The sequence below is a fragment of the Manihot esculenta genome, chromosome 8 (genome assembly GCF_001659605.2).
Source record: "Manihot esculenta cultivar AM560-2 chromosome 8, M.esculenta_v8, whole genome shotgun sequence".
Classification (NCBI taxonomy): Eukaryota; Viridiplantae; Streptophyta; class Magnoliopsida; order Malpighiales; family Euphorbiaceae; genus Manihot; species Manihot esculenta.
The window spans coordinates 5,681,340-5,739,491 of NC_035168.2; the positions used below are offsets into that span (position 1 = coordinate 5,681,340).

General features: G+C 31.0%; 4 protein-coding genes and 1 pseudogene across 6 annotated transcripts; 3 read left to right on the forward strand and 2 right to left on the reverse strand.

The window, feature by feature from the left end:
- The first annotated feature begins 14,315 nt into the window (after positions 1 to 14,315).
- LOC110620166 (xylan glycosyltransferase MUCI21) lies at positions 14,316 to 17,069 on the forward strand. The gene is made up of 3 exons (XM_021763785.2): positions 14,316 to 15,100; positions 15,219 to 15,299; positions 15,581 to 17,069. The coding sequence occupies exons 1-3, from the start codon at positions 14,896 to 14,898 to the stop codon at positions 16,837 to 16,839; spliced, it is 1,545 nt and encodes a 514-aa protein (XP_021619477.1). The 5' UTR covers positions 14,316 to 14,895; the 3' UTR covers positions 16,840 to 17,069.
- Positions 17,070 to 18,850: 1,781 nt separating this feature from the next.
- On the reverse strand, positions 18,851 to 28,536 carry LOC110620481 (kinesin-like protein KIN-14L). 3 transcript variants are annotated; one of them, XM_021764238.2, is made up of 20 exons: positions 28,385 to 28,536; positions 28,114 to 28,192; positions 27,668 to 27,825; positions 27,298 to 27,444; positions 26,952 to 27,189; positions 26,100 to 26,191; positions 25,901 to 25,972; positions 24,754 to 24,855; positions 23,683 to 23,757; positions 23,141 to 23,222; positions 22,652 to 22,747; positions 22,346 to 22,519; positions 22,160 to 22,266; positions 21,830 to 22,008; positions 21,534 to 21,698; positions 21,079 to 21,329; positions 20,762 to 20,925; positions 19,727 to 20,379; positions 19,357 to 19,541; positions 18,851 to 19,266 (listed from the first exon to the last, which is right to left on the reverse strand). In XM_021764238.2, exons 2-20 carry the CDS (start codon positions 28,175 to 28,177, stop codon positions 19,184 to 19,186), a joined length of 3,087 nt encoding a protein of 1,028 aa, XP_021619930.1. In that variant the 5' UTR covers positions 28,178 to 28,192; positions 28,385 to 28,536; the 3' UTR covers positions 18,851 to 19,183. The 3 variants fall into 3 exon arrangements, with proteins under 3 accessions (XP_021619930.1, XP_021619928.1, XP_021619929.1); XM_021764236.2 differs by having other exon boundaries at positions 19,357 to 19,556; XM_021764237.2 differs by having other exon boundaries at positions 19,357 to 19,556; positions 28,356 to 28,532.
- Positions 28,537 to 30,422: 1,886 nt separating this feature from the next.
- LOC110620953 lies at positions 30,423 to 36,020 on the forward strand (annotated as a pseudogene).
- Positions 36,021 to 37,234: 1,214 nt separating this feature from the next.
- Positions 37,235 to 39,105, reverse strand: LOC110620705 (probable pectinesterase/pectinesterase inhibitor 17). Its single transcript, XM_021764525.1, has 2 exons — positions 38,222 to 39,105; positions 37,235 to 38,027 (listed from the first exon to the last, which is right to left on the reverse strand). The coding sequence occupies exons 1-2, from the start codon at positions 39,093 to 39,095 to the stop codon at positions 37,336 to 37,338; spliced, it is 1,566 nt and encodes a 521-aa protein (XP_021620217.1). The 5' UTR covers positions 39,096 to 39,105; the 3' UTR covers positions 37,235 to 37,335.
- A 9,454-nt stretch (positions 39,106 to 48,559) lies between these two features.
- LOC110620006 lies at positions 48,560 to 54,153 on the forward strand. The gene is made up of 4 exons (XM_021763543.2): positions 48,560 to 48,798; positions 49,612 to 49,706; positions 51,716 to 51,987; positions 53,019 to 54,153. The coding sequence occupies exons 1-4, from the start codon at positions 48,769 to 48,771 to the stop codon at positions 53,825 to 53,827; spliced, it is 1,206 nt and encodes a 401-aa protein (XP_021619235.1). The 5' UTR covers positions 48,560 to 48,768; the 3' UTR covers positions 53,828 to 54,153.
- The last annotated feature ends 3,999 nt before the right edge of the window (positions 54,154 to 58,152 follow it).

Genomic DNA, 58,152 nt, shown 5'->3' on the forward strand with positions numbered 1-58,152 from the left:
GAGATTGACCAATAAAGGCCAGATAACAAACAATTGTTCCAAATCACAGTAGCGTAGTGCCAGAAGTAGGAGATCCACATGCATGCCGACAAAAGGGGCTAAGCATAACGATAGATGCTAATGAAAAAGAAAGAAAAGGCTTCTACAATCAAATTGATTAACACCACCAGTCTAGGGATGAGTGAAAAGGATTGAAGAATCCAGCAAAATAAAAATAAATTAAGAATTTAGTTGGTGGAGGTGCATAAACAGGTGCAACCTCAATCCATTTTTGTATATCTAAATCGTTACTGTTGATGTACATATATACAAAAGAAAACCTGAGCTAGCCACAGTCCAAGAATTGAAAGAGTGTGTGCTGGCATTTAGTTAGATGTAGAGCTATTCTAACGGGTTAGTTAAGATACAAAATTGACTAACTGATTTCCTTTACACCCCCCTTCAAGCTGGTGTTGGGGAGAAATCAACCAACCCAAGCTTGGACACAAATGTAGAATAAGAATGAGAAGGTAAAGGTTTCGTAAACATGTCGGCAAGCTGCAAGGAGGATGGAAGATACGGAGTGGTAATAAAACCTGCTTGCAGCTGAGTACGAACCACATGACAATCAATGTCAATGTGGTTTGTCCTCTCATGAAAGACTGGGTTAGCAGCAATATGTATGGTTGCTTTATTATCACAATGTAACGGTATCGGTTGAACAATAGTAATATGAAAATCAGTCAAAAGAGAAGATAACCACCGAAGCTCACACACAGTAGATGCCATGGCGCGATATTCCGACTCAGCAGAAGACCGACTCACCGTATTCTGTTTCTTAGTCTTCCAGGAAACCAATGAAGTACCTAAGAAAATACAATACCCGGTAACGGATCGACGAGAATCAACACAAGATGCCCAGTCAGCATCACAAAAGGCTCGGAGTTTCAAATCATTTGTTGCTGATAAAAATAATCCCATGTAACTAGTTCCCTTCAAATATTTCACCACGGTGAGAGCAGCTTTGAGATGCATAGTATGTGGAACCTGCATATATTGGCTAAGTTGCTGAACCGCATAACTAATATCGGGCCTGGTCATGGATAAATAAAGCAACCGACCAATGAGTCTCCGGTAAATCTCAGCATCTTGCAATGGCTGTCCCATATCTTTACTCAATTTAATGCCTTGAATATACGGACTAGCTGTAATTCGGGCATCCTGCAAACCTGTATCCTGAATAATATCAGTAATGAATTTATGTTGTGTTAACAACATTCCTGATGCCGAACGTGCCACCTCGATACCCAAAAAGTATTGAACATCGCCGAGATCTTTAATAGTGAATTTCTTATCCAAAAAATGCCGCAAATCAGTAATTAAGGTGGCCGAAGGACTAGTAATCAAACAATCATCAACATAAACTAAGATAGCAATAAAAGAACTGCCATGACCCTTAGTAAACAAGCAATGATCGAAAGAAGATTGTTTGAAACCTTGTGTCATCAAACTGACTGTCAATTCTTTATTCCATTGCCTGCCGGCTTGCTTCAACCCATAAAGTGATCGCTGCAATTTGCAAACTTGGCCCTTCTCCGCTTTGTCATAACCAGGAGGAACTTGCATGTAGATATCTTCATCAATGGACCCGTGCAAATAAGCATTATTGATATCAAGTTGCTTCACTGGCCAAGAATATGCGGCTGCCACAGTTAAGAAAATTCTTACTGTTACTAACTTGGCAACAGGAGAGAAAGTCTGATTGTAATCGAGACCAAGCAACTGGTTGTACCCCTTGGCGACAAGCCGTGCTTTATATCTGTCTATGCTCCCATCTGCATTATATTTAATCCTGTACACCCACTTACACCCAACAGGTTTAACATTAGGAGGCAAAGCAGTTAAAATCCATGTATGATTTTGTTCTAAAGCATCCAATTCTTTTTGCATAGCATTTACCCAATTCATATCAGTTTTAGCATAATTATAATTGCAAGGTTCTTTGATTTTAGATAGCTGGGCAATAAAAAACATATGAGAGGAGGAAAAATGAATGTTGGAATCTGATGTATTATGGGTAATATAATCAGTCAACCAGGCAGGAGGTTTCCTCAGTCGTGTACTTCGACGAACCGGTTGTGGAGATGCAGGTACCACAACCAAATCAGTTTCAGTTCCCATAGCCAAATCAGTTTCAGTTCCCACAGTATTATCAGCATCAAAAGAAGAGCAGTCAGGAAGATCATTATCAAGACCCAAAGGCACGGAATTAGTTTCAGGTAGCGGTGCGGGTTCAAGTGGTGGGTCGGTGTTTGGTGATGAAGCAGGAGTAATAGAAGACTGCTGTTGGTGGGGCGTATAATTGGGATCAAATAAACAAGTGGGTAAAACAAAAGCTGTAACATCCTCTGGTTTGGTATAATGAAAAGGAAAAAGAGTTTCTTGAAACATAACATCTCGTGAAACAATAATGACTTTAGTAGTCAAACAGTAGAGTTTATAAGCTTTTTGGTTTTGAGCATAACCCAATAAAACACATGGGAAAGCCCGGGGATCAAATTTGTGTTTGTGTGGTTTGGTGTTGGTAGCATAACAGAGACAACCAATTGTCCGAAAATAAGTATAATCAACTTGTTTACCATGTAACCTTTCATAAGGAGTTTGCCACTGTAAGTTTTCGGAAGGCAACCGATTGGTAATATGGGTGGCTGCTAACAATAATTCAGACCAGAAAATGGCAGGTAATTTGGATTGGAAAAGTAGTGTGCGGGCGATGTTTAAAAGAGTTCGGTGTTTCCGTTCTACAACTCCATTTTGTTGTGGAGTGTAAACACAGGTTCGTTGATGTAAAGTGCCTTGGTCTTGCAAGAAAGTACTACATGCAACATTAACAAATTCAGTACCATTGTCGGTGCGAATGTTCTTTATCCGTTTAGCAAAATGTGTAAACACATAATGAAAAAAAGATTTCAATGCAAGCAACACCTGATCTTTAGTTTTCAGCATATAAGTCCAACAAAAACGACTATAATCATCAACTATTGTTAACATGTAGATCGCATTTGTAATAGACTTCAATTTATACGGACCCCATAAATCAACATGAATAAGATCAAATATATTCTCACTGGAAATCATACTTGTAGGAAAAGACAGCCTTGTTTGCTTAGCAACAGGACAAATAGGACACATTAACTCAGCATAATCACATTTAGCAACTCCATCTATATGTTTCAACCTTTTAAAAGAAACATGTCCTAATCTAGCATGCCAAAGCATAGCTAGATGGTTATTATGCTCAGAACAATGGCTAACAGAATTGCAATTGCTCTGTTTATTAAATGAATATGCTGTCAAATAATAAAGATCTTCAAACACTGTTCCTTTGGCCAATACTTCTCTAGTCTGTAAATCCTGGAATAAACAATATTCAGGGAATAAGTGCGCAGATAAACCACAAGTCCTAGCAAGCAAGCTGACTGACAATAAATTGCAACTGAACGAAGGAACATATAGAACATTGTATAAAATAACTCTGGAGTTCAATTTAATATTTCCAATGTGTGTTACTAATCTGGTTGAATTGTCTGGCAGTCGGATAGTCTTTGGTGGATGTAATTTAACAACTTGATCATAAAAATTGAGGTGGGGTGTGATATGATCAGTTGCGCCCGAATCGACTATCCAATTATCCTTGCAATTAAAATTAATACTAGTAAAAACTGAATTGAGTAAAGTACCTGCAAAATTCACGTGTCTGACATCTCCATCATCTTGATCATTACTGCCACTTCTGGAGTTGAGGAATTTTTGAAATTCTTGTTGCAAGAAATCTGTCATCCCTTTATCGAGACCATCAGTTCCTTTCTGCTGCAGTCCTGACTGCTGTAATGGTGTCTCATCAGTTGCAACACGAGTAACATTATTAGCTCTGAGATACTTTCTGACGTCCACCCCTCTTTTCTTCTGTAATTCAATGAACCAATCTGGATATCCGTGAAGACTGAAGCAATCGTCCACTATGTGTCATGCACCTTTGCAATTGGTACAATATTGCTTCTTCTTGTCCTCTTTTCGAGATGGAAAGGAAGCCCTGTTATTTCCAGTTCCCGTGTTGCTTCTGTTTCCAGAAAAATTTCTTCTAGCGAGCATTACTGCAGTAGTCTCAGAGGAAGATGTGCTATCAATTTGCACTTCTCTTTGTTTCTCCACACTCATGATCATGGAGTATGCTTTATTAATTGACGGTAAAGGATCTTGCAAAAGAATTTGATTCTTCACGTTGTCATACTCATCTCCTAATCCCATCAAAAATTGCATCAATCTCCTATTGCTGTCATAATCTGTAATTGCGGTACCAATTTCACAACAAACAGGCAGTGGAGCTAAACACAATAGCTCATCCCACTTCTTCTTCAAACTTGTGTAGTATTCTGTCATAGAATTACTACCTTGCTTGTACCCGGCTATATCTCGTTCTATCTGGTAAATCATTGGCCCATTGCTCTCGCCATAACTGTGCTTTAACTCGTCCCAAAGTATCTTTGCGTTTTTGCAGAATACAAAAGCGTCAGAAATATCCTTAGACATGGCATTTAGCAACCATGATACAACCATGCTATCTGCCGTTAACCACTTCTCATAATCATCTGAATCAAGTGCCGGAACTTTAATTTTTCCATTAATAAATCCCAATTTCTTCTTAGCTCTGAGAGCTATTTGAACCGACCAACTCCAAGAGAGATAATTGGGCCCTCTCAGAGGAGTGTTCACGAGACTGAATCCAGGAGCGTCGGAATTGTTAACATGATACAGATCATTTTCGCTATTCTTTGTGTTTATAGCAGCGATGATCTTCGCTAAATCCTCAGGAGTCATCATTGGTATCTATTGGCTAATCTCAAACAACAAAGGTATAGAATGCAGAGATTAGAGAATAAACCTTAACCAGGCTTTGATACCATGAAAAGGATTGAAGAATCCAGCAAAATAAAAATAAATTAAGAATTTAGTTGGTGGAGGTGCATAAACAGGTGCAACCTCATTCCATTTTTGTATATCTAAATCGTTACTGTTGATGTACATATATACAAAAGAAAACCTGAGCTAGCCACAGTCCAAGAATTGAAGGAGTGTGTGCTGGCATTTAGTTAGATGTAGAGCTATTCTAACGGGTTAGTTAAGATACAAAATTGACTAACTGATTTCCTTTACAATGAGGAGTTAAAAATTCAATCGAATCGAATTAATTTAAAATTTTAGTTTAATATTTTATTTATTTTAATTTAATTCAGTTTTTTATTTTAAAAATTTCGATTATTTCGATTCGATTTTAATAAAAAAATTTAAAAAAATGAATTAAATTAAATCGAATCAGACTGGTTTAATTTGATTTTAAATCGAACCGACTAAATGTTTAGTCCTATCCCGAATCAACAGAGAAAAATTTCAATAAAAATGATTAGTTCGATAGAGAAAAAATAGAAATAAACATCAGCACCATTAAATAGTATTACCATTCGTCTTCAAAGAAAGAGTTCGATTCATGTAGATAGAAAACTCAGCCTAAAGCTTAACAAAACAATAAATAAAAGTAACCTAACATAAACTAAAGTAAAACAGAAAGAAAACTCTCTCACACTATACTCATATTTTATCAAAAGAAAAATACATAAAAACTATGTACACCCTCATGCGAAAGAGTAAAGAAAAGAACACACTTCTAGACAGAGACGGCTGCAAGCTCAATAGTAATAAAAGATTCCTCACAACCATTGAGAGAAATCCCTCTCTGAAAAATAGAGAAAAAAAGAAAAAATTTACTCATTTATATAAATTAGAAAGATATTAAGAATATGTTATTGTGAATTAAGGTCATGATGGATAGGATAATAAGTTGACTCGTCTCTTTCTGAAAGCCATTGACTGCCTTTATATGTCAACAATTGCCATGCATCAAAGAAGCAACTATCAATAGATTTCCTTTTTTCTAAAAAAAAAAAAATCTTCTTATATATAATAAATAAATCTATTAGTGATATGGGATTTAATCAGAATATAATTTTCTTTTTTTTTTTAAAAAAAAAAAGATAATGATATAACAACTAAAATCAAATAATTGATTTGAGAAATTATAACTTCTTAATTATCATTTTTGACTAAGCTTACAAAACATGATAACAAATTTTACATTAATATTTATATATAAGAGATGACGTCATTGTATATATCAGTTATTTTATTTAAAAAACTTTTACTAATTTATATTTTTTAAGATATATTTTATTGATTAAAAAAGCAATTTATTTTATTTATATAACCTATTTACGCCAAACTTTAAATTAATAAAAAAATTTCTAATAATATATGTCTCTCCAAAGCTTTTTTTTTTTTTTTAAATGGGGATGGAGAGATAACTTTTTTTTATTGAAAATGGAGATTGGAGATCGAAGAAATAAAATATGAGATCTCTCAGATTTATTCAAATATACTTACAACCAAATTTACTCATAATAATTTTTTGTAATCCTGACCACATTATAAAATTTTTTTAAATTAATAATATATTTTTTAATTATTAATTCATAAAAAAATTTATTACTAACATAAGGAATTACCATCCATTAATGAATCTTATTATTAATTTAATAGTAATATATTAGTAACATAATTTAGTAAAGCATTTGAAATTCGTTATTAATTTAATAAAAATTTAAAAAATAAAAAATTATGAAATTAAAATTATTATTAATCTATTATTAAATTGATAAAAAAAAATATTGAGAATATAACCTGTTATAAATTTTAAAAAATATAATAAAAAATTATATTAAACTATTTTTTAATGTATTTTATATTAAATATTAATTTTAGTATTTTAAATTATATTAATTTATGAGAAAATTATTATAGAATTAAAAATGTGAGAAAATGGATAAAAATGAGAAAAAAAGAGAAATTGAGGGGAAAAAGAAAAATAAAAGAAAATTATGATAGAAAAATTAAGAGAAAATGAGGAAAAGGGAACATTAAAGAAAATGGAAAAAGGGGAGAGAAAATTAGTAAAAAAAATGAAAAAAAAGAGAGGAAAATGAGAGAAATATGAAGAGAAAATGAAGAAAAAGGAAGGAAAAAAATAAGAGGAATTAGAAGAAATGAAAGGAAAAGCAGATAATACGAGAGAATGGAAGAAAATGAAAGAAAGGATGAAAGAAAAAGAAAGGAAAATGATAGAAAATAGAGGAAAAACTGAAAAAAAAGAAGAAAAGAAATAAAAGAAAAGAAGAGAAAAAAGAAATATAATGTGAGAGAAAAAAGGAAAATAAAAAAAAAGGATAGTGAAAGAAAATGAGAGAGAAAATGAGTGAAAATAGAAGAAGGAAAATGAAAAGAAATAGAAGAAAAAGAAAGAAAAAATATAATATAAAGCAAAAGAAGAAAATAAAATAAAAAAGAGAAAAAATAAAAAAAATAATGAAAAAATAGAAGAGAAAATAAAAAAATGGAAGGAAATGAGTGAAAATGAAAGGAAAAATATTTAGAAATTTAAAGAATTAATTAATGAATTTTTTAAAAATATAAAATTTAATAATTAAATTTAATTAATAAAATTTTAAAATATTTTAAAATGTTTTTTTAAAATAAAGAGATTAAATAATTTTTTAATATTATAGAAATTAAATCATAATTTTTTTAAATATTAATCAAATTGATATTATATCCATTCTGATTCAATCTGTGCAACAAACAAGACAGAGTGTCAGAACTCATAATCTCTCTCAATATAATTAAGTTGCTGCCTTGAAAATCTCGTGGAGGAAAAAAGTAAACATAACGATATATCATTGCTCAGCGACACATGAAAAGCGTGAAAATTGCATTTCAGACAATATTTTATTATTTCATTTGTTTCATGAAAATCTTTTATTTATGAAAAACAATGGTTAAAATTTGAAAAAGGTAAAATCATGTAAGAGTTCATATTTATAAAAATGATAAGAGCTGATTGTTTAAGTACAGAAATTTTTTTTATATAATTTTGATAATAATAATTGTGTGTTTTGTTTTTAATAAAAATAATTATTATTAATGAAAAAATATTTTTATTTAATTTCATTGAATTTTATACAATTATTTTCAGTGTAGTGTTTTTTTTTAAAAAAAAAAATCAAAATTTTATATTGTGACGTGGTATCCTTTAAATTATTATTATTGTTGTATTGTCGTATTGTTTTCAAGTTCATTGGTCTATTCTAAGCAAACATCCTCCAAGGAGCCCTGTAACGGAGAAAGAGATACTCACGTGCCGACCACAGATTGCTAGTGGCTACACGACCCAAATTCCAAAACAAAATAGTAAAACTATTTCAATTTGCCGTATGCTTTGAAATTGGAAAGGAACAAATCAAATTTAGCGGCTTCAAAATTTCTCTTTTATTAATTAAAATTTATTTAAAAAAACATTTTTTTTCATTTATCTATTTTATCGTGATATATATAAAATAATCAAAAATAAATTATATTAATATCTTTAAAATTTGATCAAATCCATAAACTAATTTCTCATTAAATTTTATATAACAATTTAATTTTTCACTTTCATCTCTTTTTAATAAAATAATATTTTTATAAAAAAATATATTTTACTGTGAATTGATCATTAACTAGCGATTATGTAATTTTTATTGATGAAAATATCCTCTAAATAATAAGAAAAAATGGATGATTCGCTCAAGAAACACAAAATTTGAACGACGCAAAATATAAGAGATGAAAGGAAGGGAGAGTGCAAAGGAGCACACAGAGACAATGAGCTCTGTCTTGGGGAGCTCACACGTTCTCTCCATTAGGAAACTTCATGATTATATAAGTTCTAATCTCTCCCTCTACAAACTATAAAAACACAACAGAATTTATTAGTTTCGCCAAAATACTAAATTTTAGAATTGAGTTTATTGGAAACTCAATACCTTTACATGAAATAAATGGGTTCAGTCGGTACAATTAATGAATTAGTCTCCTCGTTATGAACTTCATCTGCTCCATTGATGAACCTCACGATGAGCTTCCTTGCTCAATTGATAAACTATGTGATGAACTTTCTACTCAATCGATGGAACGCTCAACGAGAATGCTGCTTCGGGAATGCTCAATAGAGTGTCAATGTGATAGATAAATGAATTTAAATATACCTGTAATAAGTGCAACATTGCACTTATTGATGAACACTAAATGCATTTTTTATAAAACTTGATAAAATATATTATTGTATCATATCAAGGAAAAAATTCACTGAATCACCGTATAATTAACTTTATGTAACAGACCAAGCTATAGGTAACTCTGGGCCAACGCTCACACTGGAGCTAAACACCTCTCCTCAGGTCCGATCCTACACAGGTGGACTCACATGAGGTGCCAAACAATGCTAACATACCTCTCCGAAACCAACCCCTAAAAGCCCTTAGAAGAATCACACAAAGCATGCAAAAGAAGGCTGGACAGGACACTTACAAACAGGTTAGAAAACCTTGAGAAAACCCCGCAACACGACTCCGACATCCGAGATTCCACCGGACGGTAGGAATGCCGATGCCTGAACGAGCCGGGTATTACACTTTAAGACCTAGGGCTCATTGTTTTAAAGTTTTCATTCTATCAGGTGTACGAATATTCTTCCAATCATCCAAAACTTTAAGATTTAGGACCACCACATTATTGGCACTAGCATGTACATTCTATTAGAGTAACCAATTACAGCATAACCAAATACTCTAAGCCACAACATAAAGTTTTCCTTTTAACTCATGATTAGAGAATTGCAAAAACGAGTTTAGAAAAGTAGCATAGCTATTATGTATTTGTAAATTTAATTGCAAGCCTAAAATTTGGCAACATTATCATGCATGTGGGCAATGAAAAAAAACATGATCAACGCTTTCATCTTTTGTACAATAAAAACAACTACCATCGATGTCAACTGATTTTAATTTTAGATTTGACTTAGTTAGCAAAATTCTCCTCATGAGCCTCCATATGAAATTCTTTATTTTTAGAGGTATACGTAACTTCTAAACATGCTTCCATTCATTAGGAGTAGTATACCTAACTATCAAATCATCGGAATAAACATCAACATGATAACTAAATTTGATGGTATATCTACCTGATTTATTAAAATACTAAATAAGTCTATCCTCCTAGTTAGACGCACATAAAGAAATTTCAAGAATTTTGTTCACATAAATGAGTATAAGCAATTTAAAAAGGAGATCAATATTCCAACTCTTAATATCTAGACCAATCAATCCTGTAAAATTAGCTAGACCATTAATCGACAAAATCTCTATAAAAAACTGCCTATCATTAATAATCCATAGGTCTTTCCAAACTCGCATATCTTGACCATTCCTGTAATACCCGGCTCGAGTCCGGCCTCGGAATTCCTATCGTCTGGTGGAATCTCGGGTGTTGGAACCCTCGAGAAGGGTAAGACATATGTTTTCAGGTGTGTTTTAAAGAGGTTTTGAATGTTTTTACGTGTGAAAGGAAATGAGTTTTGAAAGAAAAGCAATAAGGGAAAATGCAAAGGTTCGGCCGCCGAAGGTCACTTTCGGCCGCCGAACATTGCATGGTTTCGGATTCACGTTCGGCTGTCGAAGGTGGTCTGGCCAGCCACCTATTTAAGGGCCAAAGGTCGGTGGAAGGAGGATATTTCTCCTCCACTTGCAGCCAGAGGTGAGTTCCAGCCTCTCCCAAGTTGACTTTCATATTTTCCATGTTTTTCACCAAATCTTTCACGGGTTTTCAGAGTTGTGGTGTGTTTTGAAGGTTTTGAGCAAAAATAGCAAGTTTGGAAGTTTGGAGTTTTGGAAGAGGTTTTTTTCATATCTCCACGTTAGGATCACTCATCCTCAAGTTCTTAAGGAGGTAAGGGTAGATCCTGAACTTCTTTGGTGATTTTTCAAGGTTTTATGAAAGGGTGAGGGGTAGTATGCATGATTAGGTTTAGGTGAGGTTTTTTGGTGGTCTTTGATGTTCAAGCATGTTTAAGTGTTATGTGCTATGTTTGTTTGGGGTTTTAGGATAGTTTGAGATACCTTTGTGCATATATATGTGTATGTGCTAGTTGGGAGTAGTTGATATTCATGTTGTTGGTTTTTGGGCAAAGTTTGCATGAAACAGAGCAGGGTTCTGCCCATCGGGCAAAACCAGGTTCGGCCGCCGAAGGAAGGTTTGGCCGCCGAACCCCTTGTGGAGGCAGTTTCGGCTGCCAAAGCTTGCCCCCGAAGCTTGGGACTTTCGTCTCTGGAGGCAAGGTTCGGCCGCCGAAAGTGCCGCCGAAGGTTGAGTTTCGTCTCTGGACGAGACTTTCGGCTGCCGAAGGTGCCGCCGAACATGCATGAGTTTCGTCTCTGGATAGGGGTTTCGGCCGCCGAACTTGCCGCCGAAAGTGCCCTGTCCAGCTTTTTTTTGCATGTTTTATGTGATTGTTTGGGGATCGTTTAGAGGGTTTTGGGAGAGTTTCTTAGAGATGGTCTTGAGTTAGTTTGGTCCCTCATTTGTGTAGGAACGGACCAGAGGAATCAGGGAAGTCAGCAGTGAGCACGGTTTCAGAACCTGCAGAGTTAGTACAGAGTCAGCCAGAGGTGAGTGGAACTTCTCTTTTCAGACTTAAACTGCTTTGAGCATATATCATGCATCATAATGAGTCTAGTAGGATGATTGCATTAGTTTCACGAATATGATGCATTGCATAATACGATGCGTATGAGGCTGTGGATAGACCAATGCGACTCCAATAGCCCAAACTCTGTTATAAGACCTGGCCGGGCCAGGCAGCCATCTGTAGGTAAGACCTGATTAGATCAGGCAGCAGAGATAGTAAGACCTGGCTGGGCCAGGCAGGTAGAGTGTAAGACCTGACCGGGCCAGGCAGACGGAGGTTGTAAGACCTGGCTAGGTCAGGCATCCTTGAGTGGGATTGTTGGTGGTCATGTCTGATCCCTGAGATGATGTGATGTAGTGCATTCCATGAGATCATGTTTTCAACTCATATTTTATAGTTCTGCTCATTGGGCTTGTATAGCTCATTCCTCTCCTCTATCCCCCAGATTTGCAGGTTCAGAGTCCAGAGGGAGTCCAGCAGGGTTTGGAAGAAGAAAAGTGATGTAATAGCTAGTATGGACATGAAATTGTATAAAGAGATAGTGTACAATGTATATAGACTTGTGCTTAACTTAGAGAGTTGTAATCCCTTGTTGTATATACATGGTCAGTTTCTGTATGTATGTTTCCTTTATTGATGATGTCTATGAGAAAACCAGGCTTAACACTATGAGTTGATAGACCAGATATAGTGCATGCACAGATTAAGCCCTGGAGGAAAGACAAGTTTTACTGGTTTAACAGAAAATGTATGCTCATGTATGGGATTTCACAGGTACACAGACAGTATAGCAGACTTACTACGGGTCCCGGCGACCTTAAGTCGATCTGGATCCTAGTGCCGGTAGCAGTTCGATTTTCGGGCTGTTACAATTCCCTATTCTCCATCTTAATCATTTATTAAGTAATACTTGAGCCTGCAATAAGTTTTTCTAAATAAATATGGAATTAGATTCTTTATTTTTTGCATATAGAAAATTCCCACTAGACAAATATTTAGTTTTGAAAATTCTACTAAAAAAAATATTTGGATCAAAAGTAATTCGCCAACCTTGCCAACCAAGCATATCTAAGTTAAAGTGATAGTGACTACAAAAATCCATCTCACCATATTCCTACTCCAAGCACATTTTATTCAATGAGAACCACTGTATCTGTCTATGCCTATTTCTTTTTGAATTCCACTAAAACGAATTTATCATTCTTTACAATTCCTCACATAGAATAACAAGTATAGTAAAGACACTCATGCAATATAAGATAATAGCTTGCGCAATAAATTTCAAAAGAATTTATTTACCTACTACAGAAAGGAATCTCGCTTTCCAACTGGCAATCTGTGTTTGAACCCTTTTTTTAAGAAAGACAAAAGCTTATTTCTTATTTGAGAGATGAAAGATAAAGATATACGTCATCGATCTTGTAATCTTATTCATCGACCTTGTAACCTTATTCACATTTGAATTGAAAAAAGTTTTCGATTTGTGAAAATTTACTAATTGTCTCAATGCATTTTCATAGATTTGTAAAATATGCTTAATAACTTTACACTCATTATTGGTAGCTTTAAAGAAGAAAAAACTATTGTCAGTAAATAATAAATTAAAGACACAAAGAGTTGTCTATAAACTTTTACCCCATATTAAAAATAGAGCAAAAAATCCCTCGATATAAAAGATAAACAAATAAGAAGAAAAATGATCGCCTTATCCCAAAATCCATTTTGAGAAAAATAGATCCAAACTCATAGCCATTTATTGTCTCAGAGTACCTAAAAGTAGTAACACATAATTATGTATTTATTTATTATTAATTTTAAATAAAAAATATTAATATAACATAAGTATATATCTTTTATATTAACGATATAAAATTAATAATAAATAAATATAATTTTTTTTTGAAATAAAAATTGAAAATTGAAAAAGTAGAACTTAGATCTCTCAGATTTACTCAGATATATTTATTAACAGATTAAATCTAAAAATATAAATAAATATAGATAATGACTTTTAATAATCGTTATGCTGCATTGATCTTAAATATCATTAATTTAATGATGCTTTTTATGGTCTTAATCAAATTTAATTATTTTAAATTGAAAATAAAATTAACATATTTTAATGTGAGTTGAAGTTGAATGCCAAATGTGAGATTCATTAAAATGAATTCGGATGAAGCGATAAAAGATTATTTTGTACTCTAGATATATTAATTCATTTGTGTAAATATTTCATATAATAATTTTAAAAACTTGTTTTTATATAAGATTAACTTTATATGAAATTTATTCATAAAAAAAAAGTAATAAAAAATAATAAAATAATAATCTAAATACTCACTTAAATAACAGAAATTAATTAAATATATTTTATTAAATATTTCGAACTTCGATAAATTAAAAAATTTATTAAAAGTTTAAATAAATATTTGGCTAATTGTCTGTGGTATGAAAAGAACTTTTATTTATAAAATATCTTAAATTAAAATTGTATTCGTATAAAGTTACGTTTTCTTTTCGAACTTTGAAACTCTAGAACAGAATGTTGGATGGTAATGTCAAGTTCCACACGCGTATACAAGACGCGTGAAGGGCAATCAAGGGAAATAAAATAAAGAAACCAACTAGCCAACGAAGGAAGAAAGAAGCACACCAGACGGGCTCTTTGAATTCGCTCTTAACAGTAGGCCAAAACAAATAAATAAAAAAAATAAATAAATAAAGAAAAAATAATAATAAACGAAAGAATTTCGCTCTTATCACGCAATTCGACTATTCATTTTCGAAAACCTCAAATTTGCCGTGTTTCCTTCGGAAAAAAATTAGCCATCTTTCGCTTTAGCCACCTCCATCTCCACCACCACCACCACCACCACCACCATCTCCGTTCATATCCCCTTCTCTCTCGTTATCTCCATCTCTCCCTGGCTATGAAACCTTGACATCCTTTATACACTCTTTTCTCGAAAGCTACATCTCAAAAGCAAGAAAAACAGAGCAGCCCAAGAATAAACGCTTCCCTAGGATAGCTCTTACACACATATCCACCTGTTTTTTCTTCACATATACGTCTCTTTTCTTCTTTCCTTATCTGGGTTTGCTTCACAGCCAGCTGGATTGAAAGCTCTCCTTCTCTTTCTTTGTTGGGTTCATTTCAAAACCAGTACTTGCAGAGAACAGAGCCTCTGCTCTGCTACCTTGTGATCCCATAAACTGTAAAAGATAAAGAAAAAAAAAAGTTTTGGAAGATGGTGCACTACCATCGTTACAATCAGTGGAGGAAAGGTGAACATGCGGAAGAAGATGAAGGTCTTGCTTTGGTCTGTATAAACTCTGGTTTCTACAAGAGAAAAAGACCGAAGCTTGTTTCTCTTCTGCTTCTTTCTCTTCTCTCTTGTTCCCTTATTTTGTTGCCTCACCTGTTTTGCTCTTCCTCTGCTTTCTCTCTCTTGTGTAAGTTTCTCTCATGGGTTTTGCTTTTATTCCATTTTATTTCCCATCTTTTGTTCTCTTTTTTAGTTTCCTTTTTGAGCAAGTATTGATGGGTGTTTATGTTTTTTGGTCTTCGCAGATTCATTTGTTGCAGAAACTGATGATAGGGTTATTGTTGATATGGATGTAAATGCTCCTTTGTGTTCTTCAATTTCTAACGGTTAGTATTTTTCTCTTCTTTCTTAGTTAAAACTTGTGTCAAGTTCCAATCAAACAGGACTGTTAACAGGCTGTAAAGCTGCTGATTACTTACTTTTTCAGAGTTCTTGGCACCCATAAGTTAAAAAAAAAAGGAAAGAATCTGATTTTTTCCCCCTTTGATATGTGTTTTTTTATGGGAATCTTGAGCTTTTGGCTAAGAGAAAGTGACTGATTCAGTGGAAGGCATGTGATTGTTTATTTCCCAAATTTTTTACACAATTTTTTTTCTTCAAAATTCAGGAACCATATGCTGTGACAGGAGCAGTTTTCGTTCGGACATCTGTATTATGAAAGGAGATGTAAGAACACAATCTGCTTCTTCTTCAATCTTCCTCTACACCTCAAGCAATAGCAGTAAATCAATTAAAGAAGATGAAGAATTCCACCATGAAAAGATCAAACCATACACTAGAAAATGGGAAACAAGTGTTATGGACACAATTGATCAATTAGATCTCATATCAAAGCATGAAAAATCTGCAACTCACCACCAATGTGATGTCACACATCATGTCCCGGCCGTGGTCTTTTCGACAGGAGGCTACACTGGTAATGTTTATCATGAATTCAATGATGGGATTTTGCCATTGTACATTACATCTCAGCATTTGAACAAGAAGGTTGTTTTTGTTATGCTTGAGTATCATACTTGGTGGATAATGAAGTATGGAGATATTCTTTCGCGTCTTTCGGATTATCCTGCTATAGATTTTAGTGGAGATAAGAGAAATCATTGCTTCCCTGAAGTCATTGTTGGTCTTAGAATCCATAATGAACTCACTATTGATCCATCTTTGATGCAAGAGAATAAGAGTATTGTCGACTTTCGTAATCTCCTAGACAAGGCCTATTGGCCGCGAATTAGAGGTTTGATTCAAAAGGAAGAACTAGAAGCTTTATCCCCTTCATCAGGAACCTTGTTAGAGTTCCGAAAGGATGTGCAAGAAGCAAAAATGAAGAAGCCTAAATTGGTTATTTTATCTCGAAACGCGTCGAGAGCAATAACTAATGAAGATTTGTTAGTGAAAATGGCTGTAAGGATTGGATTCAGAGTTGAAGTTTTGAGGCCTGATCGGACAACAGAACTCGCAAAGATATATCGTTCGCTAAATTCAAGTGAAGTTATGATTGGTGTTCATGGTGCTGCTATGACTCATTTTCTGTTTATGAAGCCTGGTTCTGTGTTCATCCAAGTGATTCCTCTTGGAACAGAATGGGCTGCAGAGACTTATTATGGAGACCCAGCTAAGAAACTTGGATTGAAATACATTGGCTACCAAATTATGCCTAGAGAGAGCTCATTGTTTGAGAAATATGATAAAAATGATCCTGTTCTTCAAGACCCAAGAAGCATATCCGAGAAAGGCTGGGAATACACCAAGAAAATTTATCTTGACAGCCAGAATGTGAGGTTAAATCTTGCAAGATTTCAAAAAAGGTTAGTTCGTGCCTATCAACATTGCAAGAAAATGGATACCCTTCATCACCATTCTCACTAATGCATCTCTTCCACCATTTCTTATAGGCCGAATATATCATTTGGCTCTGAATTTTACACACAAAAGCTCAGTTGGCACCTGATTTTTTCATTGTTACACTGTAATTATTTAACCCTATGCACGATCGCGATCGAAATAATGCCAATTGAAATTTTGTAAGAAAGTCAGGATCAAATTATATATTTGGGGATTTGTTAAATTGGGATTTCTTACCATTTATTATTGATTGATTTGATGTTTGTACATTCAAAAGCACACAAAATTGCAGATAAAAAGGAATATTTGGTTGTAGAGAGCTTTGCATTAAGACATCTTCTGTTCTGTAAATGTATGCAACTACTGATAATAAAGCTTTTCCTGCGTAAATCATAGGTTGTTTGAGGCGATGTCTTTGTGTAAGAATAAAAAAGTCAATTTGCCCCTGCTAATAGAAACCTAAATGTTAGGTCAATTGAATCTTAAATTGGCAAATTGTGTCAATTTGCTTAAACTTCAGGTTATCTAGCACAATCATTGTACAAGGACTAAAAAGACATTTTGCAATTGTACAATTTGCTTCTCTAATTTATAAAAGCTATGAAATGATCTCTCAGTTTTTCCTAAAAACCCACCACCATGTGAAAGAGCACCACTGTATATTTCTTCAGAAAATTTAATTAATAAAAATAATTTTTTTTTAAAAAATTATTTTTTATATTTTAAATATCTTATTAAGATGTTTATATATAAATATTATTGATTAAATTCTAAATTTTTATAAATTGATAAAATTTGTTGTATAATAAATAAAATTTAGAGTATAGTCAATAATGTATTTAATTTTTTGATAAATTTTTAATAACATAACTGTCTAATTTTGATTAAGTTATTTTTGTTCTCATTTCATACACATCTCTTACAACTTTTTACAAACCCTTGTTTCACTTTCTTTTCTTCTCAAAGATAAGAAAAAAATGTTTTTCTTTTCCTTCAAGCTACTTTTTTAAGATAATTAAATAGTTTTTCTTTTACTTAAAATATAGATTTTTTTTTTACTTATGAAAAAAATTACATTATTATCATTTTAAAATACGTATTATAAAAAAATAATTTTAAATTTTCAAAATTAAAAATTTCATTTTATTTAAGAAAGGTCTTGTAATGGAAAATGACCATCTCTTGCTGTGGACCATTTGGATTTGGCATGAAATAATTTAAGCAAATATGGTAGGGTTGATCATTTGGTTAAATAAATTGCAAATTGAAAATTTGATATTTATAAAAATTAAATTAAATCAATTTTAGTTAAAAATTAAATTGAATTTGATTCGATTTGATTTGGTTTGATTAATTTGAATTTTAATAATTTTTTATTTTTTATATTTTATTTTTAATATTTTAAAATTTAATTGAAATATTTTAACTTTAATGTGATATAATCTCTCGGTATTACTAAAAATAATATACTATTATCACTAATAAATTCGGATCAATTTTTTTTATTTTTTTATTAAAATCAAATCAAATTAAAATAATTAAAATTTTTGAAATTAAAAATTGAATTAAATTGAAATTAATAAAAAATCAAACCGAATTTTTAAATTAATTCGATTCGATCGATTTTTTGGGTTTCAATCGAATACTGGAAACCGAACAAAGTTGGTAATTAACTTCACTTCCATCTCTAAAATTAGTGAAATAGAGCTATGCATAAGATAATTATAAAAATTATATTTATAAATTATTAATAATAAAATAATTTGTTTTTACACTTTAATAAATTGCATATTGTGAAAATTGAATAGAAGTGAAATTAAATATAATATATATGAATATTTTCATTATTGTAAATATAAATATATTTATTAGATATTTTACTCTTCTTTTGGAACAAATAAACAAAAATCCCTAAACTTTTTTTTTTCAAGTATATCTTTTTTTTATAATTTTATTAATTATTAATATAGATAACCATTCTAATTATTAATATTATTTTAATTAAAAATTTCTATCTTAGGAGGCTTGGAAATACGACAACTCCAAAGAAACAGATGCCCTATCTAAATAATCAATGAGCCAAAAATTCAGGTGTAATCAGGTACAATCTACTGCCTATCCAGAAGAATAACATCATTACACCAAAATAACTGAGCTAGGCTATCTCATATTCCCCATATGTACATGAACATTGTGTCATAAGATCCTTCCTTGCAACTTCCAATGTTTCCCAAATCAAAATGATGGTCATTATTAATGCTTCGAGCCAAAGCACCACCACCATCGGCCTACTGCTCATTTGGTCTGAGTTAAATTGAACAAGAAGGAAGAGATTTGCTTCATTGTAATGTTCTTCACTTAGTCTGAGTTAAAGCAACAGCTTTGTTGTCCTTTTCGATGAATGGACTGGCGGGGGTGTCCTGGCATGCCTTCTAGATTCATCTGTATGAGCTACAGTAGAATTTTTCTTTAGCATGGATAGTGGATGGATGGACACATGCATTAATATGGAGTTAAAAATGCTTCAGTTGTTATTCTTACCGGAATCAACTGGCTTTCCCCCAAGGGAAGACCGACGAGATCTATCAAACCCTGATGCTTGAACTCCTGTAAGTGACTGCTTCCTCATTGCCCTTGCATTAGCTGAAAGTGGTGACTTTACATCTCTGTTGCTGCTGCTTGTAACATTGACGGGTGAGAGTACTTCATTTGAATGCCGTTGATTCCTGTATATTGATGGGCTAAAAGAAATGTCACTCACACATTTATGTCATCCAAACAATGCTGAATAAACCTTAATCCTAAACTGGTTGAGGTCGGTTATGTAAATTCTTTTTTATTATTAAGGTCTATTAGACGCAAAATTCACATCACAATGGAACCAAGGCAAATATGAGCTGTCTATGCATACCTCTTCTCAGACCCATTGATCAGTTTTCCAATAGTTCGCAAGGATTTCCTTATTTGAGACCCTTTTCCATTACCACTACTAGTCAACTTAGATGTCTGAAAATCTGTAGAAAGAGCAAGTTCATTTTGCATCGTGATCTGAACTGTGTTTCTTGCTTGTGATTCGGGAGTAGTTGGTAGCTGAAGAGGAATTTGCGTCATACTCGGTGTTTTGACCAAATGCTTTTTCTGGGATGAACTAGTAGGACTTCTGGGAGTACTTAAACGATACAGTTCCATCATGGAACTCCCAATACCAGAATGCCCATTCATCTTTGACATTGCCTCAGGATCTTGAGACTGACCATAATTATGCAGTGTCACTGCCTCAGGATATAGGGGCTTGCTTATGTCATCTGGTGCAACTTTTGTCTGGAAATGATCATTTTTACTGTATTTTGGACCTTCTAAACTTAGTCTTCTGAAACGATTTGGTGCAGAAGGTGTTTTTGATCTCTTACTGTCAACAGGATTTACTGTTTGAGAATTCATGTTGCTGCCTTTCTCTATGCTCAGCCTCCGCATGCGTGGAGGGGTTTGTTCGGTTAGTGCTTTTGGTTTCTCACATGGAGGTCTTTGCTCCTTACTTGCCAATAACTTCTTAAGGTTATCAACCTGCACAGTGAAGTGTTAAACTTGTTAATTAGTTTGTTATAATGATCCCCACAGGCATTTTGATTAAATACCCCTCACATAGCAATTTCTTCATATCTGTTTAAGATTGAACCATTGAATCATAATAGCTGGAGAGAAAGAGGAGAGAGAAAGAGAAGAAGAAGCAACTAGCTAGCACCAGAAAATTAAGAATGTAAATGGGTGCATTTCAAATTTCAAACATATTTTGCCTCAGTAACCAACAACTGATGTCATAAGACAACTAGTTTTTATTCCAATATATAATAATGAACCACTTTTGAAGCTCATTTCGCCATCCCTGCTTGCATGGTACATACTTCTAATATATAAGCGTCTGCTAAGGTTCGGACATCATATTTACCTGTTCTTTGAGTTGCATAATCTCACCACTTTCTTTGTTTGCACGAGCAGCACCAAGTTCAACAGTAGATACCCTCTGAGCAAACTTCAATGTACTGATTGTTTCCCCAAAAGAGTCTCCTTCCGGACTCACATGAGCAAACATCAATGTTTTAGCATGTCCACCTGAAGAAAAATTTCCAGGAATAAAATACAGTGTAAACCTTTAAACAAAAACACTAGGTCATTGAAAATGATAGAGAGAAGCTGGAATTTATGGATAGAATGGTGCTTATTTGCATTCTACAGATGGAAATGGGGCAAATATCATTTGGTTACCTAAGGAGTCTTGCAGGAGAAGTGTGAGTTTGCTGTTTCTGTAAGGGACATGAGAATTCTTTTGAGCCAAAGCTGTGATAACATCTCCCAGACAGGAAAGAGACTTATTGATATACTGTGCCTCTTTTAGCCTATCTCCAGTAACTTCTGATTTATCTACTCTTTCACTTCCTGCAAGATCTACCAAATGTAGGCAACTACGAAGGGTGCTTCCTGATGTATCTTTACCATGCACATGAACAGTCAGGATACTGCAGATTCATGTTAAACCACCAATCAGTTATGTTAAAAAATAGATCACATATTTCTTCTTTCATTTATTATCAATAACTATGATGCCACTTCTATCAGTTTCGGGCTTTCAGCAAAAGGAGAACTTCAACTTTCACAAATAAAACAGCAACACGCCACTTAGAAAGTTTGAAAGCAGAACAGCTCCTTGAGCCAAAACTAACCCATGGGATCGACTACTTCGGTTGTTGATTGCAGTGGAACTAACAACTCGATTCGTCTCACCAAGTTTCATCAGATTGAGAACATCAGTAGTGGACGTTACAGAGTACATTTTAGCATCAGGAAGACTCAAACCATTGTCACCACTGCAGCTTCGAATCTCTAACTTTTGACAGTTAAGAAAACATAATAACCAAGCAGCAGGAAATTAAGCCTTTTCTTCTAGCATACATCAGTAAATGCTTATTAGACAAGGTAAACATATTTCTTTAATATGAAAACAGATGTGAAAGGATATTTAGTAGTTGATGAATCCTCCGCAAGAAGGTCTCGCACTTGCTCATTATATATTTCAACCATTTGAACTTGAATATCATAACTTATAATCTCCTTCCTTTCCCTAGACATCTGAAAGAGGTTACTAAGTGCCAGATAATTAATCCCCATATCTTTAGTTGAGCCACCTGATGGACCACTCTGTCAAGATACAAGTTGATTGTTGTTTGTTAACTACTGATCAGACATATGAAACTTACAAGAAGATGGCAGGTAAAGTTGAAAGAAGCCAAAATTAAAAATGACCCAATTTGCATTAAATGCAGTCTTCTAAAACAAATAATGATCCTACCATGGTATATGTTTTCCCTGATCCAGTTTGACCATAAGCAAAAATGCAGACATTGTAGCCGTCCATCACAGACCTGATTAACGGTTGGATGTCATTGTATACCTCATCTGAAAACAAAGAGGCAATATGCTGATCAGATTTTAGCATATAAGCCATAGGATAATATAGATTATTAAGTAATACTACCTTGGGTGGCAGTAGGACCAAATACCCTATTAAACTGAAACATTTTCCTTCCATCTTTTTTTGGCTTTAATGGATCCAAGATCACTAGTGAACCATCCTTTCCAATAAAATCTATCGCATTACTTTTTTCGCCAGCAATGGCAGGCCTAATTCTGCAGTAAACTCGAATGTTTCCTGAGAAACTTAATAATCAGGATTGGTTTAAAAATTCAATGATATGGTTCAAAATACGAACAGCCTTTCAAATGAAATAAGATTATGGTGAGAAAAATAACATTAATACATAATTTTCAACAGGAAGCTAACCTTTTAAATCTTGAACCAAGTTGTACAAGTTCCTGTTCTCTTTCAATATGCTGTGATATCCCTGTGCAGCAGTAGAGATCTCCTGTACCTGGTGTCCTGAAGCAATTCAAGCACAATAACCTTTAAAATATTCTTCACATGGAAAGTGAATATTAGTAAAGTGCCTACAAGGATTACAACTGATATGCATAAGTAGATTTTTCACATTTACATTATCTTTTTCACATTGGCTCTAAAGATCATTAAGAGAAAAAGGAACTCTGGAAATGTCTAAGGAATACATGGACAATTGTAACCTTAGACTGCTTTGCACGGAAGAAAAAAGCCTACAAAATTATGCCTTATGAAAACATTGCTAACTCTAGAAGAAAAAAGATGGATGGCAAAGGTGGAAAAATACTGGAGAATTAAATTATTGGACGCAAGAAAACAAATGCTCTGAAGGTTCATGACAAACACATTATTCCCTTAGAGTTGAGAAGAACTTACCAAGCTCTCTCAAATCTGTCTGAAACTTGGACTGTAAGTCTTCAAACTCTGTCTTTATGTTTGTCAACAGGGCTTTCAGATCCTGAAACATGAAAGTAGGAAGTAAAAATGCTCCTATCCTCAATAAGTGGAGAAACCATAAATAAGTTGCACGGCCCATGCCTCTTCCAGTTTTTTAATTTCCTTGAGTCTTATTGGATACCTTTTCTGTGATACTTATATACCATGAAAGTTCATTTATTGGTTGTGATAATGAATTTCCCACTAAAACAAAGTAATGAAAATGTGAAAAAAAAGGTTCATTAGGACATGTTCCTCTTACACATTAAAGTGAAATTTTTGCATGAACACAATACCATGATATTAAATGCTTTCACAATAGTAATTATTGCATTTCAGTATTGTTACTTGCCAAAATAACTACATGAGAAGTATAGCATAAAGCTTTCCAGCTCCTTTTATCACTTTAAAGGCCAACCAAAGAATAAGCTACATATAACCTTTTAAGTGATTTAAACTAATTTGGAGGGAAAGACACTAACCACAAGTTCTTCTTCTTGCATTTGAAACAAATGCCTATGTTTGCAGTCACCCTTTCTTAAGCAAGCCCGACAACACTGCAAAACATGGACATGTCAGCAACTCAGAATATGTTATTAGAGGTTAATAGCTTATTTGCAACTCCCAAAAATACTCAAGTAAACTCATGCCAATATGCCTGTTACCATGTAAGGTAAGTGTACTTCAAAGCATTTTCTATTGACTTTGACCATGAAATGTGCTTTATCAGTATGCCCATTAATGAGTGAAGTAGAAGTTATGATATATGGCCCATATGGAGAAAAAATAAAAACTACAATATTTTGAAAACATTGATGCAAATTTTCAAACAAATATGCTTGGCATAAGCTGAAAATAAAGAGGGATTAGTTATTAATTTTTAGAATGAAGTGCTCTAAAGTTAGGAAATTATTGAAAAAAGAGATGAATTTAAGAATTTAAAAGATAAGAGGCACAAAGAAACAAGGAGAAACATAGATAAAGAAGGATTTTTTTTAAAAGGTATATAGCATAAAGAAATAAACTATGGTGTCTAATTGCACTTACAGTGCATGCAGAATGTCAAAAGTGAATCTATTAAGAGGTATACAAGTATAAGGCAAGTACGATTAAAAACAAGGGAAACAAGTTATGGATTGTTACTAAAGGACCAAATTAACAAGCAGGTGTCAGTACTGTCACCAAAATTTGCTATAACATAGGAAGGATACCGCATACATCGTTTGGAGGATCATCATCAAAACATGACTCTAAACCATTATACATAATCTTCAGAGTAGAAAATCAAATCAACTCCAAGTTCACAACTATAATTAACATTCAACATTTCATAATATTTTTCAGTAATATTTTATGGACAACAAAGTATCATTTTCATTCTCCAAGACTTCCATTGAGCTTTAATCAATTTAGGAAATCAAGGACAGTGAAAAAAAAAAAAGACTTCAAGAAATTTGTTAGAATTCTAATACAGAATTTGTAACTTTAATAACCTCCTAGATGCATTATTATCACTACTTTAATAAAGTTAAATGGAGTTAAAAGAAACATACCTCAGAATCTCCAAGTGCAGATGACTCCTTCAGAGGCACTGATGTTGGATTATCTTGTGAGCCACTTTTTTCTTTTAAAAACATCTTGAACATTGAGTGCAACTGGTTTTGGCAAAATAAAGTGACGATTTAAAAAAGACTTCATGTAAGGAAAAGCATTGGAAGAGAACATATGTTCACTGTCCCAAAATTAATATATAGATGTATGCCTATAGACTTGACAAGTCTGTTGAGGTAAAGAAAAAGAGAGGAGCAATTATTTGTAAAGATAACTTAACGCTTATTCTAGCTATGTTTGAAAGGAGATTGTATGACATTCTTTACAAGAATAAGCATTTTCAAGGTATTGTATTTGCTGTAGGCTATCTTTAAAAAATTGGTGGGAAACAGTTACAATCAAATTTTATGGCTCAAGATATGATTATATTCACAAGTCACAATTAGAACTCAAGGATTGCAGGTAAATGCATCTTTTTCTTCTTAAAAGAGAGAGAGAGAGAGAGAGAGAGAGAGAGAGAGAGAGAGGATTGACAGAAAGCGTGACTTGTTAGGTTAGTGAGTCAATATTATGTTAACATATTGACTACAAGTGTCTTACCTCTTCTTTCTCGGATACATTTATGTTTATTTGCATACTGTTTCTGTTGAATTGTCATCAAATCTCAATTCTTAAAAAATCCCTTTCCCTTTCCCTTTCAATTTCTTCCTAACTAGCAACAAATGCAGATAACATCTGGATACCCACATAAACAAATAAGAATAAAAAATTATACTAACCAAAATCGGGTTTGAGGGGAAAAGGAGTTCCTATAGATAACTATTAGTTCTATTTGGCTTTTTCCTTTTGGAGTTTATACCTTGGAATTATTCTATATTATTTTTGCAGCTTTAGAAGTAGGAATTAGCAAATTAGTATTAACGCACCATATGTGTTGTACATTTCATGTAATCTAGCATCTAACAAATTCAGTATGCAGACTCCCTAAGTTGCTTAAATATAATATTCTACCACATAATTATCCAAGAAAAACATCCTTGAATAAGAGATCTGTATGTTTAGTAAGCACATTGTGCAATAATGTAGGATTATGCAGGAAAGTTGCTTAAATATGTAATATTGTCAAGCTCTCTATTGATTTAAACTAACCTCAGGGGAATTGTTCTGAAGTTTATCCTCGAAACAACTTGCCATGATTCTGCACACTAACTTTTCCATATCCTGTAAAAGAAGAGGAGCATTAGTGGAAAAAAAAAACATATAATAAATTCTTCAACCCCTGCTTTTTGCTCTTGGATGTGTCCCTTAAATCAAAGAAAATTTCATATGTTAAACAGCTGGGCATTACCATGTTGCCAGTGCGGAAGAACGTGAGAACGTTATCATGTATGTTTTCCTTTGTATCGGTCATATGTTCAATAAGTAACTTGACAATTAAATCTGCAAAATCCAATGTTGTTACTTGAGATTAAAGGAAAATGCATATAGTAAGATACAGAAAACACCAGTCACAATCATTCAAAGGATATGCCAAATACAATCTTTATTTGGGCTAATCTAAAGTGACTGACCAGGCAAACTGTAAGTTTACCATCATGCAATGACTTGCTTGATTTATTACAATTAAAAAGAAAAAAAAAGTTGAACCTAATTATGATTTTGACTTTTGGATCATATACTTGATCCTGCGTTTATACTGGATGAAAGTCATACTTATAGTTCTTAGTAGTTCGTCACTACTTAGCACTTACATTAAGAAAACCTGCAGATTAGTTCCTAATTTCACACTAACAGGGAACCATTGCAATCATTAATTCATATTATATGTTTACTTTTATATCAAGTTTGTCAATATCCTGATTGATTAGCTATGCCATTTTTGCTTCTTCTTAGAAGACCTATACTTGCTAGAAATTTTGATACCTATTCATTGCCCTTATCTTCAAGTTTGAGCTTCTATGTTGAATGATACATTAGTAGAGTAACAAAATCAAAGTACCAAAAAAGGTCTAAGTTCCAATCCTCTTTCGCACAAGTTTGGGTGGACTTGTGCATGACTATGCTCTAAGATGAGGTGTATAAAAAATATTAAAGCCTATTCCTGGACATTTATTTATGAGCTTGAGCTTTTAAGTTGTTCTTAGACTAGTTACCTGTGAATAAACCAAATAGATGAGCATACAAAAGATAGCAAACATACCAGAAAGTTTCTGAATGTCATCTGCAGGCATCTCTGATGCTGCTGACATGTCTAAGCATCTACAAGAGTCTGACGAGAGGGATCCAGAATTGTTCATGCCGGCAGGTCGCATAACCATAGGAGATCTGATAGGCTTAGTAAACCCATTTCCGCCATTCATCTGCTTGCATTCATGGTAAAATTTAAGAGCTAAGATGCAGTCAACCACCTTAGCTGCTGACCCTGCCTCCAATGCATCCTTTTACAAATTAAGTCCAACAACTAACTTAGTCATATGTTGTTAGATGCATATATAAACAAGTAAATAACGTAAATACATGATTCAAGCATATTGGGGTTAAGTTACCCTCTCAATATCAGAAGCTTCAAAGGCAGGCAGCTTCAATTCTTCAACAGCCACCAGAAAGTTCCTTACGTTCTCAAAATACTGGTAGGCCGGTAATGGCTGTGATTCTCGGTTTAGCGATTGTAAAGGTGTACAGTTCTCCACAACCTTATAATAGTTTCCGAAAGTAAATAATTAGAACTTTGACAACACTTCGAATCCCACTATCCTAATTAGTCAAAGAACACTTAGGATTCACTTTCCCATTACTTTTGATTCAAATAACCCCAAACAGAATTGTTCAATTGCCAATATTCAATTTTTAGTTAAATCAACATTAAGCAAAACAAAGGATAAACTATGATATCAATTAAAGATATTATATAGTTACCTTGGGCACGGCCCCGGGATGAACCTTGTTAATTGCATTGCACAGAATCAGGCCATTCCTCAAGCGAGAAACGAATTCTTTCTCTGTCGGATGGCTCGATATGCCCAATGGACCCACAAGGCTTTCAAGCCAGGCCGCTGCTTGGAATCTTCTCCAAGCTGAAAATGATCGGTAAAGATAATGATCATTACAGATATTTTTGTCTTTGAGAACCAAAAACAATGTATACAGTGGCATTAACAAACTGAAACATTAAAAAGATTTAATTTCACAAATGTAGGACTCAAGAAACAAAACCTATAATACTCAACTGATTTTTTCTTCTTCTTTTTTTTTTTTTTGGGAAGTGGGGGATGAAAGAACTAAATCGGCAAAAATAGACGAAGACAATCTATATTTTTCTTATTTACCAAACAGAATAAAGAAACAAGATAGAAGGTGCACACCTGCTTCTTCAGCTTTTCTTGAAGTCAATATATCATGCAACTCAGCTCTTGCACAGTTCTCCATTAATGTATGACCTTCCTATTCTCGCAGAAAGATTAAACAACTCATAATCAAACACACTAAAAACCACATATCGAAATCCAAAACCCTCTTTCCAATTCCTTCAAAAATCTACCAAGAAATTATCTTCAACACAAGAAAAGCACACAGTAATCGATGAAACAGGCATATACCGACATACATTTACTCCTGAGATTCAAAAGAACATACTTGTTGCCTTTCTGGGTTGTCTTTCTTCTCAAATCGGATAAGCAGAAACCCTAACAAAGTGAAAGAAAATCCCAGAAAGGGAAGAGAACGAGAGCAGCAGCTGGGCTAGAGAGGGAACTAAAGACTAAAGTTTCTGTGCAATAAAACGTAGAGTCGAGCAGAGCATTTTTGTTGCTTTTTAAACTTTCGGTTCGGGCTTAGCTTCGGATCCGAACCTGAGGTTATGGAATCGTAACGTTAACCAGGTGTTTTTTGAATTCAAATCTGTAAGGTCAAGGTGAATGATCTTGATTGTTCAATTCGCCACGTAGGTAATCTCATCTGACGATTGACATTGAAGCGTGTTTTACACACATTTGCATGCAATTGGCGTTGACCACTAATTATGTATAGATTAGATGCGTAATATTTTTTTCATATATGAGTGAAAATAAATCAATAATTTGATTTATTTCCAATTTTAAAAGGATTTTGTATAAATCATATCTAAAAATTTATTACTTATAGGAAAAGGGTATGAGCATATGAGAAATTAATAATTATTAAATTAAATATTTATATTTAGATTAATATATTAATTTTATATAAATTTTAATATAAACACTTAAGGCAAAATATATCATTATATGAAAAGTTAATTTGTATTTTAACTTTTTATAGTTAATATTTTTAATACTGATACATATTTGTTGTGATATGTGATCTTGAAAATGAATATATAAAATAGAAAAAATGTGAAAAGTTATTATTAATGGATTGAAATTTAAAATTAAAAAAAATAAATATTAAATCCCTAATAAATTATTAATGGATTGAAATTTATTAGTAATTTGTTGGTAATTTAAAAAAATTAAAAAAATAAATTTTATTTTATATTTTAGATTATTTTAGTAAGATTTAAAATTATTTTTCCTATTAGATATATGTTTTTATTTTTTATTCAATAATTACTAGAAATGCATTATAATAAATGAAAAACAGAGATAATAAAGTGAGATGAGAAAATAAAAAATATGGAGAAAAGGGAAATGAGAAAAATAACTAAAATGTAAATAAATATAAAATAGACTATTAGAAATGATGAGAAAATAGAAAAAAAAATAAGAGAGAATAAAAAACGAGAAAAAGAAGGAGAATAATAGGAAAAAAATGAGGAATGAAAAAGAAAATGTAAGAAAAATTGATGTGAAAAAGCAAAGAAAATAAGATAAAAAAAATTTGATAAAAAGAAAAAAAAAAGACTGGTTGGAAACATGAGAGAAAATAAAAGAATATAATAGAGTAGAAGGAAAATAATAGAAAAGAAAAGAAAATGGGAGAAAAAGGAAAGGAAATAGGTAAGAAGAAAACAAGGGAATGAGAAAATAAAAGGTTGACTGAACAATAAAGACCCAATATTTGTATTTTAATTAAAAATTTTCAATTTTCAATTTATGTTCCATCCTTTTTAATTTTATCAGCGTGTAGTTTTAGCCAAACTTTAAAATTACCATTTGAAATTTAATTTTTATACACATAACATATTAGGAGAATATCTGTTTAGTCAATATTACATACCATAATATACAAAAATTAAATTTCAAACATTAATTTTTTTAACAAAATAGGTAATATTTGATTAATTTTTTATTTAAGAAAAATGTCTTTATATACAATTTTATTGATTATTCTAAAAGATATATATTGTAATGTACAACTATTACTGCAATAAAAAAATATGTGAGTTAGGAAAGAGAAAAGATTATTTTATTATTTTTGTATGGCTGGCACAGAGATGGAAATAAGTTTTCTAGAATGTTCATATGACTTGATCTTCTAGAATAGTCATCTAACTCGGTTACTTAGAGTAGTCGTCCGACCTGGTTTATTGGAGTGGTGTCCGACCTGTGAAGTTGTCCAACCTAGCTTATTGAAGTGATGTCTGACCTGTGAAGTCGTCCAACCTAATCTATTGGAGTGGTCGTCCAACTTGTTGTCCGTTTTGCTATATGTTAAGTACTATCAGGCCCCCCCAAGATGGAGACGAGCATAGATCTCGATGTCGCATCTTGAACAGATGTTCATGAAAGTCAGTGGAAGTCAAAGGTTTAGTGAGAAGGTCGGTAAGTTGGTGTATGGAATTATGAACATGCAAAGTAGAAATAAATCATTTTGTGAATTGTTCTCAGACCACATGGCAGTCAATTTCAAGGTGTTTTGTTCGTTCATGGAAAACAAGATTAGCTGCAATGTACTTGGCCACTTGATTATCACAGAAAAGATGGACAGGAAGAGATATTTGTAGATCAAAATCTCGAAGAAAATAACTTATCTATTTTAATTCGCATACAGTGGTTGCCATAATTTTGTGTTCTGCTTTAGCGGAAGATCTACTAACTGTGCATTGTTTGCCTTCCAGGAAATCAAGGATGACCTATGATGGATTTTCAGGATATAGGACAGAAGCCCAATCAGAGTCGCATAAAGCTCTAAGTTGCATGCCTTTTGAAGCAGAAAAGAATAAGTTTTTCGATGGACATCCTTTTAAATAACAAAGAACATGTATTACTGCATCTCAGTGAGGCTTTCTTGGAGATTATATAAACTGACTGAGTTGTTACGTGGCAAAAGTAACATCAGGCCTTATTAGACCTAGGTATAACAATCTTCCCACGAGTCTCCTGTATTGTTCTGAGTATTCAATGAGCTCCCAAGTCTCATTATCCAGTTTGGTGCTTCTTGGTAGTGAGTAGGATGTCCATATTTGGTTTCTCTCTAGTGTCTCTATCTCTTGCATGACATGAACCAGTTAACTGTCCCCCCTAGCTTGATGATAGAAAATAGGTGTATAAATAGTAGACATATTTGTCATAAACAATGTGTGTGAAGGACTGTATGTGAGAGATAGATTAGACATGTCTTAGATGTTACTTTGGTTCGGACCAGCTTCTATTGAAGTGTTAACTTAGGATTCAGCAAGTGAAAAATTATTCACTGTATAATCATTTAACTAGCTCAGTTTAGAAGTGGCTCTAGCACTTCTCCTTGGCTGAGTATTTATGGTGTCTAGAATAGGTTCTTTTGAAATTGTTTGAAGAATGAGTTTAATTTCCGAGTTATTTGTGTATTTTGACAGTAGCGCTGTCATTCAGGCTAAACAACATGTCAAAATTATTATTCAGGTCAGTATGGGGAGGTCGGAATTATCAAGGGTAGTTAATGAATTGTTATTCAGATCAAAATGTGGAGGTCGATGCATATCGAAATTGTCAAGGATAGATAATGGCACTATAGTATTAAGTGTTGAAGTATCCCCACTTACAAAAGGGAAACATGTTTCATGAAAACCACATATTTTGAGATTATTATTTTATTATAATGTAAATCATATAATTTGTATGTTTTAGAACCTGAAACATATCCAATGAAAACACATTTAAAAACTCTTTGTTCAAATTTATTTTTTTTGCAAATCTCATCTAACTGTTTGGATACACCATATTCACATACGGACAAACGCTTTAAACATGTTAATTCATCCCACAATCTTTTCAGTTTAGTAAAATAAACCATGACAGAGATATTAGTCTAAGTAAGGAAACTTATCTCCTGCTTGATTTGATAGAAAAGAGGTTCATTGCTCTGTCCAAATCTTTTTTTAATTTCTTCCCAGAGTATTTGAGAAGATAGTGAATATATAAATACATAAATCAGTTCCTTTGATAGTGAGCTTAATATACATGTGGTGACCATACTATCCACCTTCCTCCATTTCTCTAAGTTTTGAGACCTAGCAGGTGGCATTTCGAAGGTGCCACCAATAAAATCAAGTTTATCTTTGCCCCTTAGAGCAATTATTGTAACAGCCCGCTTACCGGACCATCACCGGCACTAGGATCCAGATCGGCTTAAGGCAACAAAACTCATAGAAACTCATATGATCAACATATGTTCAAACTCATGGTTACACCCCAAACCATGCCATAAAACTCTTAAAACTTGCTTTAAACATAAGGGGAGGTGAGGATCCATGCTTACCTCTTGAAGAACTAGAGGATTGATGATCCAAGCTTGGAGATAGGAGAAAACTCAATCAAACTCTCCAAGTACTCAACTTTGCTTCCTTTTTGCTCAAATCTCTAAAACAAAGCTCAAATCAAGTTAAAACATGCAAGATTTGAGAAAAACATGAGAAATCACACCAAGGAGAGCTTGAACCTACCTTTGACCCAAAAAAACAGAGTGTTTACCACTCAAGTCTCGGGCAAAGGGGCTTTTGTAGTGGCCAACCGACTCTTCCTTCGGCGGCCTAACGTGCATGCGAAACCATGCAACTTTCGGCGGCCGAACTTCACCTTCGGCGGCCGAACCTGGCTTTTGTCCCCTTGGCCTTTTCATTTCAAAACTCAATTTTCTTAACTCAAAACATGCAAACATGATAAAAACACTTAAAAAAAACATCTTAAAAACCTCTCTTATACCCTTAGGGCAAGCTCCGACATCCTCGAATCCCGACTTCCAACGGAAAATCCGCCGGAACGTAGGAATTCCGATACCGGGGTCTAGCCGGGTATTACAATTATTATGAATCTGCTGCATGACAGATAATTTTTCCCAACAAGAGGAGCACTAACCAGTTACAGTCTAGGATTATCTGAATTTTAAAACCCGAGGAAATCACTCTCATTATCTTTTTCATTTTTGTTTTGATTCACGGTTTTTGAGGTTGTTTCTCTGAGTAATTCTTCCTCCATTTGAGTGACGAAAAAAGAAAAGAAAGAGCAGAAACAAAAAGGACTTAATCAGAATAAAAAGGCTAAGGCAATACTCGTTTAGTTTTTTATTTGATAAAAATTTGTTTATATACAATTTTATTGACTATTTTGGAAAGATACATGTAATAATATTCAACTATTGTTACAATAAAAAATATATAAGCTAGAAGAGAGAAAATATTCTTTTATTATTTTTGTGTAGTTAGTATAGAGGTGGAAATAAGTTTTCTGAAATGTTTGTCTGACCCGATCTTTTGGAATAGTCATCTAACCCGGTCACTCGGAGTAGTCGCCCGACCTGGTCTGTTGGAGTCAAATCTGACCTGTAAAATTATTCAATTTGATCTATTAGAGTGGTCACCTGACTTGTTATCCATTTTACTATTTGTTAAGTACTATCAATTTTAGAATTCAATTAAAATTACATTCAAATAAAAATATTATAACAATAAATTTAAAATTAAAATATTTAGATTAAAATAAAAAAATACATAAATATTAGACTTTATTGATCAATCAGCCAAAACAAAAAAAATTGAGTGAAGAAAAAAAAAGAAAAAAATAATAAAGAAGAAAATAAGTGAGAAAAATATTGGAATAAATGAAATGGTAAAAAAAAATACAGTATAGATCTGTATAAATGGAATTTACCAAATGATTTATTAATGAATTTGCAATAATTTTTTTTATATAAAAGTAGTTTTTTTCTCAATAAAAGCGAATTTCAAATTTTTTATCCTAATTTATTGATTGATTTGGAAATCTGTTTATCTCTTAAAAAAATAGGCAATAGAAAAAAGTTAAGCTCTTAAAAAAATAGAAATGTTTATCTTAATTTACCTTGGATTTTCAATTTTTACTAGCCGAGTTCCTTAATTAGTTGGTAATCGAAAAACGATAGCGTTTTACAATAAGGCTTATTGACAAGAAAAAAAAAAATATTTTCAATTTTTATTAGCAGAGCTCCTTAATCGATTTGTAATAGAAAAATGATAGCTTTTTACAATACCGCTAATTGACAAGAAAAAAAAATCACATCTTATATTTCTTTTATATTTATAGTCAAAATTTTTAATTTTATATTTAAAATTTATTGTAATTACAATAATTTTTGAAATTAATTTTAATTATATTTAAATTAGCTTATATGAATGTTACGTGTCATTATTACGGGGATTTAATTTATATAAACGATTTGATTACCTTAAGTTAAATTTTAATTAAAACCCTTAGCCATTAATTACATAAAATCTCTAAATGATGTAATTGAAATCTTTAATTTAAAAGTGCAAAATTAAAAATTTTAATTATATAATTTAAAAATTTCAAGGATCAAAATTTAAATTCTTAACTAAGATTAATTCAAATTAATCAAGCTATTTATATGAATTAAAAATAATGACACGTGGCATACAATGTAATTTAATTTAAATTTAATTAATATTAATTTTAAAAAATTATTACAATTATAATAAATTTAAATATTAAAAATTTTTAATTCTAAATTAAAAAATTTAACTATAAATATAAAAAAACAATAAAATTGTAGTATTTTTGAAGTAATGAGCCTTAAAATAAACAAGACGTAATCTTCTATCTTAGATTCACCAACTTAGATATGGATTTAAAATAATTCACAAAACGGTGTCATTTTAAATTCACTCAAAAAAAACCCTTAGTAAGATAGTACAATTACGAAGCAAAAGCTTAACCACTTTCATCCAAACCACAACTCTGAGTTTCTTAAGTTCGCAATTGAATTGGCCATGGAATGAGCCCTCACTGCACAGTCCTATAACAAAAGGCTAGCCTCAAAGTGTTGCAATGAGAAAGAGAAGGCTGCATGGGCTGACTGCATGAACCTCTATGAGACCACCATTATCCAACTCAACCGTACCCTTGACCTGACCCCAACACAAAATGCACCGATTACGACGTCCAGACTTGGCTCAGTACTGCTCTGCTCAAACCAATGTTGAAACTTGTCGAGATGGGTTCGTTGAACTTGGGGTTTCAGATTTCATGTTGCCACTCATGTCCAACAATGTTTCTAAGCTAATAAGTAAGCAACACTTTGGCTCCAAACAACGGCTCATCGGCGGCTTTACTACAAACATATAAAGATGGTTTTCCTAGCTGGGTCACCGCAGGTGATATACAGTCATAATCACCGGCTGTGAATCTTGTGGTAGCTCAAGATGGTTCAGGAATCGCCAGACTATTAAGGAGGCCCTTGATGAGGCAGCAACGAGGAGTGGAAGTGGGAGGTTTGTGATACATATTTTAAGAGTGGGATTTACAGAGAGTATGTTAAGATTGATGACAAAATGAAGAATATTATGTTGGTTGGCGAAGGACTGAGAAATACCATTATCACCGGTAGCCGGAGTCATGGCGGAGGTTACAGTAATTTCAGTTCTGGAACTGTTGGTAAGCAAGTTTAACTCTTAATTTATTGATTGTTTATGCATTTTCTTAGCAGTCCTTATTCCTGTATTAATGTGAATAATTAATTAAATTTCAGTGGTGACTGGAGAAGGATTCATTGCACGAGGCATCACATTCCGCAACACAGCTTGTCCGGAAAACCACCACGCAGTAGCTCTCCGATCAGGCTCCGATCTCTCAGTCTTATACAGCTGTGGTTTTTGCAGAGAACGTGCAATATATGATATATCACATTATAATATTTTTCTTATATATATATATATATATATAAGTTAAAAATTATAATATTTTTGTATTTTATATTTATAATATTTTTATATAAAAAATTATCTTATCATATAAAATAGTCTCATTGATAAAAAAAAATCAAAAGTTTAAACGAATTAATTCTAAATTAGTTCAAAATTATAGCTAAAGTTTTAAATTTTGTATGATAAATCTAAAAATTTTTAATTTCTTGCAATAGCTAATTATAACCAAAATTTTATAAATTAATAAAGTTATATATAAATAATTTTATAATTTTATAAAAATTTATAATTAAATCAATAAAATTTGAAGTGAATTTAGCAATAAACTAAACTATTTCTAACTTCATTTAATAAACTATCAATCATTTAGTTAATTTGTATTTAATTATTATAAATTTAAATATTTAATAAATTATAATTTTAGTTAACAAATTTATTTGTTTATCGAAAATAATTGGTATTTATTAAATATTTTTCATAAAACTATATTATATACGTAATAAAAAAATTATTTTTTATTATTTAATTTTAATTTAATAAATAAAATTATTAAAAAATCATTATAATTTTAAATTCGATTCAATAATTATGTAAATTTTATCTTTAAAAAATATATATATATATATATATATATATATATATATATATATATATATATATATATCATGCCAGCTGAAACAGCCGGGTCCGAACTGACCCAAATAACTTTTAGACCCACTTTCCACTTGGCCCAAAATGGTTAACCCAAGTTATTTAGTAGTTCTGTGCTAGCTATTATATACAAATTAATTTTCTTTCAATTTTTCGATGTGGGACGGATTTGCGCCGCAAATCCGCAAGCAGGCAGCTGGAAGCAGCTGACCGTCACACTCGGTCCCGCTAAATTTTGCGACGTCCTCGTCGCAACTGAATCCATTACAATTGCTAACCAGAATCGGACCTTTAGGTATTGTGGTTCGCTAGTACCTCGGGTGGCTCCACCTCGTCTCTCACGGGTAGCCCTTTCCTCGTAGGTCCACTAGCTCCGCACAATTTTTTTATGATCCAGGGTGACTCTGATACCAATTGAAATAGCCGGGCCCGAACTGGCCCAAATAACTTTTAGACCCACTTTCTACTTGGCCCAAAATAGTTAACCCAAATTATTTAGTAGTTCAGTGCTAGCTATTATATACAAATCAATTTTCTTTCAATTCAATTTTTTGATCTGGGACGGATTTTCGCCGCAAATCCGCAAGCAGGCAGCTGGAAGCAGCTGACCGTCACACCAGCTCTTTTCTCTATCAATATATGGACATGCATGGTTGACTTTTCCATGTTGTTGACCTTGAACTTCAACATATGTACCGATCAAAACACGTTTTTGTGGCAAAAATAAAATAAAGATCAATCTCTATAAAAAAAATATAATTTTATTGCAAAATATTTATAATAATAATTTTGTGAAAAAAATTAAATAACAAACACATAATTACTTCTAATTCACAAAATGAACATATCAAAGACCGGAAGTGAAAGGAACCTCAGTGGCCGGTAACCATGATCGGCCAGCAATGAAGTTAGCCACAGTGAACTGGGATGCTTCAGCCGCACTGGTGATAACCCTATAGCCACCCCACTTAACTCTCCCGCCGGTCGAAGCAGCAGGACCCATATTCTTATACTCTCCATAATACAAAGTATTCAGAGCAAAATCACCATCCCACTCCAGCCACCCCGCAGGATCCACCAAAGAATCAAGATAAGTTTGAAGAAAAACAGTGCGAGAATACTCCTTCCATGGCCTCCCTAAGTAAGTCTTGAATGAGTTAAGCACTGGTTGAAGATCTGGTGCAGCCATGACTCGAGAATTATGGATTGAAATTCCAGTGTTTTGATTTGGATCAGTTCTCCCTTGAGCTGTTACTACGTTCTTTTGCTTGTCCATTGGCCGCCGTGCATAGATCATGCAGTTTTGTAACACCACGGCTGCGTTTCCGAAGATGAAGTCTACTGTCCCATAAATGTAACATTCTTTGTAGAATTGTCTTTGGGAGTGGACATATAAAGTGTCTTGATATCCTTCAAAACCACAGCGGTAAAAGACTGAGAGATCGGAGCCTGATCGGAGAGCTACTGCTTGGTGGTTTTCTGGACCAGCTGTGTTACGGAATGTGATGCCTCGAGCTATGAATCCTTCTCCAGTCACGGCTGAAATTTGATTAAATTGTTCACATTATAATCTTGAATTTTTCCAAACTTTCACTTTATTTTATTTTTATTTGAGAGACGTCAAAAATAGAGGAAGCAGTATTATCATGACTTTTATTTTTTAAATAAAAAAATAAAAATAGAAAGGGATGCCAGATGCATAAACAATAAAGAAGAGGTTTAGACTTGCTTACCAACAGTTGCAGAGTTAAAAGTAGTAGAACCTCCTCCAACGCTCCGGCTACCGGTGATAATAGTAGTTCTCATTCCATCTCCGACCAACATAATATTCTTCATTTTGTTACCAATCTCAAGATTCTCTCTGTAAATCCCACTCTTAATACGTATTACAAACCTCCCGGTTCCACTCCTCTTTGCTGCTTCATCAAGGGCCTCCTTTATAGTCCGGTGATTCCCAGAACCATCTTGAGCCACCACAAGATTCACAGCCGGTGAAGACGACTGCAAGAGCTTTCTATCCCCTGCGGTGACCCAGTTAGGAAAACCATCTTTATATGTTTGTGGTAAAGCCGCCGATGAGCCATTATTTAGAGCCAAAGTGTTGCATATCAGCTTAGAAACATTGTTGGCCATGAGTGGCAACATGAAATCTGAAACTCCAAGCTCAACAAACCCAGATCGACAAGTTTCAAGATTGGTTAGAGCAGTGCTGAGCCAGGTCTGAACATCGTAATCAGTGCATTTTGTGTTGGGATCAAGGGTTTGGTTGAGTTGGATAATGGTGTTCTCGTAGAGTTTTAAGCAGTCAGCCCATGCAGCTTTTTCTTTCTCATTGCGACACTTTGAGCCTAGCCATTTGTTATGGGACTGAGCAGTGAGGGCTCTTTGCATGGCTAACTCAGTTGCCAACTTACGAAACTCAGATTTGTGCTTTGGATAAAGAAAATGGTTAGGGTTTTGGTTCATGAAATATTTGCAAGGTTCAGGATATGGGGTTTTATTGCACCATGAATCTAAGCCATTAGAGGCAACAGATGAAGAAAGTGTTGGTGAAAAGAATGAGAAAATAGAAATGACTAACACAGAGTAACACAGCTTTGTCGTCATCTCTGTTGAGCTAATGTCTTGGACCTTATGATATCTCTTGAGAATGTGCTAGACTTTATATAGAGAACAGAATATAAGTAATCTTATTTAAAAAATAATAATAATCCGAAGACCAATTCCATACCTAATTAAAAAATAATTTTAATTTTTCATCTATCAACCATATACTACAAAAGTCATGTGCCAGCAAAATTTTATAAAAACAAAGAGAACTTTCGTCATAAAAGAAAGTCTCATCATGTGTTTACACGGCCAAGATTACATCTGGCCGCCATTAATTCCAACTGCATGAAGTTTCCGGTGCAATTAAGCTCCAAGTTAGAATCTATTCTCCGGGTTGTTAGATTAATTTATACATGATCGTAATTTTTATTCACTTTATTTTTTTTTATATATATTAAAAAATTAATTTTTATTAAAATTTTAATTATACTATAAAGGATATATATATAATTTATGTGAAAAGCATAATATTTGTTACTGAATATGTGACTAATTTATTTATACATATTTTTAATATATATATATATATATATATATTTTTTTTTTTCAATATTAAAAGCTGAGTTAACGAAATAGCGTGACTCAAACTGATCCAAATAATTTTTAAATTCATTCTATTTGGCTTAAATGGTTAATCCAAACTATTTAATAGTTTCGTGCTAACTATTAATCCGTCACCATAATTCGCAGCTCGATGTAAGCAGCTCGATGTTACATTCTCTTTGAGCCAATTCAAATTATTTAATAGTTTCGTACTAACTACTAATCTGTTACTATAATTCACCGATGTAGGCATTCAAGCAACCGGATGGTACATTCTCCCCTACTAAATTTGCCGTGTAGTCGTCTCAACTGAATCAGATATAATTGTTAAGACAGGACTGAACCCTCGACTTCGCTAATATCTCGAGCGGCTCCAACTCATCTCACACGGGTAACTCTTTCCTTGCAGACTTAATAGCTCTACACAATTTGTTTGACCCAAAGTGGCTCTGATACCAATTGAAACAATCCGATCCAAAGTGATCCAAATAACTTTTGAACCCATTTTTCACTTGACCCAAAATGATTAATTCAAATTATTTAGTAATTTTGTGATAGCTATTATATAATTTAGAATTACTGTAGAATTATTGTAATCTATCGACCTGGAACGTTTGACATCCAAGCAGCTGGATGTTACAGTTAAGTCTTTACTTTTTTTATTCATTTAAAAGGCTGACTTTAATTTTTTTATTAACATTGACCCTTAAACAATACAGACTACTATAAAAAGTAAACATAACCATTCTAATCCACTAATTTTTTTCTATTCATGGGTCTGCCATTCTAGACTGTGAGATTGTCAAACTACTCATGTTTGCCTTTGCTTTCTCTTAGCTGTCTAAAAATATTTGGTTATTTAGTTTTATGGTTAAATTTCACATTAATTTAAAATACAGAAAATAAATTTTTTATAAAAATTTTAGATATATAATTCTTTTGAGTTAATTTTTTTAGATAAATTAAATCTGATTTAAATTTAATATGATATCAGAATATTTTACGAATTTTTTAAAATGTTTAATTTATTTTACATTTAATTTTTTTAAATTTCAGTTTAAATTCAATATAAAAAGAAGTTTATATATATAGCATGCCAGCTCTTTTCTCTCTGCCAATATACCCAATATACCCAATTGCCCGTAAGATTTATTCATAGAGATGCATGGTTGACTTTTCTATGTTGTTGGAATCGAATTATAACATAAATTATTAATATCCAATCAAAACGCGTTATTGCGGCAAAATAAAATAGAAATCCATCACCTTATCATTAGCCCCAGGGTTAGGGTTTTTTTTTTGTTTTCTCTTTTCAAAGGGAATAATGATAATTGCCAGCTTTTATTTTATTTTATTTTCTTTTCCTTTTCTTTTTCCGATTTGGTTCTTCAATGTTCTTTTGACTATTGTTTTTATTTAAGAATTTCATCTTTATATTAATGTGAAACTGATGTTCATGCTTATTGGTACTCTAATTTAGTAATAGTCTCAAGTTTTTATTTATTTAAAATTTAGCAGAAAGTGTTTTATCTTTCTTAATAAATTTATTTGACTCGAATCTAAATTAATTGAGATTAATAAATTTTAAATATCAAATGGTTAATATTAAAAAAAAAACTTTCAAATGATATTTAATAATCTGACATTCAGAGAAAGGTAGAATTTCAACATGAACGAGTGAATTTAGTCTGAATAGTTCAAATCTTCTTTTTTTATTCTTTTTGTTTTGTTTTCCAGTACGCATAACCGTCACCCTACTGCAATATCACCTATCGCTATTATTCAGAGTCGTATGTGCGAATGTATCTGCTTTTTCACCATCGTCAGACGGTCATTTAATTCTCCTCCGACACTCGTGCCAATAGGATCGTGGTATAGTTGGATCTGTTCTCTTATTGTTCTATTGCGTCAAATGAGCCGAATTTCTTTCAGATGAGATCGGGTTCCGCTCAGCCCGACTTGCTCGATTGTGAATTGAGTTGTGCGCTAATGGAACAGTTTGCGTAGTGTATTCTGATGGGTTTTGAGCTTAACTCTCGTATAAGAGCACAACTACGATTTAAGTGTCAATAGTCCAGCTGTCATTAATCTTTATAATTGATTTTTTTCATAACATTATTGGAACAAATGCATCTCATTATGTATAATTATGTTAATTAATTAAGAATTTAACTTTTTATATTAAAAACAGGAGAGATTAACTAACGAGCAGTCTGATGAGTGATTTGATACCGTCCACTTTCAATATTAATGATTTAAATATTCTCATGTATAGAAAAAATATTTATTACAAATAGTTTATTTTTTTTGGATTGCTCTAATATAAATATAATTTAATTTTAAAATAATAAATTAAAATAATATATTTAAAATAAAAAGTGCGAGTTAAATAATGTTCTATTGATAATATTAGTGGTGATTTTTCTATCTCAAACTAATTTTTTAGATTAAATTACATCTAAATTCATTTTATTATCATATTGTCAAAGTTTTACCAAATAGACGTTGCGCCTCCATGTAAAAATATTTCTAGTGGCCATGTTACATTATAGAGAAGGGGCAATTTGCCCCATCTCTCTTTTTTTTTTCTGAAATTTTTTCTTTTATATTTTTTTAAGTCTTACAAATTGAAGACAAATTTCCCTCCCTTCTCATTCAACAAAATAAAATGATTTGATATTAATACTATGGGTATTTTATAATTTTTTTAATAATTGACTATTAAAATCGGTGGAGTGAGTAATTAGTAAATTTTTTAAAATGTTACGAATATTTTAATATATATATTTTTTAAAATAGAAAGATCAATTAGTAAATTTTATCATCCTATAAAAACTAAATAGTTAATTATCTAATATATATATATATATATATATATTGAAATAAGGATTGAGGATCGGAGAATTGGAGGAGTACAACATAAGATTTCTCAAATTTATTCACATGCAACTTACCATTAGACCTGTGAGTGCATCTAATATATTTTTATTAAATATATATATCTCGATGCATAATCAATAATTAAAAAATTAATGGTTATATATATGTATTTTTCTTAACGTCACGGATAAAGAAATATAATTTAAAAGCTAATAATTTATTTTAATTTTTACTTTAATTGCATCCTTTAAATGAGCTTACCCTCTGAAAATTTGTGAATAATTGATTAGGTACAGAATAGAATATTGATAATTAATTCAATATAACTTCATAACATATATTTAAAAAATGTATTTGATAAAATTGGCGTGTAAAAATATTTAAAATATCTTATATTAACTAATCACTTTATTTTTATTTTAGGCGAAATAGTATTTCCGCCCTCAATTTTACAATGAAAAGAAAATCTTATCATACCTAAATTTTAAAAATATTAACAATACATATAAATTATTAAAATTAGATTAAAATAATATATAAAAGGATAATTATAAAAATCTATCCCATGATTTAATATATTTCTTACTTTTTAAGTAATATAATATGATTTAATTTATGACAAAAAGTATTATATAATTTTAATCTGTTAGTGAAACGAGACTTTTCTCTAATATTAATAAATGATATATGATGTGTCATTTAAAAATTAATTAAAATATTTTAATCATTAAAACTTTTGTCAAACATATAATTCATATATTTTTAAATTTAATTACATAATTTTATTTTATAATGAAATAGTTATTTTTAGTTATAATTCATCCATAAATGTTATAATTACTTACAGATAGAAATTTATATTTTTTTTATAAATTAATCTCCAATGTTATTAAATTTAATATTTTATATTTAATAATAAATTAATAAATAAAATTTAAAGTACGAATCTTGATACAATATATCCATCTAAATTCAAAACTAAATAATTCTTTCTCGTCTAACTTTCTCTTTTTTAATAATTTATTTTATTTAATTAAAATAAAAAATGATATATTTTTTATTTAATTTTTATTTTATTATTTTTCACATATAAAATATTAAAATTCAATAATATAGAGATTAATTTATAAATATAAAGACTTATTAGTAATTATAATATTTAAGAACTATTTATAATAATATAGGGATTAATTTTAATTAAAAATATAAAGTTTAAATTAAGATATTAATTTATTAATCAAACAAAACTTGAAGGGACTAAATTTAAAAAATATAGGGACTAAAATTTAGTCTTCATTAAATATCAAAGAGTAAATTATAATTTAGCAGCAATATTTAATGGTATTAAAGGAAAAGCCTCATTTTGCTAATGATGTAAAAATACAAGAGCTTTTTTATTATAAATTTAAGTATAAGAGCCTACTTGAAAATGTATTAAATTATAGGGTAATTCTGTTTTGTAATTATCCCATGTAGAAATTATAAATACTTTTAACATACATGTATAAATCTCAAATTTCTGCCTATATTTACCATCAGTAATGATAAGAAAATTGGATCACTGTCGGTGCTAAAATTTAGATCGATTTAAAATTATCAGAATCCGTAATAAGTTTATTGTAAATTCTATTATATTTTATATAACTTCCACATGATCTTAAGAATATATATAAAATATTATCACAATGTGAACCAAACGCATATATGCATATTGTAAACATAAATTTATATTATAGCTCTCATTAAATTAAATGCTCAATATAGATATCATTATATACTGCAGTTTGTTTTAAATATAGCATGAAATTTAAAAATTTTTACATATTAAGATCAATAATAAGGAGACTATAAAAGAAAAATCGGGTAAAGCACATCACTAATCCGTAATATCAATACATATCCACAACTAAACTATTATATAAGAAATTATACACAAGAGACTATTGAACTCCCATACTATACTAACTTGATCATGCAAACTTGGGGTTAGGGAAAATTGATAAGCTTTTATACCTTAATGAGTAGAAATATAATATAAAATAGGTTAATAAAAAATATGCTCATATGTATATATTATAATACAAACAAATGACAATCAGATGAATTTGTTACCAGTAATCCTCTATAAAATCTAATAGTGTCCAATCCACAATGGGTGCTCCTTAAAATTTCTTCTTAAGCATACTCAAAGTGATAGGAACACAGAATTGACACTCATTTTATCTTATATAGTGTCAGGAGTGTAGAATGAGTGTCGACATGAACTTTTATATTCGTTATACATAAACATATCATATCATAATTTCGAGGGCTAGTGGGTCATCCAATATCCATCCATAACAACAATTATATATGCAGTGTATCATATTCGTGAATTTAATGCAGAACAATCTATTTAACATGCACATGACATTCATAATGTGTTAATATACTTAAAACATTTGATTTGATTAAAATAGGAGTTTTGTTTAGTTCTACTCACCTCTTGCAAATGCAAGCCTTGCTATAAAGCAATTATCTCATTGCTAGTCTTTACAGTATTCTAAATCCGATTCTACATAGATGGATCCAAATGAGGGACTTTTACAACTATTAAAACTGCCACAAGATACTCATAAAAGCATTCAAGAAAACATGTAGAAAATGGACTGAAAACGATTGAATAAGGGACTTTTGGTGGCAAAAGTCCCTTACAGATCCGAAAGTCCATTCCTTCGGGATCTGATTTTGCCTTCTATCTATAACCCAAAAACTCATTAACTTAGACCACATAAAACCACTTCAATTTAGCCTAAACTTCCACATGCATCCATCAAATAAGGATTTAATTACAGATTTCAAGATTGTAACTCAAAACTCCCAAAAATTTTATGTGCAAAACCAAAATACTTAAAAGCAATCTACACATTCTTTTCTAAACTTACAAGAGCGGTAAAAAGACAAGATTAAAACTTACCTTCTTTGAGAAAAATCTATGAAGTAGAAATCGAAAGCAAAAGAGGGAAGTTTGGTCCTTGATTAAACTTTTAAAGCCTTTAATCTTTAATCTCGAAACAATATAGTTGAAACACTTTAGAATCTAGTTATTTGAAATTTAGAAGGTAAACAAATTTTGAAGAAAAAGATTTAAGCTCACCTTTGTTCGAGATGAAGATAAATTTTCTCTTTATTTCAGGTTGATGACTATTTATAGATATTCTAGAAAAATTACATTAAAAATTTTGAAATACTTTTTTTTTATGCACTTTCAAAATACTTCACTTCTTAATAATAAAAAGTAGTGTATAAAAATAAATTAAAAAGCAAGTGAGTTTATTTATCAATAGACTCAGGGAAGTCAAGATGGTAAAAATTTATAGGGAAGCAAATGCGGTAGCGGATCGTTTGACTAGTTTAACCATTGGTGATGATTTTAATTTGAAAATTCATCAATGATCTCCTGTTACTATTAAATTTTTACTGAATGCTGATAGGTTGGGACTTTTATGGCCTGGATTAATAAAATAAGAGCTCTATCTCTCTTTTTAAAAAAAAAAGAAGAAAAGAATAGTGAAGGGGATGGTTGTTGTGAAATTAATATTTAGATTTGCAGAAAAATTATTATAAAATTTTTTAAATTTTTTAAAAAATTATTAGTTTCTATATCAAAATCAATCGATTACAACGTTTTAATATTTTATAAAATTAAATTATTTAGTCCATCGATTACGAAAATTTTTAATTTTTAATTTTAATTAGAGAAATTAAATATATGAATATTAAATTTATATGTCCTAAATAATACATAGTTAAAATTATATAGATTAAATAATATAAATATTTAAAATAGGTTAATAGATTTTTTGACAAAATAATTAAAAAATATAATTTTATAAAATATAAATATATTTTAATAGAATAATTTTCCTATCAAAACAAATTATAAAAAATTATTAAAATTTAAAAATTATAAAAAACCTTACCTTATAAAATTATACATTAAAAAATCCCACTTTACTCTGCCTTCTCTTAAACATAATATAAATATAATGGATTTACATTTTTATATTTGGTAATATCATAAGAATTTTTTAGTAAAATTCAAAGGCAGTCTTTATATATTTTTGCATGGACATTGGACTCTATGTGTTGTTATCGTATTATGAGATTATGTAGCAGAATCTTAATTAAATATGAACGTCGATCACTTCAGAACAATAAAATACTTGTTCTATGTGTTTGATCAAATATTTTATAATATTTTATTAGGAAAAATTACTTTTTAATCTCTGAAATATAGCGTAATTAATGAATTTGTCTCTTTATTTTTAGAACCCAACACTTTCGTCCTTGAGTCCGTCAAAATTCAAGGTCCCTCCGTCAAAAAATTATGTTAAGTCAATGATTTTCACTTGGTCAAAGGAAAGAGAATAAATATAATCTCAAAAATACCATTATCAATAATAAAATGAGAAATTATTATTTAATCCTTATAGTATGAAAAAACTCGCTATTTAGTCTTTTAATTTTGAAAAATATATTAAAATATCTCTGACATTTTAAAAGTCTATTAGTTAGTTCCTCTATTAATTTATCACTAAATATTTTACAATTTAATTCCTATAGTTTAGAAAAAATTATTAATTGATCCCTCAAATTATTAAAAAATTTACTAATTAGTCCCTCCATATCAGGGGTATTTTAGATTTTTTTTTATAATACTTAACGACTAAAATTAATGGAAAGACTAACTAGTAGACTTTTTAAAATGTTAAAAATATTTTAATGAATTTTTCAAATGGCGAGTAGTGATCGACAACGAATGACATTACAAAAGCAATTTATATTGAGTTTTAACTTTTTATTCTTAATAATTTAAATTTTATATATTTTAATTTTTATTATCTTTACTGAATTTGAATTTTAAATTTATTAAAATTTTTATTTATTTATGGAGATTGAGTTTGAGATTTTCTTCTTTAAATTTTGACAAAATTAAATTTCAGGAACTAAAGTGTTGAATTCAAAAAATAGAGGGACAAATATATTAATTATATAATATCTTAGGGATGAAAACATATTTTTTCCTTCAATTTTTTGAGAGAGGGATCTATAAATTTATAGGAATTAAATTTTAGGGATTAAAGTATTGAATTCTATAAAGGGTAGTTTGGTCATTTTTTTCTGTCACTAACGGTATTTTTTATGGAAGTACCTCTAATTTTGATGAAATTAAACCTCAGAGATGAAAGTGTTGAATTCTAAAAATAGATGGACGAATCCGTTAATTACACTATATCTTAGAGACTAAAAAATAATTTTTTCTATTTTATTATTCTTAATAGATATTTTTTAACACCTATAATTATGAAATTTTTTATTTATTTACTGTTATTAATTGAATATTTTAGAAATCATTAAATAAAAAAAAGTAACATATGCATAGTTTAAGATATGCTCTTTGGAAAGTATGAATTTTATTGTTTAAAATTAAAAAGTGAAGTTATAACTATGAAAAACGAAAAGGTTTGGCTCTATTATTAAAATAAAATATTAAATATATAATATTTCTTTATCGAAAATTAAATATATAATCTGGATGATATATAATAGGCAAAATGATCAATAGTAATCGAACCTGGGTCGCTTTTGAAGAAATAAAATATTGAAAAAGTTATTATTTAGTGCCATATTTGAAAAACTCAGTAATTAATATATTATTTTTTAAAAATATATTAAAATATTTTAAAAATTTATTAATTAATCTTAATTATTAAATATTTATATAATATAAAAAAATTTATTGATAATTAATCTATTAATTTTAAAAAATATATTAAAATATTTATGAGATTTTACATTTAAAATAATTAGTGTTTACGTATTAAAATATTTTAAATTTTTTTAAAAAATTTAATAATTAAATTAATAAAAAATTAATTAGTGGAATTTATAAAAATTCAGGACGTTGTAATGAGTTTTCATGTAGTACAGGTATTAAATAGTAATTTTTCATAAAATATTTAAGCCTAAATTTCCTCAAATGAGCAAAGAAAAAGCAACCCTTTACGGTTCTCTTTCTCAAATCTCAACACTTCGACTGACCTCTCTCGTCCAACTTCGACGCAGCCACCACCATCACCGGCAACGAGCGAAGCTCGAAGGGCGGTAGTTTCAAATTGTGGAAGTCCATTTCCTTTGGCAAATCAGTGCATTGAGTTGGTAGTGAACATAGCAAGACGATTTTCGCAGCGGCTGAAGTTCACAAATGGCTTTCCTGTTTAACAAATTTCAAGAGGTATAAACAGAAATCTCTCTGGTTTAGCATAATTTGTCTGTCTTGTTTTGTTTTTCAATTTCATAGTAACTAAATGAAATAGAACATAATCGATTATTTTGGTTTCTTTTTTGTGCAACTGAATTGTTTTTTTTGTTCAAATGAGTATCACGTTGGTGAGAAGGAAAAATTTTGTAAATTTGTAAAGAAATCTTAATAGATGTAAGGGATATTGAATTAATAAGAAGATAGAAGGAATGTGTGAGTGGAAGAGGCAGAATGGCAGAAGATAGATTCTAAATTCATTGAGTGTTTAATTGGCTTGTCATGCTTCAAGTGACCGAAATAAACTATTTTTTTTGTTTCTTGTGGTGTTGGTCTAGCATAGTTATTTAGAATTGTCCGAAAAGAGAATTGGGATTGGATTACAATCGTACCTATAAAGGGTGGAATAGTTTACTATCTATTGTGTAACCTTGCAATAGACATTCAAAAGAACAACAGAAAATGAAGGCAGTTCTAAAAGCATTTTAATTTTTGTTTTGTGCAAGAGTTATATGATGCCATGTTTTTAACATGGAAAAAGATGTTTCTTCATGTGATAATTCTTTAGAGCTGGGTTAGGAAAGGCTTGAGCTTGTATTAACTCTAGTTCTCAACCATTAAATTCAAAGGAAAAAGAGCATTTAAATTGATGATGAATCACTTGTACAAGGATTTTACCAAGTGTTTAATCTAACAGCTAAAAGGTTGGAGAGCCAATTTGAGCTCCAGCCCTTTTTAGAACTTCCCTCTTCTTAATGGTTATTTTTGGTTTCTCCTTTATAATTCCAGGCTGTGAAAGTTCTTGCAAAAAGTTGTACTTTTGCCAAAGATCCAAGGCAGCTACAATTTGAAGCAGACATAAATCGCCTTTTCCTGTATACCAGGTAAGTGTCTATTTGATCACTTGTCATAGTTTGCTACTTTTGGATGTAAATCTCTGTGGATAATGTGAACTTTATTCACATATCCTTTGCCATTTGCCCTATCTTGGCTTTGTGATTTATATTAGAGACCTTTTAATTGATTGAGAATACGCATATGTGATTTTTCCAACTTTTGTTCATTCTGTTATTTATCTTTTTCCTTTTTTCTTTTAATGTGTGCATAAGTTTTGGACTGTCTATAACCAAGTAACCAACTCCACAGTTCAGCTAGTCCTGTTGCGTCTATGATGTGCTGCTTAGGTGTTATTTTACTGTTTCTGTTATTCTAAGGCTTCACTTCTTGAAGTATTTTATCTTTATTGTACATTTGGATCAAATTCCTCTCATTGCACCGTTGATGTTGATACTTGATACTTTCATTGATGATTTTATTTCTTCTCCTACATACACTGATTTTACCTGCAACCAAATACTGTAATAACCTTGAAACTTCTTCTTTTAGTTTCAGTTAGCTCATTGATTATTAAGTGAACAATCAGTTCCTAGATAGTAAATAAACATCTAATGATGCCAACATAGAAATGTATTCTTGCAGTGATAAAAATCTAGTTGTCAATGATCTGATATAACAGTTTTATCAGAATACCATGTTTCTTGCCGTGTGAAGTATAGTAGTGTCCGACCAAGTCAAAAGAAGCTAATAGAATAATATTTGTCCTTGGGACCTACCATGTGTGTTTTATTTATAAAAAAATCATGTGGTTATGGTTTTTGACCATTTTGGCTAGCTAAGTTCATATTGTCTGTTGGAACTTCTACAAAAACATGACAGTCTCAGCCATACTAGTTTTTCAGGCATTATGGTTATAGAGGGGCAAAGCCCAATGCTTAAACAATTTTAGCCAATTGTTCGAAGTTCATTACTTCAGTTTTCAAGTAAAATATCAACTTCTAATTATTTCTTTTTTTTTCCGTTCCATATTAACAAGATACTCCTCATCCTGAGCTGCCCCCTCTCAATTTCATCAATCAACTAAAATAGCAAATCCAAACATGTTCTATACTTGTTGGATACAATTAAAACAAATTCAATAACCGATTAGTTAATTGATTAAATAAAAGCATGTAATACAATTGAAAAAAAAAATTAAAAACAAAAAACTTGAAAGTTTAGAACATGGTAGGCAATTTAGTTTATAAATTTAATTAGTGTGTGTGTTTGTGTTTTTTTCTTCTTTTTTCAGTTTTTAGCAATCAAATTATTTTACAGTTGAAAATACATGAAATGGCTAACTTTGGCATTCTGATTAAGACTATTTTCATGATTCCTAATAATGATCAATGGTGCAATGCTGGATATCATCTTTATGGTGCAATGCGGCAAATTATCTATTGTAATTATACCTGAATCAGTACTACTAACCAGATGGCTTGATCTGTCCCTCATATTTTTCTACCTCACACTAACTCTTGTGTAATTTTGTTGACTTTATCCTTTCATATAATCAGCTTCTTCTGAACCTGTACCTCTGTGAAATGACTACAAATATACCTCAATAAATTGAACATTTGTGTCCACTGGACATGTTACACAATTAGTGCTCCATAATTGGTATTCATGAGGACAGGAGGAAAATGGTAAGCAATGTGAGAACTTGAGCATTGTCAAAAATTTAGACGCATTATCTCAAGATTATGATGAACCCTAATAAATGTAAATGTCGTTTCCTTAAATTCTTTCAGTTTTTTCCTCCAGTTTTCAATCAACTATTAGTATCACATGGTACTAAAATTTATAATAACATCAGAATTCAAAATATTGAAAAGGATGTTGTATCTTGTAATTTGAATATACACTCAAATTTCATGTTAATGCATTTTTTTTTCCTTTCAACAAGATGAAATCAGAGATTTTACTATCATTTCTTTTGTTTATAACATTATCAGTTCTGTCCAATGTCATGTGGTTTTTTCGTAATTGGATTGCACCTGAATTATAATTTCTTTAGCTACAATCGTTTGGGAAGGAAAGCTGAAGAGGCTGATGCAGAACAGATCATTGAAATGGCTACCAAAGCTTCTGTTGCTGATCAGCAGAAGCAAGTCCAAGAAAACATCCATTGTCAAATGGAAAATTTCTGCACAGCTATGGATGAAATTCTTCACCCTGATGTGAATAAGAAAAATGAGCCAGGTGAAGCACTTGGACAGTCAGAAACTGCTCGTCGAAGTGGCCTTAGTTTCGCGGTTGGAAAGAGTGGTCCATCTACTGTTTGCCCAGGTGAACTTACATTCATAATAGTTTTATTAGCTTTCTCTGCCTCCCATGAAGTCTATAACTACTACTACTACTATTTTATTTTATTTTAAACTCTTGTCCTAAGTTCGTTGATTAACTGGAAGTTGTACCTGTCACTTTTGGATGTCCAATATATTTAACTGATCTGACTTGTCGTGCTATTGTGTTTGACATGATTATTGACATTTTTATGGAAATCATGGAATATGAATGTTCATTTTAATATCTAGTTCTTCCCCTGCCTAGCCCAACTTTCTTCTTCTACTTTTATTTTGTTTATCTTGGTTGTGTTGTAACAAAATAGTCTGGTGACTAAAATGCTTCTTTTTGTTTTTTTTCCAACATATTGATTATTATTGTTTTTATTCCTTTATTTGGTTAATGTATATTTTAATTTTCATTAGTTTAATTATTATAAGTGTGGCTATAGTTTATTTAACATTTGTTGTTTCTTAATCCTATTCCCTTTACATATCTATAATGTGCATTTTCTTGACAACTGTGTTAAGTAGATCTGCCTTTATCTCTAATTTCTCTAGCCCTAGTTCTGATCTATCAAGTTTTTCTCTATTGACCTATCTCAGCAGTAAACTTAAAATAAAAATAAAAATGGCAAAGCAAATGTGCATCACTTTTTATAAAATATTCCTCATGCATTGTAACTTAGACTGCTGAGATGATATATACCACCCACCCCGTATATTTGCTTCTTTCTGATGTTATTTCATTTTTGGCTTCCAGAGTCGCAAACAATCTCTTCCTATGTGGTTTATGTCTTTCTGGTCCTTATTTGCTTCTGATTCTGAGATGAGTCGGATTAGAGGCTGCAAAATGATCCAGAGTAAATTATACACCAAATAACTGATAACTATGTATTGCTTAACCTGTTGTACAATTGTGAGCAATGCCATTGTGGCTATGGGGTTTATATCTTGATTTCTTATAAACACGGAAGTACAAGCCATTTATTACTGAACTTCTATCCTTCTGATCAATGATGTTTTTCAGCACAGCTATACAGGAGACAAGGCCATTGAAGAGTGCTGAAGTTTCATTGAGGTTGAAAGATCTCATTGGCTACACACTTAGTCTAAAACCATCTCAGATAGCCCACAAAGAAGCTGGACAAGGCTTATTTGTAAATGGTGAAGCTGATGTTGGCACAGTGATTGCTTTGTACCCTGGTGTGATATATTCACCGGCTTATTATCGCTATATCCCTGGATACCCAAGAGTTGATGCCCATAATACATACTTGACTGCAAGGTATGATGGTACTGTAATCAATGCACAGCCCTGGGGTGCTGGAGGTGAAGCCCGTGAAGTGTGGAATGGATTAGTTGTGCCAGAAGTCAGACCTAATGGGCAAAATAGCGAGAAAGGTACAGATCGGCTCTGGAAAATGCTTAGTAAGCCTTTAGAAGGGATACAAGTTGGTCGTAATAGTGTGGTCCTAGAGCGAAGGAACCCATTAGCTTTGGCTCATTTTGCGAATCACCCAGCAAAAGGTATGGCTCCAAATGTTATGATTTGCCCTTATGACTTCCCATTGACTGAGAAGGACATGAGGACCTATATACCAAATGTACCATTTGGCGACCCAGAAGAAGTGAATATGAGAAGATTTGGTAGCTTTTGGTTTAGGTCTAGGGCAAAGAAGGGTGGGGCCGATGCTTCTGTACTGAAGACTCTTGTCTTGGTGGCTACTAGGGCACTTTGTGATGAAGAAGTGCTGTTGAACTACAGGTTGAGCAACTCTAAGCGAAGGCCAGAATGGTATACTCCAGTGGATGAAGAGGAAGACCGGAGGAGATGGAGCTAACAAGTGAATGTTGACATTCAAAAATTTTGTTTATGCAGGGTTTAGGCCTCGGGAACATACTTGCGTTGCACCAAGGATCTGGCTTGGATTGTACTTCATATTCTTTAACTTTGAGGTACTGGTCTCACTTCTCAACATCTTTAAAGCTATAACGTCTAGGTTTGATGGGTTTGACTATAGATTAAAATAACAGGACTGAATTATCTTATTGGTGGTTCAGCAAAACTTTTTAGGGTGATTATTTTGAATTTCTTGGTTTTTTCCAATTACCTGTGATTCTCACGTGGTTTAATGAAATTAAAGAGTGAATCTTTGATTTGTTGGAATAGAAGCTCTTATAACTTTGATTGGCGCATCTCCCTGTTCTGGCAACAAGTAGGACTTCAGAAGAGTTAATATCATCACTGGGATAGTATAGCAAAAAGCACCTTGCCTTGCTGCCATTTTATTTTGCAAATTGGCATAACTACTTTTTTGTGAATGTGTGTATGTATAAGGTAAGCTGAATTGTCTTTTTAAAAAAAAAAAAAATCAGCATAATTTTTATTATTAATTATAATTTTTTACATTAATATTGATAAATATATAAAATATAACTTAATATATATATGCTATTCTTTAAAAAAATTAAAAGAAATAAATAAATAATATCAATAAAAAATTAAAAAAATTTATATTAGTATTTTTTAAGTTTTGTTAACCTAATCCCCAAATGTTGATATTTAATCTTTAAGAAGGGATAAATGTTAAAGATATTAAAAATAAATCTACTCTCTAATTAGCATCCAAATATCGCAAAGTTCAGAATAGGATACGCAGTTTCAGTAAAATTGTCAGGCCCTCCTCTAGCTGTTCCTGGAGATTTTTGGCAATTAATTTGGTGAACGAAAGTTCCAAAGAAAATACAACATTTCTGTTGGCGGGTGTTGACAGATCTTCTACCATCGGCTGTTAATCTGAGATGCAGAAGAGTAAACGTATCTTCTTTATGTGCAGTCTGCAGCAGAGAAGAGGAAACCAAGCTACATGCAATCTTTAGCTGCGGTTTCTCTCGACAGGTCTGGCTTTTGTCTAAAACAGGATGACATGATTTGAGGACTGTCCAAGAATAGTTTCAGATTCTGGTTGTGAAACCAAGATCAGAAATTGAAGAAGCTTTGTCGGTTATGTATGCTTTGTGGAGAAATAGAAATGAAGTGGCTTGGAGTTCTAAACATAGCCTTCTTCTCCCTTGCTATACGTGCTTTGAGTGAGTGGAGATGTGCTCAATCGAATCCGCAGATGACAAGAACAAGCCATGCAAGCCATAATAATGTTGTGGTTAAATGGTCACCTCCTATGTCTGGTTCTTTCAAATGTAATACAGATGTTTCTTTACCTGTGGGAGGCGAGTCTTCTGGCACGGGCATCATAGTACGAGATTCACAAGGAAGATGTGTTGCAGGACAATCAAAATTTATTCCAGCAACTGCGGACCCGATTGGGAGAAGCACATTGTTTTCTTGAAGAACTTAGTTGGGTAAAGACATTAAACTTAAGCTCTGTTAATGGAGTCTGATTGTGGAATTCTGATTCAGGCTTTAAAATCTTGTGTTAGCGATTATATTTATTTTGATATTGTTATTAGGGACTATCAATCAAGACTAAAAGACAATTCTCATATTAGTATTACTTGTATTAAAAATTCAGCGAATCAAACTGTTTATATAATCGTAAAAGTAGATGTTTCAAAGCCTGACTTTGTATGGGATATGCCCCCTCAATGAGCTAAATAGCTCTTTATATATATATATATATATATATATATTTTGAGGATTAAATATCTGTTGGTGATCCAATATCAAAAAAAAATATTTGCTTGATAATATGTTGATAAAATTGATGGATTTAACTTTGCTTTAAAAGAAATCTTATAGAAAAGAATTACCCAAAATTTAAATAAAACATATTTGGCTTACATCCTGTTGGATGATATATTTTTCATTCTTTTTTTTTTTTTTTTTTTTTTTTTTTTTTGTATATGGATGCTATCTATCAATGTTAACGTTTCTTCATTCAAATATGCAACTTCTAATAAAATGGCTCTAATTTGGTGGTAACTTTTTCAGGTTTTTTTTTGCCCTTTTAAAATTATAAAAAATTTATTTAACTATTTAAATTTTGAAAAAATTTATTTGTTAAAGAGCAGTTTGACCGCCTATATAGCGTTTAGAGCGATCTATCACTGTTTTTTTTTTTTTTTTTTTTTCAAATTAAAAATAAAGCATGCACATCCTTTGTCAATTAAAAAAAATATTTTATTTTATTTTATTTTTTTTCAATTATTATATTATAATAATATATTTATTTTATATTAATTTAATAATATTATTTATAATATAATTTTGTATACTAAAAAATATTTTTTATTATTTTTAATATATTAGTGTAGTAATACTGTATAAGTTATAAGTTTATTATAAATAGTTATTATATTTTTTTATAAAATTTTATTTATATTATATAGATAATTATTTAAAAATATAAGAGTATTATAAAAAATATTTTAAATATTTACTCTTATGCATGGGTAAGTTTTATTTAATTTTAGTGGTATAAAACTAAGATATAAAATAGAGATCATTTAGAAAAATATTTAAAAGTCAATAACAAAAAAAATTCCGTTGGAAGTATTTAAAGTTAGTAGGCTATTATCATGCACAGTATACGTTTAATCTTAATATAATATTAATTATATAGCACTTAATTAAATAATATCAATAATATTTTTTATTTAAATATTAATAATATAATTAAATATATATATATATATATATATTTTTGAAATAGGGGATTGGGGGAGTTAAACCTTAGACCTTTTAAGACTACAAGATGCACTTTCCACCAGGTTAAGTCTTGGAGTGCTAATTAAATATATTTTATAATATATAAAATTAAAAATATTTTATATTAACAACATTAATTGTTACAAAAAATATTTAATATTATATTATAAAAATTAAAGATACGGTAAAAAACATAACAAAACTAATTAAATATATTTTATTTATATTTAAAGAGTAGAAAACATGCCTTTTTTTTATTTACAATATTCCTATATTTTTCTAATAATTATCTATATAATATAAATAAAATTTTATAAAAAAATTATAATATTTAATTATATATTAAATATATTCTATATAACAGTTATTATTGTTAATATGAAAATATTTTTAATTTTATATTATATATATTATAATAAAAATCTATTTTATTGTATATATTATAAAATATTTTTAATTATAGTATTAATATTTAAATAAAAAATACTATTAATACTATTTAATTTCAGTATTATAAAATTAATATTATTCTATGATAGTATGCGGTCATATTAAAATAGTCTAATAAAATATAAACTTAATTCTGATAATTTTAAATATTTATATTAATTAATTAATTTCTCTTGTCTAATTTCAGGATAATGTCATGTATTTTTGGCGTAATTTCTTTTATTATCAACCTTTAGACGTTTCTCTAAACAATCTTGACTTAATATAACAAAATATTGATTGCATAATTTTTTTAATTAAATAATACTTTATTATATTTTATATTTTAGTTTATAGCACTAAAATTATATATTTTAGTTTTATAGTACTAAAATATATTATGAAAAATAATTAAAAATATTTATTATTATAAAAAATTAAATTAAAAGTAATATTATTAAATTAATTTTAAATAATTTTATAAAAATATATAATTTCATTAACTAAAATAATTGTACACTACCATATATATTCTTACATGTATCAATTAAACAAATATTTTTACCTAATCAAAGAAAATACAGGTTGTGAGTTTAGTTTTTCTAAATAAATATAAGAGAGATTTGATTGAATGAAAAATATAATTAATTTAAAATATTTAATTTCTATAATCTGAAAAAAGGGACAGAGTACTCAATAAATATATAATTCATAAAATCAGAACATAATAAATAAATTAAAATACAATATGTTATTAACAATTGATTGGTTCAGTTTAAAATTAAACCGAATAATCAAAAATTAAAATTTTAATATTTATAAAAATTAAATTGAATCGAATCGATCTGATTCAATTTGATTCGATTTAATCAGTTTAAATTTTGAATAAATTTTTTATTTTTTACACTTTATTTTTATTATTTTAAAATTTAATTAAAATATTTTAATTTTAATATAATTTATTCTCTATATTATTAAATATAATATATTATTATCACTGATAGGTTTAATTTTTTCTTATTAAAATTAAAATAAATTAAAATAATTAAAATTTTTAAAATTAAAAAAATC

Excerpts from the sequence above, each read along its gene's own strand:
- LOC110620481 (XM_021764236.2), bottom strand. The coding sequence starts at position 28,177 with ATGGAGAACTGTGCAAGAGCTGAGTTGCATGATATATTGACTTCAAGA. Across the intron at positions 27,190-27,297 it reads AAGCTTCTGATATTGAGAGG|GATGCATTGGAGGCAGGGTC; the intron begins GTAACTTAACCC and ends AATTTGTAAAAG. Across the intron at positions 21,699-21,829 it reads GAGGATTCATCAACTACTAA|GTTAGAGATTCGAAGCTGCA; the intron begins ATATCCTTTCAC and ends TAACTGTCAAAA.
- LOC110620006 (XM_021763543.2), top strand. The coding sequence starts at position 48,769 with ATGGCTTTCCTGTTTAACAAATTTCAAGAG. Across the intron at positions 48,799-49,611 it reads TGTTTAACAAATTTCAAGAG|GCTGTGAAAGTTCTTGCAAA; the intron begins GTATAAACAGAA and ends TTATAATTCCAG. Across the intron at positions 51,988-53,018 it reads TCCATCTACTGTTTGCCCAG|CTATACAGGAGACAAGGCCA; the intron begins GTGAACTTACAT and ends TTTTCAGCACAG.
- LOC110620166 (XM_021763785.2), top strand. The coding sequence starts at position 14,896 with ATGGTGCACTACCATCGTTACAATCAGTGGAGGAAAGGTGAACATGCG. Across the intron at positions 15,101-15,218 it reads CTCTGCTTTCTCTCTCTTGT|ATTCATTTGTTGCAGAAACT; the intron begins GTAAGTTTCTCT and ends TGGTCTTCGCAG. Across the intron at positions 15,300-15,580 it reads GTGTTCTTCAATTTCTAACG|GAACCATATGCTGTGACAGG; the intron begins GTTAGTATTTTT and ends TTCAAAATTCAG.
- LOC110620705 (XM_021764525.1), bottom strand. The coding sequence starts at position 39,095 with ATGACGACAAAGCTGTGTTACTCTGTGTTAGTCATTTCTATTTTCTCA. Across the intron at positions 38,028-38,221 it reads TTTTAACTCTGCAACTGTTG|CCGTGACTGGAGAAGGATTC; the intron begins GTAAGCAAGTCT and ends ATCAAATTTCAG.